This window comes from Protopterus annectens, chromosome 7.part1, assembly GCF_019279795.1.
Source record: "Protopterus annectens isolate FY-2018-M chromosome 7.part1, PAN1.0, whole genome shotgun sequence".
NCBI lineage: Eukaryota > Metazoa > Chordata > Ceratodontiformes > Protopteridae > Protopterus > Protopterus annectens.
Window position 1 is genome coordinate 199511110 of NC_056740.1, and position 72089 is coordinate 199583198.

Below are 72089 nucleotides of genomic sequence, written 5' to 3' on the forward strand. Positions count from 1 at the left end.
TATCTCTCCATGCAGCAGAACTTATCAGGATATCAAATTCAAAATTCAAATATTAAAAGGTATGGCAAAGCTTTAGGCTTGATTGCTCTTCCTATAAGAAATATAGCTTCATATTTTACTTAATAATTAGAAAACCAGTTCATCCAGCATCTAAGGAGAAACAATGGCTACCTAATAACTCAGCATAAAAATAATTATGCAAACCATTATGCTGGATCAAATAAAAGCCACAAGAGATCAAATAAAAGTTTTTAAGACTACAGCCAAACAATGGTATACAATTTAATGACTATATCTAAAAAACATCTGAGTTTTGATTCTTCAAAATATCGGCTACGGATTTAGTTTTGCATTCCTTTTCAATGCAAAAAACTATGACTGAACCTCATAAATCAGTAACAAAATATTTGTCTTTAAGGAAACTAAAGGAATTTGCCAAATAGATGAAGGCCATTCAAGGAGCAGATGAATGTCAAATGGATAAAATTTACTTTCTGAAATTTAAAATATTACACTTGAAACAAAGTTAGGACATTTAACATTATGGACTTCTTTATTACAAGATAAACAGTATTAATTTAAAAATACAGTAATAATAGAAATGATCAGAACAGCTGGGATTCCAAATTGCTTTGAACATTGTGACACATAAGAAGAAATTATCATAGAAAGGGATCACAAAGCCATTTGTCATAATTCATTTGCTAGCAAGAAATAAATATATTTTTAATAAATTTGTTTTCCATAGAAACATTCTACTATGGACCTGAGGCAAACATTTCTCTAAAATGACATCCCATGTATGCAGCTAGTGAGTTAGGCTTACTCATCACAAAAAGAAGTGCATTTAAAACAGTGACTGCTGTTGACTTCAAAGCAAGGTGAGGCTGCAGAAAGCAGCTGAATGGGTGGGGGTCTATTACATCAGGTCAATGACCATTACCTTTGATCAAAACAGATGAGGCCATTCAATTTCAAGTACAGACTGCCTTGTACTCTGTCATTACAGCCACTTTACTTAGCATTTATACCCCATATACTTAACTGCAATCAATATAGTCCTACTTTAACTGACACAGAGTAGGCAAAGGACTTCATGTGGGCTCCTGTTGCATACTAGTCCCCCTGAATCTCCCCAGTGTATCTACCATATTTTTCTCCTCATTCTGGCTACACATCATCCAGATAGATTACTTCTTTCCTGTTTTTCATACTTTGTCTTACTTTGAAGCTCTTCATCATGTATTTAAAAACAGCCTAAACAGGCTAAGACACATCTGTAATAAGTTTAGAGGAAGTGATTGACTTAAGCCAAGGATTTTGACGCCACTGGGACCCGCAGAGATCACAGATGATTCTTATAGCTTTTTTATACAACTTTTTATTCAGACAATGGCCTGAACAAAACTATGGAAAATGTTTCAATCTTAGATTTTCCTTTTAAGGAAAATAGGTTTTGTCTAAAGTTTAACATTCAAAACCAACTAATCAGTAGCTCCCAAATAAACTGAAAAGACAAATTCTTACAAAGATATACAAATTTTATCTGGAAATAGAGCCTACTCCTAAAAAAAAAAAAAAAAAAAAAAAAAAAAAAGAAGAAGAAAAGTTGAGGTATTAAATTTGGATGAAAGTTAAAGCACAAATTTCAGCAAACTAAGCGAATATTTATTTATGTATTTATTTATTTTTTTTTTTTAATCACTGTTGTTTTTTTTAGGGGGGGGATTAAATTTTCATTTCAGCAGTTTGGTGTTTTGGGCTTTTTTTTGTTTTTATTTTTTTATAACTTTTCCCAGTGAATTCAAGTAATAATTTAAAAATTCTCCCTGCTGTTATCTAGTGTTCTTCACAGCTTTGTGCTTTCCCTTCCTGCACACAGACACATTTCCGTGCTTTCATGTGTTCTTGATTTTACCATCCAAATCTACAGGGAATGAGTTATATCCAACCAGATAGATCCTTCCAAGCCCACCTGCATTATTCAACAATTACTGAACAGACAGACAGATAGACAGGCATTTTTACTTCACACAAACGTATGAAATTAGGCATCCTGCACCAATTCAAGCAACATTATTCAGTTCAGACCTCCCTTGATCTCAAAGGAAAAATGTAGGTTTCATAGATTCATCGATTCATAAACTGTTACTAGGCTAACAACCGGGGGGGGGGGTCTTTCTAAGCATAGCCAAGTTTTCCTGAAAGAATAACAATGTCCCGTATATAACTAGGACATTGAGGGCTAGACATTTATAAGCTACCTCTGCCACAGGAGACATGGGTGCCAGGCTTCTGGTAAATCTGATTAGCCTAACTCTGTTCCACAGGGAAACTGGCCTACCTTCTCCCTTCCATTACAAGGAGTGTGTTATTCCTCAGTGAAAAATTGCAATGTCTACACATTAAACCAGAGAATGTAGCCTTTAGACAATGAGTGATGGTCTTAGTGCAGAGTATCAGGCAAAACTAAATGACTGTAAGGAAACCCATTGAATGTTTGTGGCCATATGTTACCATTGATAAGTAAACTGGGAGATCCCATTCATGCTGCAAACATTATATAACAGTAGTTGGATATAATATCTCTCATATCCCATAAAACAATGCACAGCTATCCCAGCCATCCATATTCTCTGAGAAACAATTTATTAGGTAGAGGTTCATCTGCTTTAAATATGTAGTGTCACAATCTCATAACAGTATCTTACACAGTTTATATCAAAATAAATTCAATAATTATGGCAAATCTGACAAACAACAGTCAAAAAATAATGAAGTTGCCTCTGTAAAACTGCAAGTAATCAACTCTAGCAGTCTGCGTCAAAGAAGACTGTGTGAGGTGACTTCTAAAAACATTGATTTTCCTCCTGTACATGCAGCACTACATTAGACTTAACTACCAAAATAGCAAATTGCAGTACCTTAGCCATTGCCAATACTGGATAAAAAAATGATATATCCACATATCTGTCTGGCAAAACATTTTAGTATAGTTGGATAGGCCAGAATAAACTTCATATTTCTTCACTTACATTCTCTCATAACCTCATAAGAAGTGGGCTCATTTTTTCTGCCATTTAAAGTGAACAATCATTAGCAAAAAAGTTAACCTAGCATCCACAGAATTTCACTGAGTCCCAGAAATTTTGTGATAAAGCATGTTTAGTGTAGTATACCAGAACTGAACTCTCACTTGAATATGTTGTGGTCAGTCAGCTAGTAAAACCAAACAGGAAAAAAACAACTCTGTAAGCAGATCCTGAATGAATACTAACAACTGATGTAGGTGCTAGTCAGTTATTTTTTTACTTATGCTAAACGGTATGACCATTTTTTTTTCTGGCACTCCAGTTACATACATTTTTTTCCTATGAGCTTGTTCTCCAGTTCTATTAACTTTGTCACAAATACTGTTAACTTCACATGGAACTCATGAAAATGATATTTGATTGCCTTATTCTTCTATTTCGTGGGCAGATTGCATCTGCATTCTCTCTCTCTCTGTCAGTGTCACCATCGATTTTGTCAGTTTAGTGTTCATCTGTATTAGCTTCTTCATAGTCATTGTAACTGAGACCAGAATTACCAGCACGAGATCAGTAATATCAAGTGCTGGTCTCTATTTATCAGGGACATTGTTTGATGCAACTAAAGAAAATCAATTATTTAGTCAGAAATATCAAAACATTTTCAAACAAAATGTAAGACTGTAGCACAAATTATGACTTGACAATCAACACCAAACTCAGATTAAAAACAAATTACTTTCATCACCAATTAATTAAAGAAAATTCTGTCATGGATCAAATAGAGAAAACACCTTACCTTTGAAAATATTGTGGATTTCCAGGATAAAACCGTTTGGTGCTTCTAGAGAAGCTCAAGCTTGCTGATGTTACTGGAATTTAAAAGTAAAGTTCTCATCCTCTCTAACATCTGTTAAAGAGAAAATACAATCACCTTTATCATCATAAATAGTTTGAATGGTCTACATATTAAATTGGACCTGTTATAATAGTTTCTATATTCAGAATTGTTTATAATAGAATTTGAATATTGCACCCCTCTAAAGTAAAGTCTGGATGAAATGCTATTACATGACCTTTAGTTCTAATAATTCTATCTGGATGTGTTTTGATGTTTTTAGTACACTCATCTTCTGTGTATAGGATATTTTCCTTTTATTGCATGTATAATAATCTGACACTGCTCAGATATGTAATTTACCTTTATTCCACACTTGTAATTTGCATTTAAACTACTAAGTGATAGAGTATATGACTGATAAGCTTTTTCTGTGAATAAAGCTTTTTATTTTTGTTTCATGTATTGTACGAGTTATATTTTTCAGTATAGAATAAAACCTTTTTGAGGTTGTCAAGTGTCATAAACAAATAGCATTATACAAACTCACAACATTCAAAGCATTTACATTTAGAACATTTAAGTGACCATTTTAGAAGTACAGTTTTGTAAGTTAATCATTCAAAAATCTGCTGTTATGGTAAGTTTAACTTATACAACTGTAATATGTTTATCATATTGATCACTGCTGTAGCAAAATAAGAGTAGATTACTCTAGCGTACTATGTTTGGGTGGAGGAAGGAGGGTAGTCCAGGAGCCCCTGGAGAATGGTCCTAGCAAAGCTTGATCTGGACATAGAGAAAGATCAAACTTAAATGCTTTGTGAAAATGTGTGTAGAAGACCAAGTAGCAGCTTCTAGAATACTTCTAGAATCCAACCCTTTCTAAAAAGCCATAGATGAAGCCAAGACCTTGATAGTGGGCCTTGACCCTGCCTGGAATAGTTTTGTAATGGTGAGTATAACAAAAGGTAATAGTCTTAGACAGCCATTCAGAAATAATCTGTTTTGACTCAGGTTGTCCCTTTTTCTTGCCTTCACAAGAAATTAACAATTGAACTAAAGATCTGAAAGATTTATTTATGTGAAGATAGTACCTGAGCTGTCTGTAGACAGCCAAAGTATGCAGTATCCTTTCTTCCTCATTTTCAGTTTTAGGAAAGAAAACAAGGAGATAGTTTGCCTTAAACTAAACTTGAAAACCACTTTAGGCATAAAAGAAGGAAACTCTGTCCTTATGGAAAATGAGATAAGGTTGACTCACCATAAGAGCGTCAAACTAAGATACCCTTTTTGCAGACATCAGAGCAATCAGTAAAACTGCTTTCCATGTTAAGAAACTCAATCCAGCCACATTGGTGCAAACTGGGGCAAGTGTTAGTTTCTCTAACATAAAATTAAGATCCCCCTTTCAAGAACATTTTGACATGAGATTGCATTGAAAGAGGAGGATTTGATGGCAGACATGCTGATATGGCTGATAAATTAACCTTGATAGAGGAAGAGATAGGCCATAAGATAGTAACTCACACAAATATTGTAGAATCAGGGAACAACTAACCCTAATTGGGTGCAGGTTATGTTGTTAGTACCAACTAGGAAAACTTTCTGTATTTGCTAATATAGGATTTCCTTGTAGATGACTTTCTTGTCTCCATTCTTACCTGCTGCACATCTTCAGTAAACAGGTGCCTAAACAGGTGTTTAGTAGCAGTGGGACCAACTAAACCTATAGCTGATAGGTCAGGTTTGGGAACAGAGACCCTATCATCTAGGCAGTCAGTTGAAGTTGATTGTGGTCAGGATGTATCAAACATCCTTGTTCTTGTGTGAGTAGATCCTGTCTGTGAGAAAGGTTGGAGTAATGCCCCTGGCCATTTCCAAAATAAGGGAGAACCACTGTCACCTGGACCAGATGGGAATCACCCCAATGATCTTTGGGGATTCTTTCAGAATTTTCAGAAGTACCCTGGATGTTAGTGGAAAGGATAGAAAAGCATACAGGGACATTCCTGCCCAAAGAAAAGGAAAGAAAAAAGCATCTAACTTCCAGGCCTTCTTGCATGGAGTCCTGCAACAGAATCTTGTCAGTTGATAGTTTAGAGAGGAGGCAAAGAGGTCTACCTGAGGAACCCACAAATGGATCAACTCTAGAAAGATATTTTGATTTAGTTTCCATTTGAGATGGTCTGCCCTGGTCCTGCTCATCTTGTCTGCCACATAATGTTGCTCTAACTGAGTGTAGGATTCCTGTATAGTGAGACTGTGTGGTGAAGCTATATCCCAAGCTAATAAGGCTAATCTGCAAAGGGAGTATGACCTGGTTCCCCCTTGCTTGTTGATGTACCACATGACTGTGGTATTGTCTTTAACCACTTGAAGAAGTTCAAAGATGGTTCATAGAGTTGAATGCCTTGATCAGGGCAAACATCTCCTTAATATTTATGTGCTTGCATCTGTCCTTGGTGTCCCACACCTCCTGCACTTTTACCCCTCCTGGAACTGCTCACCACGCAAAGTCTGAAGTGTTTCTGGTGACTGACTGCTTTAGAGCAGGGATGGAGAAGGGAGACCTGGATTTCAGGATATCTGTTGTCTCCGCCAAAATATTTCTGTTCTGACAACCCCCAACACTGGGAATTGAAAAGAAGAAGTGTGTTGATGCTGGGACTAAAGAGATTTTGGATGCCATTGTATCTTTCTCATGTTGAGTCTTGCCAGGGATATCATGAAAATCATAGATGCCATGAGACTCAAAATCCTGAGGTATTCTCTCGAAGTGTCCAACTTCTGACTGGAACACCTTAGAAATAGATGTAGACAAAGATATATTTTTCCTGTGGAAGTAAGATTCTTTGGACTGAGGTGTCTGGTTAATATCCCATGAACACAATCCCATGTGAAGGAGTCAAGAAAGATATTTGAATGTTCTATTGGAATCGCAGCTTGTGTAAGAAATCTCTTACCCAATAGAGAGATTCCTGACACCTTGAAAAAGACTCTGCAAAGATAAGCAGGTCATCTAAATATGGAAAAATGTGGATACCCTGTAGCCTTCAATGAGCTATAACTGGAGCTAGACACATTGCGAACATTCTTAGTGCAGTGGAGAGCCCAAAGGGTAAGGCAGAGAACTGATAGTGTGATCTAGACACAGAAAACCTTAAGAAACATCTGAAGTCTGGATGAATAGAGATGTTATGATATGCATCTTTTAGGTCTAGCATTGCCAGGAAACATGGAAGAAGAGCTAACAGGTTGTGAAGTGACATCATTTTGAATATGGGTGCTATCACAAACGGGTTTATAATAGAAAAATCCAGAGATGGCCTCCAAACATTTTCTTTCTTTGGCACTAGAAACATCCTTGCATAAAAAAGCCTTTCCCACTTGGGAAGGGGGAATTGGTTCTATCACTCCTTGGCACAGAATGTGATGAAGAACTGGTGGAAACAAAAGTATTTGATCTGGAGAATGATGAATGACCCCTGGAAAAAAATAATTTCCTCTCTGTCATCTGTAACCTTGATGAATGATTTTCAGAACCCTTTTGTCTGAAACAATTTGTTGCCAAAGAAAATAAGAGCCAGGCTGAGAGGGGGTTACAAGGCCTCTTGAACAGCCATTCATTTGTGTTGGACTGTCCTTTATTTTGGGTAGTTTGAAACTTCTTTTTGGAACACTTTTGCCATTTCTTCTTAAACATCTGTTTATCTGTATTTTGTTGAGGCTGTTTATTATGTTTTTTTGCCAAAGCTGAAGGAGGAGATAGAAAATCCCTTGGAAAATTTGGAAAAGGAGAACTGAAAAATGTTAGAGATTCTCTGAGTCAGCTTGCCCTTTTATCACACTTTTTGATCACCTCTACAACACAGGGGCCAAACACTAATCTCTATCCAAGGGAGAATTCAAAATCTCACTTTTAACATCATCTAGGACATTGTGAGAATGCAGCCATGCAAACCTCTTCAAAACAGTGCCAGTAGCCATAGCCCTGGAATAATTATCAACAGAGTCAAAGACACACACTGTAAAGAATGAATATTGACCTGCACAATGGAAGAAACTAAGTTATTTAAAACAGACTTTTTTCTCACAAGAAAAAAAATATGCAGATAACATATTACTTACATCTTCACAATTTATCAGAACAAACTTTAACATATGAGCCTGAAAATTCAAAATTCTGAAAAACAAAATTGCAGAAATATACACTTTTCCCATACCTATCAATAATTTTCCATCCATATCAGAAAGAGTAGAATTGGAATTAACTAAGTGTTTAGTAGCGGTGGGACCAACTAAACCTATAGCTGATGGGTCAGGTTTGGGAACAGTATATAAAACATTTAAAAGTCTGAGGAATGTTATACATACTATCTGCCTTTTTAGGGACAGCTAGCTATCAGAAAAAGTGTAGGCAGTAAAACACACACTCTCTAAAGTAGACAGAACAGGAGGAATAAGTGTAGGTTCTGGAAAATCCTTCTTTAACAACTCATAGTATTTTCTGAGGGACTGAGAAACTTCATTGTATTCCCACTGAAAACAATGGCACATTCTAGAAATAGTTTCAGAGAAAGAGAACTCCCCACAGGGAAAATCAGAAACTGAGCTCTCCTGTAAGTCTGAATCAGAAATCTGAGGGAAACCCCTGTATCCTTCTCTGCCTCTTCCTGTTCAGATTCAGAATCTTGAACCTCTTCAGGAAAGAATGTATTCCTCTTTCTTTTACCAAAACCTATTTTACAAAAAATATCAATAGCCTGAATTAAACCCTTAGCCAGTCCCAGTAAACTACTCCTATCTAAAGAAATTTGAGGAAGGGTAGATATATATTGGTTTTCTGTTTGTTTTTGACAGGAAAAATGGGGCCAGCCATTTTACTAATGGTAGCAGCAGCTTCCCCAGGGATGGCCATGGAAATCTTCTCTGTTCCATCTCCCAGGACCAACAAGAGTGGCTCTTGCTTGCCCACTGAAGGAACCCCAATAAATGCAAAGGATGTGGCTAATCCTCAGTCCATTGTGGCTGTAGGTGCTACACAAGAGGGATCTGGGATAAAAGATAAGTTGTCTGAGGTACAACAAATGGCCACAGCTGAATCACTCACCTGTAGCTGAGGCAAATTGCTAACCTGCTGTGGTGGCAAAGGCCATTTGCTTCAGTTTGCATTTCTGCAGCTGGAAGAAGGAGAGACAGTAGGATTAGTAGTCTGTTCCATGATCAAGCCAAAAACTGGTGCATATTTTCCAGGGAAAACAAGCAGCAAGTAAACACTATCAATCCACAAAAAGTTAATTTTTTCACAGAAAAACAAAAGTAAAAAGCACTTTAAAACACCATGCCTGCCCCAGAAATGTAAAATAAACACATCTCCACAGAAAAAAATGTTTTCATTTACTTTATACCTCTTTTAAACTGACAGAAAAATGAGTGCTCCATTTAAAAGTGTGTGTTACTTTCTTGAGAGAGTCCATTAAAACACACCATACCTATACATATACACACCTAGCTTTAAAATAACTTTCCTGAAGTGGAAAGCAATAAAACATCAACAAAATTAAGAAAATGGAATGTTATTTCCCCAAAGGGAAGTAAACCTCTAAAGGGCTTCGAGACCAAACTTCTCTTTCAGTCAACTCAGCTCAAGCTGCCTGACAGTATGGGCACATGAAAGTGTCCTGAAGTTTTGGAAGCTGGCCAGCTGTTATATCCTTGGCAGGATATACAGTGGATGTAAAAAGTGTACACACCCCTGTTAAAATGCCAGGTTTTTGTGATATAAACAAATGAGACCACAATAAATCATTTCAAAAACTTTTCCCACCTTTAATGTGACCTATAACATGTACAATTCAATGGAAAAACAAACAAATCTGTTGGGGGGATATAATAAATAAATAACGTACAATAAACTGGTTGCATAAGTGTGCACACCCTTAAACTAATACTTTGTTGAAGCACCTTTTGATTTAATTACAGCATTTAGTCTTCTTGGGTAGGAGTCTATCAGCATGGTACTTCTTGACTTGGCAATATTTTCCCACTCTTCCTTCCAAAAGCGCTCCAAATCTGTCAGATTGCGAGGGCATCTCTTGTGCACAGCCCTCTTCAGGTCACTCCACAGATTTTCTATTGGATTTAGGTCTGGGTTCTGGCTGGGCCATTCCAAAACTTTTATTTTCTTCTGGTGAAGCCATTCTTTTGTTGATCTGGATGTATGCTTGGGGTCATTGTCATGATGAAAGGTGAAATTCCTTTTCATCTTCAGCTTTCTAGCAGATGCCTGAAGGTTTTGGGCCAAAAACCTTGGTCTCATCAGACCATAACACATTTTCCCACATGCTTTTGGGAGACTTAATGTATTGTTTTGCAAATTTTAACTAGGCCTGGATGTTTTTCTGTGTAAGAAAAGACTTCCATCTTGCAAACCTACCCCATAGCCCAGATATATGGGAGATTGTTGTCACATGTAGTACACACCAGTACTTGCCAGAAATTCCTGCATCTCCTTCAGTGTTGCTGTAGGTCTCTTGGCAGCCTCCCTGACCAATTTTTTGTCTTGTTTTTTCATCAATTTTGGAGGAACATCCAGTTCTTTGCAATGTTACTGTTGTCCCATATTTTCTCCACTTTTTAATGACTGTCTTCACTGTGTTGCATGGTAGATCCAATGCTGTGGAGTTTTTTTTGTACCCTTCTCCTGATTGATACCTTTTAACAATGAGATCCCTTTGATGTTTGTAAGCTCTCTGCGAACCATGGAATTTCGCGTAGAAGGCAACTGAGTAAATGTCAGGAAAATCAGAGTCACTTTAATTGATGGCAGGTGAGTACCCAAGAAGACTGAATTCTGTAATTAAAGCAAAAGGTGCTTCAACAAAGAATGAGTTTAAGGCAACCAGCGTATTGTATGTTTTTAATTTTTTTTTTTTTCCCCTAACAGATTTGTTTGTTTTTCAATTGAATTGTACAAGTCATAGGTCACATTAAAGGTGGGAAAAGTTTTGAAATGATTTATTATGGTCTCATTTTTTATATCACAAAAAACTGGCATTTTAACAGGGGTGTGCACACTTTTTATATCCACTGTAACCCATAGAGATACGATTACTGTAACAGTGATCAGTACGATGAATATCGATCTCATCTGCACCTTTTCTGTAAAAGTGAGATGCCCTATCAAAAGTATTGTAAAGAAAATCTAACTGTAGTACTTCTTTTTGCTATAGCCTTTTCAAAACATGGAGTTACACAAAGTGACAATGTTTAGGTCTGATTAAAATGAAATATCGTATATGAACATAAATTTTATATATTTGAAAGCACTGTAGAAGTATATCTAATCTGTAAGTCCTTTGGCCAGCTTGTATAATTGGCAGCACTAATTAGCATTTCTAATATACCTGTCTGTAGCACTATATAAATGTCCTAGGCCTTTGAAACTTGCTTACATTGTTATATGTATATTTTGAATTTATTATCAAAAACAAACAAAGCAGCACTTTCTCACAGCAAGAGGTTCTCTGGTTTGATCCTCGGCTGGGGTGCCTTCTGTGCGGAGTCTGCATGTCCTCCCTGTGGTCGCGTGGGTTTCCTCCGGGTGCTCCGGTTTCCTCCCACATCCCAAAGATATGCTGCAGGTGGACTGGACATTCTAAATTGGCCCTAGGTGTGAGTGTGTGTGTGTGTGTGTGTGCCTTCTGTGGAAGGTTGGGCGCCGGGCTGGCAACTCAACACTGTAAAACTCCACTGCCAATCATGAGCGGACAGGTGATCCACTGTGGCGACCCCTAACCGGGAAAAGCCAAAAGAAGAAGAAGAAGAAACAAAGCAGCACTTTACCTGTTTTACTATTCAAGTGTGCATTGTGCAGATAGATTATAAAAAGAGACATTTTGCCTTTTCTAGTCACTTTGCAATAGGTGAAGATGCCTGCTCTTGCTGCTAGTGATGTTATATCATGCTATGAGTGGTCAGGTTCCTATTAGAAGACCGAAGACGCATTCTTTCGAATGTGTCTTGGTCAAACTTAAAAGACTGAAAAGGCAAAATATTGAAGCGGTTTTAAGCAAATTCTTTCGCTGGGAAAGAATTTGCTTGGCCGCTTCATTACTTTGCCATTTTTGGCACTGTAGTGCGGACTCGGAGTTGGTATATTTAAGTAGGGGAGGTGTGGGGGGCACACTTAATGTAATGTTTAAAGTGTTTTTTTTTTTTTTTTTTTTTTTTGTTGGAACAGTGATTTTTTTTCCCTTGGAAAAAAATCACTGTTCTGACAGTTTGACATTGTACGCTTTTGCTTACATAGGGTCAATTAATCACCGTTCGCTTTTTTAAGTGTTCGGTGATCTAATATAGACCTGAGTAGCCTGCTTCCATTGTACAACAACTAGATAGAAAGAACGTCATTCAGGGGCCTTGCAGGAAGAGATAAAGGCAAAGGGTTACTCCTTACAGCTTTGAGGGTAGGTGCTGCTTAACCAGTATACAATGGATAGGAACTTGTATGGCCCAAAAACTGAAACCAAGGGAATTAATCGCCTTCCTATTCCTGTGAATGCCAATGTGGACCTTGTAGAGGCAGTCTGGGTATCTTGCAGACTTCTTCTTCAAGAATATTGCAGCAATTCTTCAATATACACTTAGCCTGTGTAGATGAGTAATGAGTGCATCCTCTTCCCAGTATCACCAAAGAACTGAGACACTACTCTGTGAGCCTTTGACAGAATGGCATGCTTTCCTGACATGTTTGGTGTGACAGATGGCACCCATGTGCTATCAAGGCATCACCTGGACCATGGGGGGGAGAGATACCATAATAGTAAGTGTTACCATTCCTTTAGCTGCCAGGTAGTGCATGATATACATGGCTGCATCACAAACATATCAGCCCAGCATCCTGGCGATACCCATGATTCCAGTATATGGTATGCAAGTTCACCATGCTACCAATTTCTGCGTGGTAGATACCACAAGGATCCAATATATGGTAAGCAAGTTCACTGTGCTACCACTTTCTGCCTGATAGATACTACAAGTATCCAATATATGGTACACAAGTTCACTGTACTACCACTTTCTGCCTGGTAGAGACCACAAGGATACAATATATGGTACGCAAGTTCACTGTGTTAATACTTTCTGCCTGGTAGAGACCACAAGGATACAATATATGGTATGCAAGTTCACTCTGCTACCATTGGCTGCCTGGTAGAGACCACAAGGACACCTACAAGAAAAGTGAACCCAAAATGACTTTGTTCCCTCACAGGTATTCCTCTATGTATTAGATAAAATTTCAGAGAGTAACCACTCCATCTTCATCATTCCCCTTCCCATTATGTTTTTCAGCTGACACAGGCTACCTACTTGAACCTTGGCTAATGACACAAGTTTGTAACCCACTGGGAACTGCATATGGCCACCTTAACACTGCTATGGATAGTCACTGAGTGAGTGTTCACCCTAGAAAAAGCTCATTTCTGCTGTCTGTACAAGTCTGGGGGCCCCTTATTTATGACCCGGCATGCTGAATGTTCATGACTTGTTGCATTGTACATAATATGAGTATACATCACTGTAGTGTACTGATGTCATAGCCTGTCCAACAGTGGTGTGCAGCTCTCTCTAGCATTTGTTCCATGAGCAATGGTAGGACGGTGGCCAGCTGATGGCAATAGCATGGCATTACTTCATTCAGATATGTGCAAGGTACAAGGTAGCACAGAGAAAGTGAAAGTGTCTAGTCCACAATTATGCGCCTTGACATTCACTACATAATAGTGTAGATTCACAAACATAATGCTTGGTGTATGTATTGTTATCTGTGAGCTACGCTGACTAGTGTGCCAACACTATTTTGATGACCTCGAGCATAGACAGCAACACCACATTGCCCAGTGGGTGGCAGAGGTGGAGAAAAGGCGTCTATATCACGTTATCGAAATCTTACTACATCGAATCAATAAAGGTCGACCTCTAGTGACCGATGTAGTAAAACATTGAATAACGTTTAAAAAAAAACAAACAAAAATAAAAACTAACTAGCATAGGCAGGGGGGCAAGCCCCCCTGCACCCCCCACACACCCCCTACTTAAATATTCCAACTCTGAGACAGCACTACATTGAGGTAAATGGAAATCTCCCCCTACGGAGATTTCAGTTTACCTGCACAATGTTCTGCTCTTTCAGTGTTGTGGTGCCGACAATATCAGCTTTGATATTGTTGGCTTTCGACATCGTGAAGTAGACCAGAGAAGAGATGACCATAGTCCTTCAGTATGCATGTTTTCAATAATACCGCAATATTAAGATATGTAAGAATACCATAGTTATGAGTGGGTAGACACTGCTGAGATAATGACATCCTTGTAGTTTGTCCATGTAAAGTGTTTACCAATTAGAAAGTATGTACCTTTTCTAAAATAGAACTATTTAAACTGTAGTTAGAGGTCAAAGATGTGCTATAATGCAGACTTTGCAGTTTTTCCATTTAGATAAGACTCAGTATTGCTGAAATGATACCAGCTCTGCATTTTGTCCACAATGAAACTACTACTAATGCTAAACTCTGGAGAGCATCACCAATTAGCATAAAATAAATTTAAAATACCTACACCTTAGGAGTAGATCCTAACTCATCAATATTTTACACTATATTATTAGTGACTTGAACAGACTCTACCATCAAATGTACAATCGCTGATAACTGTACATATTCTTTTAACATATAAAAATGCAGCCCTGTCTTTCTAGATTTATTTTACTATGTGTAAGGCCAACACAATTCACATAGACGTTATAACCTCTATCAGTAATCCACATTCAATTTCCCTACTCCAAAATGTTTATTCCATTACAGTATCCTTTCTATGCACATACCCCCAAAAATTCACAGTCCTTCTCTGCCATGCCACATTTCTTACCACATTGGGTGAAACATAATACTTACAATTACCCCCTTATTCCAAAACTGAAAAATAATACACTCCTGTTCTCTTAGGTATCATATATGCTCTTTATCTAACATTTCCAATATTAGATCACCTCAGAGTTAATATAAATATTCCAAAACAATTCTGCTGCTCTGTATAGAGTAGAATCATTTCTTTGTTATCTACTATTTCCTACAGCTATATACATATAGCAAAAGAAAGATTATTCCAAAACTAAATTACTTGCATGAAATCCATCCAGTTTTCTAACTTTCACCTTTCCCCAGCCACACATCTTTCATTAGGTAATAAGTAGGAAAGGCTCATGATACCTAAACCTGCCAATAAACTTCAGCTATACATTTGCCATATCCAGTGGCATCACATACAAATCTATGGCCAAGCTCAACAGCAAATCTTAAATTCACATTCAGTCACATCTAAAGCTGATAATTATTTCCAAGTAGTCCTGTGATATCATCATAAGGCCTGCTGAGATGCATACAGAAATCTAAAACTTATAAACAGAGTTGTCTAAAGAACAATAAGGATGACAAATTACAAAAAAAAATACTAATCTTTATGGTCCTGATGATCCTGAGATTCCAGTGATAAATAAGGTCTGGATAAATCCTCACATGAACAACAGTGAGGTTGCTCTACCAGGATATGTAATATTTCATCAGTATAGAACCCCACAAGGATGCTGATGCAGTAGTTGTCCTCCCAGAAGAAAACCTAAACATCTCATAAAATAATAAGCAATGGCCACAACAGGTGAAAAGAGGCATGCTAATTACCATTAAGCTAACTGGCTGCTTCTGTATATTGAATCAACCCTGTGATAAGGCACATTAGCTTAAGTGGTCAAAAAACAGATTACAATTTAATTTACTAGGACAGTGCATCTTTGATATAACTGCCCAAAAAATACTCGGTACAATAACATCTGTATGATCTAACTCAATTAATATCCCTTACCACATGCATGGAAAGCTATTCTCAAAGAAAAAGTATCCCTGGCTGGGTATTAACTTATCCCCCCCCCACACACAGCTCCACTTGTATTATCATCAGTTCCAAAATAGGCCAGCAGGCAACCTTTGCCATTTGTAAACCCTGTAATCCTCCAAGCAGACATCTGTTTGTGCAAACAAGAAGCCCTAAAAGTAATTACTTTAACAAAATTGCCCAAAACCTTGTCGCTGTTAGCTGGATCATTCTTTTTCAACTTACCACTACTGTATTCACTTCTTGCATTGCCGAGAAGCAATTAGTATCTTTTGGGGTGAACAAGTCTATCTCCACTGGGTGACTCCAGAATTTAAAACTTCACTGATAATTGCAGGCAAAACCTTTCCCAAGTATCTTACACAGAAAAAAAATCTCCAATTAACAACATTATCATCATGCCAAGAACAACGATTATTAATCTAAAATACAGCATAAAAGCAATTCTTTGAAAGCAAGGACATTTATTTTGCAATGTCCACAGTACCTTGGGAAAGAATTAATAGACTTCTAAAGTCAAACAAAGAGAACATTCAATCCCCACCTCAAAGCCTCAGAATGAGATGTGTTTAAAAACTAACTGTGTAAATGTACTAGGCATATGAACTGCTTTTCAGGACAATGTAGAAGTACTCTCTAGTTAATTTGCTCAGAGTTACACAGTAGGCAAAAAAAGACTAATGGAATGAAACCCACGATTAGAGGATAAAGCTCATTATTAACTCAAAGGCTTAATTCTCATATCAGACTTCCAGATCGAAGAATTATGCATGTTATGGCATATACGTGTAGCGCATAGTTGGTGTAGCTGATATCAAAAGATAGGATGTACACCAAACAATGCTAGCATAATTTATATTTCCCAGCGTGGATTCAAAATACTTTACCCAGTTATCTCTGAGGTTATCATTATAGCATTCTAAATCACAAAAATATCAACAAAGATCAAATCATTATTGCTCACTTCCTAGACTCACCCAAAATGCGCAAAATATTCAGACTAAAAGTCACACATGCACAAATAACATAATAAAGTCTAAAGAACTGCACTAAAATGCTCTTTTGTGGTTTCCAAAATGGTCTAATAAACCACAAATAGAGGTTTAAATGGTAGAAATACTTTCCTCCAGATATAGAGCTGGTGAAGGACTACAGCTGAGGTCTTTACTAAATTCTTTACTCACCTGCCACTATAAACAACCTTTCAAAATATTGCAGTGATTGACTATCACTGCAGTACACAGATAATGCTAACTTGCCTTATAGAGTTAATTCCCTCAGTCAGGCTAAAAATATTTCCGTCTGGCTTATATACTGAAGTCAATGTTAGAAAATTCCTGTCTTGTACTAAGCCTCTAGGAAATGTAATGCAATTATCGTTTGCATTCTAAAATATCAGCATTTAGTTTCTTCAGTAAATTGAGTTAAAAATATCAATGGTGACATTTGCAGTTGCTTTAGTAACGTAAAATACCTGGGAATTATATTAGGCAGCAATCATAAAATCTGAATGACAAACCTTAATTACTGTCAAAAGGTACAGTCATATGATTATGACCTTGTATAGAATCTGGACATTCCTCACCCTGTTTTCAGATTAAAGTTGATCAAGTCCCTTTTTTTCATGAAACATTTCTCTGAATGTATCATCTACACAGGTCTAACAGATGGAAACCTTAAAAAAAATGAAACAAATATATCATGTGCGTGCTATATTTGTATCCTACTCTAGTTAAATGCACCTTTTTATTAATTTGAAATTTGTTAACCAGGGAAGAATTCTGATTCACGTGGGCCTATTCAGACTCAGCTAGGGAGCACTCTCTGATTAACTAATTTATTTAGAGTCACACAGTTAGTTAAATAGGGGCTGAGAGAATCTAACCATGAACTCTGGGAAGCAGTTAATTAATACTGATAGCATTAATCACCTGCACCAGCAACCAGATGCTGCAACCTGCAAACTGCAACTTCCCACAACCCGTAACCTAACTCACTTTTAAGCACTGATTACATAATCATCTACTAAACTGGGCATTTAATATGCTGTACCCACCTAGATATAGCCAAAACATCCCTCTTGGCAATGGTAAAAACATTTATTTAGCCTTAGAACCACATCGCCACAACAGTCAGGAAATCCTTCTATTTGGCACACCTCATCACTAAGGGCTTTTCATCCAGAAAAAAGGAGGTCATTGTCCCACTGTACTCATCCCTCATTAGACCCATTATTGAATACAATGCCCCATTTGGTATGTACCTCTCAAGACATCTGCAACAACTGGAAAAGCCGCAGAAATACCTCACTAAAAGAATCACAGGCCTAAAGCAGATGCCCTATGCTGACCGCCTTAAAAAACTCCAGCTATACTCTGTCGCATATCGTCTACTCAGAGGCGATCTCTGCTTAACATACAAGGCCATGTCAAACCCAGAGCTGTTGGACATGCTACACTTAAAGAAATCCCAATCCCTAAGAGCCACACACTCCAGGGATCTAAACCTTGTCATCACAATAAACAAAACATGCTGGAGGGATAGGTTTCTGACCCAGAGACTCCCCAGACTCTGGAACAGATTGCCCATACATGTCAAGCAGAGTGCCTCTTTGGTCCTCTTCAAAAGGAACCTTGACGATTGGATGGGAGAAAGGAAATTCACCCCGGGGATCACGTCAGTCACCCTGCTAGACAGGGGTCCAGGGAAGTAAATAGTGTGGGAAGAAATAGCCAGGGAATTGTTATGGCTAGGCTTGTATAGGCCCTAGGGCTGATAGCCTAGTACCAACCTATGAACCTATGAACCTATGAACCTATGGTTAGGGTCTGTTACACCAACAATTGTCTTGGTGATGCCTCCTTCAACAAAAGTGAAGGTAAAATCTGGAGCAAGCTCACGATTCACATACAAAGCTTTACAAACTCAAAGGTAAATCTCTTATCTTTGTCTTGCTAAGAACTTACACATGCAAGAAAAGTTGTACTTGAACATTGCTGACTTACTTAGGAATAGTACCTTCTAGTATCAGCATTAGTACTGCTGTCATTTTAATTGTAAGAAGATTATGTGTTGATGTCTTAAACATAACGCAAATAACTTCTTCCTCCTAAGTATCATCAGAATTGCTTTTGCAATGCTGCATTTTTATCATCTCTAATTTCTCCATTTACTACCATTGATGTTCTAAGCAATATACTGATAATATATTAACTGATTGCAATTATATGCATTCTATTAAACAATTTTATACTGTACTAATAACTTTTACATTACTTGTCATAATACCTATGTGAAATGTGTCTGCTCAAATTCCATACAGCAATTTTAAGACCTGCTTTGTGAAACCTTGTAGATTGTTATATTTTTATTTAATAGAAGTGCTTCATGAATATTGAATCCAGGGATAGCCTTACTCTCAGGCCAATTGGACCTATTTGGCCTAATGGTGCCCTTCTCCCTGAGGGTGCCAAACACTTGATCCCACACAGTTTGGTTTTGTCAAGGGGAGGTCATGCCTGTTAAATATGGTTGACTTCTTTGAGACAGTCACCAAAGCCATGGATGAGGGGAAGACGGTGCACACCATTTACCTTGACCTGGCCAAAGCCTTCGACAGCGATACTATTCCCCACTTGGGATAAACTCTCTCAACCAGGCAGAAATATGTATGTTACCAGATGGGTGGCAAACTGGCTCACTGATAGGACCCACCTAGTCAAAATAGGTGAAGTCACCTCAAGCGGTAGACCCATAATGAGCGATGTACCCCTGAGATCGGTCTTGGGGCCTTTGTTGTTTGGGATATACTTTTCTGAGGTACAGGCAAAACCAGTGGGCTATGGCTGACTAAGTTTGCAGATGACTGCAAGCTGGGCGTTGTCATCAATTCCGCTTGTGATGTGGACATCCTCCAAGAGGGTCTCACTCAAACAAATGACTGGTGCCAGAAACATGGCCTCAAACTTAATGCCAAAAAATGCATCATCATCCACTTTGGGGAGAGTAATGTCCCCACAAATTATTAGATTAATAACAAGGTCCTAAGCATGCAATCAATCATGAGAGACTTGGGCACCCAGGTTGATAGCAAATTGACTTTTGACCACCATATTACCTCCGTTGCATGGAAAGCTTTCTACATGGTCCACTTCATTAGTAAGGGTATGTCATCCAGGGGCAAGGTGGTCGTAACATCCCTGTATTCTTCCCTTATAAGACCCCTTACTGAGTACAATGCTCCTTTCAGCATGTACCTCACCAAACACATGCAGCAGCTGGAAAGACCGCAGAGGTCCTCACCAGGAGAATACAGGGCCTCAAACATCTACCCTACACAGATTGACTAAGGTCCTGTCCCTCTACTCAGTCTCATACATACTCCTCAGAGGTGACCTCTGTCTGGCATACATAGTAATCTCAGACTCCACCTTGATGGGACTGCTGTATATCTGCAAGTCAAATTCCACTCAAGTAACCCACACGCATGACCTGAACCTGATCTGTGACATTAATAGGAATTGTTGGAGGGACAGATTTGTGTCCCAGAGACTCCCCCTTCTGTAGAATAGACTCCCTCTCCACATCAAGCAGAGTACCTCATTAACCCTTTTTATGTACAACCTGGATAACTTGATGGAGATCAGAAAATACACCCCTGGGATTGCACCTGTGTCACTGCTGGACAGGGGCATTGGGTGCTGACTTTTCAGAACAATGGCTAAAGTCTTAGCTATGCTTGTAAGGGCATCAGGGCCAGTTGTCTAGTAACGTCCTATGACCTATGATCATATGACAGGGTCATCATGCCTTATTTGGCCCAGACATTTGCCTGTTTTCCTACTGGTATTTCCCACTATGCATTACACAAGTGGCTAGTCAGTATTATTAGCACCTGCAGCTTCAGACCTCTTGTATGTCTGACAGTGTTAACTGTTCACACTCCCATAGTGTCAGTTGCTGTTGAATGCTCAACAAGATTTTCATCTCAAAACTGGTTGGATTAATCAGCTGGTATCGTGTACTGCAACGGTTACTGTCTCAGACAATAAAAAGATCAGCCATAATTTTAAGATGGAGAAGAGTGCTGCTGTAGTTTCTTATGCTTTTCATGCTGGCATGGGGTTTATGATCAGATTTTAAGGAACATGATCACAAGATAACCATGGAACAGTAAGTATAAGGAAAAAAACATAACAAACTTTGATGTAAGGTAACTTTTTCTTAGCATTTCAACAGTATGGCAGAGAAATGCTTGCTGCAGACAGCAATACAAGCAAAATAACCCCAGAGAAATGAAATATGAGGTATGTGTGCTGAGTGGTACAAGGCAGAGGTGGGGCACTTGGCTCTTAGTGGGAAACAGTAAGAGAAACACTTTGAGTCATAAATGTTCTGCAGGCATATCACAGTTTCAGAATCACATACAAAATCTAGGGGGCAAGCAGAGTCCTAAAGCTAGAAAGCAGTCAGAATGGATGGAGGTAGAGTTTTAGATGGAAGTGTATTACAGAAACTAAAGAAATAGTGTGGGTTTTGCATATTCTTGTTACATCCATGTGAGTATCCTCAAGGAATTTTGATTTCCTCCCATCTGCCAAAACACGAGGCTTAGTCACTAATCTTATATTATCCTGTATATAATCTTTGATGTTGCCTTTGTGACCTGTGATATGACTGGAAAAGTTCTATATGTATTAGTCCAGTTACCAAGTTAAACAAATAATTAAATAAATAAAAATACACTTTCAGAAATAGTTATAAGTGGCATGGTATGTGAGTAATGCCATTTTTAAGAAGAAGCCTAAGATAATTACTATTGTAATTGTTGTATATTCTGAGGAAGTTCAACAGTTTTATGATTTTATGGAAACTCTTTAACTGAAGCAAAGTATGAGACTTAACTGTGTATGAAACTCCAGCCATTTAAAGGAAGTGCAGGAGATGATTAAAGCCCATGAACAGAGAAGGGGTACATTTTTCATGTTCTTTTTGCAACCCCCCCACACCCCAGTCTTCCCATAACTTTATGCACAGTTCCACAGATTCATTTATCCAGTATTTTTTGGCATCTGAGTACATTGGGCATGGGAGGTGAGAGCAGGGGGCTGTGATGAGCCAGAAACATTTTCCAGGTTGCATACTTAAAAATGAGCACATTCTTAGTAGCGTGATCTGTCTGCAACACCTCTCAAAGATCCTGCTATGTGTAGCAGAACATATTCAGACTTGGTATAGTAGAAATACAACCAAAGGAACAATAAACTTTAATCAGTGTCAGTCTAACAGTGGTAATGTAAGAGCAAGCACGCAGGAAGATATGTCAGGATAATATATAGCATAAATCAACGCAATTATAAGCAGATGTAATACAAGAATTCAGTGAACTCAATAAAAGAATACTTGTACAGTGTCATAACATCATATAGTATAATTTGTTATGATAAAATGCAGCACATAGATGAAAGTATTTATAGCATGTATTACTGTTGGGCATGGGATATAAAAGAGAGTAAGGTAAGGGTCAATGAGGGGAAAAAGTGGAAGGAGAGTGAGAAACACAGTAAAGTGAGAAAAAATGAAATTCTATGGTGGTGGGGGAGACAAGGGGGAAGTGTATAGCCATCTCATACCCTGGGTCAAGAGTTCCAGTCAGCATTACAGGAGTTTGCAGACATGTTGCTGGTAAACAGTGTGCGCCCACCTGATGAAGCACCATGTAGACACAAGGCCTACATGGAAGCAGGCCACTTATAGTGTACCTGAGTAAGTTAAGCAGACTTAGAGAAAAGAACTACAGGAGTTGCTGGATCTGAGTATAATCAAGGATTCCAATAGTTTCTGTTTTAACTTGTCTTATGACAAAATATAAGCTAATGAATAAAGATACGTCAGTGTTTGCCATCAGGATGCTCAGAGTATTGCATCATTAGACCAAAACTCTCAATCTCCAAGCATTACAAATTACAGCAATGACCTTTAAAAATTCATTGCTTGGAGTCAGAAAGAGGAGCACTTTCTTATTTTTTAAAACAGAATGTCTTTCTCTACTAATCTATACACTGTTAGTAATAGTGAATGTTTTTAGAAGCTTAGTTTATTTATATAATAAGATATGTGCCAGAAAACATGTCTGACTTTATGAGGAACACTAGTAAATCCAGGGTAAATCTTATAGCCCAAATCTTAGCAACATGCATGCATAAAACCATACTCCTCCTCTAAGGTAACGCATCACCAGCAGAGATAAGTGATGCTGTGACTAGTTTGGACCCATATCCAGGTCTCCACCATTTATCAGTGTTCTCATACTCTCCCCTAGTAGAGACACAAAGAAGTTCCTTGAATCAGTCAGTATGGCCTGTAGTTTTGGACCGTGAACTATGTCCATCCTTTTCCATAGGTTCATAAGGTATGTACTAGGCTAATGGGCCTGGGGTCTTTACAAGCCTAGCCATAGGATTGCCCTGGCATTGTGCCACCTGACCTTAGTTCCCAGTGCCTCTGTCAAGTAGAGCCACTGGAGTTATCCCCGGGGTGAAATTTTTGTTTCCCATCCACTCATCAAGATTTCTCTTGAAGAGGGTCAGTGAGGTGCTCTGCTTGACATGTATGGGAAGTCTATTCCATAGCATGGGCAGTCTCTGGGTTATGAACCTGTCCCTCTAGTACATTCTGTTGATTGTGGTAATGAGGTTAAGGTCTCTGGAGTGTGTGGTGCAGAGGGATTGGGATTTCTTTAGCTGTAGCATTTCTAACAGAGCTGGGTCAGACATGGCTTTGTAAGTCAAGCAGAGATCGCCTCTAAGTAGGCGATATGAGACAGAGAATAGTTGGAGTTTTTTGAGCCTGTCCATATAGGACAAGTGTTTAAGGCCTAGGATCCTCTTTGTGAGGTACTTTTGTGGCCTCTCCAGTTGCTGCAGATGTCTATTGAGGTACATGCCAAATGGGTCATTGTACTCAATGATTAGCCTAATGAGGGTAGAGGTGAGGGAGACAATGGCCTCTTTCTTCCTGGATGCAAAACCCTTAGTAATGAGATGTGCTACATAGAAGGACTTTCTAACCAAAATGGCAATGTGGTGATCAAAAGAGAGGTTGCTGTCAACCTGTGTTCCCAGATCTCTTATAACACTTTCTGCATTTAGTGAACTACCACCAATGTGGCAATTCATGGAAACTGGGTTTTTCCCAAAGGGGATAATGACACATTTTTTGGCATTGAGCTTAAGGCTATGGTTCTGACACCAGTCGTTTGTCTCAGTGAGGCCATTCTGTAGGATGTCAACATCACTTAGGGAGTTAATAATAGCTCCCAACTTGCAATCTTCTGCGAACTTTGTCAGCCAGAGTCCCTTCATGTTGGCCTGGACTTCAGAGAAGTAGATACCAAACAGGGGAGGACCCAGGACCAAGCCCTGTGGGACTCCACTCATGACTAGTCTGCAGTCTGGCTTGGAGTCAGCTACTTTTACAATGTGAGTTCTATCTGTGAGCCAGTTTGCAACCCACCTAGTGATATAGGGATTGATGCCTAGCTTAGTGAGTTTTTCAATGATTCCTGAGTGGGGAATGGTATCAAAGGCCTTGGCCAGATCAAGGTAGGCTGTATAAACCACCTTGCCTTCATCCACAGCTCTGATGACTGACTCAAAGAAGTCAACCAAGTTGAGCAGGCATGATCTACCCTTCACAAAACAAAACCGTGTGGGATCCAAAGTTTGGAGATTCCCTATATCCTTGTTTATTAGGTCCATGATGATGCATTCCATAGCTTTGCATATCAGACTCGTCAGGCTAATGGGGCAATAGTTCCCAGGGTCTGTAGTCACTCCTCCTTTGTGGAGAGGGATGACTATAGCAGTGTACCATTTGGTAGGGACAATGCCTGAGGTGAGGCTGTGATTGAATAGGGCACACAGGAGAGATGCCAGTTCACTCTGTAGTTCATGTAGAACACAGCCAGGGATATTGTCAGGTCCCATAGAAGCTGTATTCTTGGCCTTGGACAGTGCTGTTTTAACCTGTGCAGCAATAGTACTGGGTGCTTGGCAATTTATTGGTATTGTGATTGGTTCTTTGGGGGGGGGGGCAAACCTTGGCACTGAATCTATAGGCCAGTATATTGGCAATATCTGTTAGCTCGGTATAGGAGGTACCATTGTGCAATAGTTCAGAGCAAATCTGGGTAATGCCATGGAGATTCTTTACATAACTATAGAAGGTCTTGTAGTTGTCTACACTCTCTGCTGAATTCTGTTTTCATAGCTAGCTTTAGAGGATTTGATGAGGGATCTAAACTTTTTGTTTAGGCTGATAAGGGAGTTTTTCCATTCTTGGGACTTCACCTTATTCCACATCAGTTTCCTCCTTCTGCTGTAGAGTTTGTTTATAGCAAGGGACCACCAGATTGGCTTTGTTTTTTTTTTTTGGAGGAGAGCATCTTGGTTCTATTGGGTATGGCAAGATCCATGCATTTGTGTACATGTTCGTACAGGGTATTGGTGTATGATTTGGCAGTCATGCAACTATTCCCCATTTGCATGGGTGCCATGAAGTTAGCCACCTCTGTTTTTAGGAGCCCAAAGTTAGCTTTGGAGAAGTTTTTCATGGTGTTTACCTTTGTGGGGGGTGGGGGGTGGGAGGGATGTGGATTTCCACCTGAATTGCTGTCTTACCCAGTGTCAGCTGCACCTGAAGTATCTCTGATGTGTTATGTTGGGCTGCCAGTCTGGAGATGCGTGAATCCTTTATGAATATGGAAACACCACCACCTTTGGAGCTTCGGTCCAAGTTCTGGGGCCGAAAGGTGTGGAAAGAGTTATAGCCTGGTGGTGTAGGGGTGCTTTCTGCTGCCTTGAACCAGGTCTCTGTTACAGCACAAATGTCGATGTTTTCCATTTTAAGGAGTGCTTCGAGCGTGTGCATTTTGAGATTTAGACTTCTAGTGTTGAGCAGTATGACCCTCAGATTGCATTTGTTTGTAGCTGTTATGGTGGTAATTTGGTCTTTGGAACACCACCTATAAAAGGCACCATTAGTGGTGGGAAGAGCCTTGGCCAGTAACCGGAAGCCCAGGGGTGACAGATTCAGGCCATCTCTGGCAAAGCATAGAGGTCTGTCAAATATGTCATCCCAGGCAGACAGATACTGGATCCCCTTAGAGTGACACCAGAAACTTAGCCAATTGTTGAATGTAATGGCTTGGGTCTTCATGTGGGCATGCAGTATCATATTGATGATGTGGCAGGAAGACGTGTTGCGCTTATCTGTTGTGGCCATCAATGTCATTCACATCTGTAACAATGTCCTGCCATACATGCTCATGGCAGGCCCTGTCAGTCTAGTCTGTGCTTAAAATGCATCTTCCATTTGCATATAGAGCATGCAACAACACTGTCTTTGCTGGTAAGGGCATTTCCAGTTGTTGATGCTGTTTTGGTGCCATCTACATTCTGTACAGTAAATGGGGATGTACACCTATCATAAGTGCTAGGACACAGATATAGCTGTCATCAGCTGTGTCCCTCCTCCATCCATGTGACAGAAGTATCTACAACAAGTGGCATGCCTGCTATAAACCACCATCGCATGCCGTGTCCACACAGTAATCTATTCAGGACAGCATGGGTACAGGAAGTGGTAAAACATGCATTCTGTGATCTTCCATACTGGCCTGTGTTCCTCCAAGCCACACTCCTATGTGTCACTCAGAACACATCCTCAGCACCTGCCCCATTTACGAGAAGTACCTACCCCTACATGAACTGCCACCTTGAAACAGTAGGCATGTGGTCCAACCCATGCCAACTCATGATGGTACTCAGGTCATCCCAAACATTCAGCAGTAAATCAGGTGGGCTACTGCTGTCTGGACCTGTCCCTGTAGGCACACATACTGCATTCTAACCTCCCTGTGTTGTCTATATCAGTGTCTGCAGTGGCTGTTGGGAAACCCCCCACCACATAAGGTACGTATAGTTATTCAGCATCTCCACCTTCTACTACCTGTATATCCTTGCCATAGCAATGACACAATATTTTGTTACCGTGTAGAACACAGCAAAAATCTCTTTTGAAAATCTACTTGGTATACTGCAGTACATTGGTATCATAATGAGCACTGCAGTGGCACCAGTGTCTTTTATTGTGCTAGCATGGATCTGGTAGCATAGTTATTAGGCTAATGAAGAAATTCAGGAGACATTTTTCTGAAATGCATACTTACAGCAACATGTTAGTGGCCCTGCAGTGCACTACAGTTACCATGCATGCTAGTGAATACTCATGGTAGGCAGTAACACATACTGAGCATGGCCAGGCAAATCTGTAATACCTACATCCCCATGGGGTTTTGCAATTACGCATTCACTAACTGAGGTGCAATGACACATCAGTGCTATAATTTGCAGTGTGTTACCATGTTAACTTACAATAAATCTGTTGGCAAATGTGTGTTGCTGTACATGACAGGTACACTTCTGTCTACCTACCCCTTCTCACATGTTTGCTGTGATTATGCTAATGCACGCTGGCACTGGGACACATGCTGCCCATCAATGCAGATCATATGATGTTTGTGAAATGCAACAAAGCCATTCAGCTACCATTTACCTCCTGGTATCAATCTGGTAAATGGCCATGTCTTCTGGACAGGCTGATGTGGAAGGGCTCCTACATAATTCAGCAGGGGGGCAAAAACCTGAAGCAGTCAAATCTTTCTAGTAAATCAGTTACTTAAAAATTGCCCACACAGTTAGTTAATTTACCATTATCCCCGTACCAGTTACATACATAGACTCTCTCCAGTGAGTCTGACAACCCAGTGACCAAAATAAAAACATACATATGTACATGAATAAATACTAAATAAACAGATAAAGCAGACAGTCCCTTCACCATCACCTCTGCTCTCTACACTAACAGTTCAATCAGTCCGACCACTCACTGTTACCCTTTATATTCCTTTTCCTGTCTGTATATACACATCACCCTAATGCAATATCAGAGAAATTGTCGAGGTTCTCACTTTTCTGCATATGTCTCCTATCTTCCGTCCTGCCTGCTTCCCCACCTCCTCGTATTCCATTGAATGCTGTTTGTTGCTGCATGCATATTAATGCACGAGGTATTCTTCCTCTTACCATCTGCCTTCAGTCAGAGCTTGTGTTGCATCCAGCTGTTTATCTGGCATAGAAGGCCACATCCCTGACTATGACCTAGGCAACCAGAGTTTGTTAGGGGCTCAAACACTTGGAGCTGATGAGCATGATTCGAATATCTCAAATTCGTGGTTATGGTTTACGGTACGTAGCGTGCAGTGTTGGGAGTGTATCGTGCATGGATGTAGGTGCAATTGAAGGTAAGTGAGTGTTTTGTAAGGGATTTGTGTGGGAGTTTGAGTGTGTCTGAATGTGTGTAAATGTTGGATGTGCTGATGTATGTATATGTGTGATTGTGTGTGTGCGAGAGACTGTGAAATGTGTGGGTGTGTGTTTCCTTTTTGTGTCTGTGTGATATCCGAGTAAGTATATATAAGTCGGGGGGGGTTTGGGGAGCACAGCCCTTCACATGGGGGGTGCTGGGGGGCTTGCCCCCCTGCTTACTTGTAGTATAGGTTTGTTTGTTTGTGTTTTTGTGTGTGTTTTGTTTGTTGTAGCGTGGGTTGGACAATGCATGTGTTGTGTGGTGTATGGTGTGTATGTGTTCGTGACTGTGTGTTTTTCTCGATTGTGTGCTGTTGGGATTACGGACGTTCGACTTTATGATTTCGAAATACTGAAATTCAGTATTTCAAAATTAAAGTCAAAGTTATATATAGTGAATATATATATATTATATATATATATATATATATATATATATATGTATATATATATATATATATATCTATATGGATTCACTTCAGAAGCTCGAAATACTGAAATCTCGAATTTCAGTATCTCGAGCTCAAGAAGTTGAATCCACAAAACAACGAAAACTAAAAACTGCGAAATTCAAATCCTCAAATACCGGAAGTTTTGAATTTTGTGGTTTTACTTCACACACACACACACACACACACACACACACACACACACACACACACACACACACACACACAAAAACACCATCCACCACACAAACACACGCAATCACTCTACTACATGAAAGCAAGGGGGGCAAGCCCCCCTGCACCCCCCACACCCCCCCTACTTAAATATTCTCACTCCGAGGTCGCACTACATACAAACATACACAAAACACCACCACACAAGCTACTTTCTCTTCGCACACACACATCACAGCAACACAACACACTGACACACACCACAGCCCCTACCCAAACCTCTTAACACACACTTACCTGAATACATACCCATAGCGGAACTTTAGAAGTGCGAAATTCAAAACCTCCAGTATTCAAGGTTTTGAATTTCACGCTTCTTTCTGCACAAACATCATTGCATCTGCTGATATTGGTATTAAGGCTAGCAGAAGACAAAAATCCCCATTCATAATCTATGGACTTTGAGCTTCAATTTCATTCTGCAAAAGAAATTTATTTTAGTTGTAACTTTTATTAACATCTCCTGCTCTGAAGTCTGACATTTTGGTGCAGATGATTAAAACTATTCTAATAAGCTTTGTCATGTAGAGTCTGTGTTTGACTTTCTCAGTCTCTGTCTTTACTTGTCAATCCAAACAAACTGCTTACCAACATTGTGCTCCTAAGTTATACCTGAAGACGACTGTGCTGGGAGGGTTTATGCATACAACAGCTATAGTAAATAGCAACCACTCTCACTGGCAAGTTATTGTTGTGTGTTTCACAGAAAAAGAAAATTATAAAAAAACTTATATCAGACGTGAAAGACCATTCAATGTGTGACCAGCAGGCGGTATAACTTACTGGTTCTATGAAAAGGGGTGGAAAACAAAGTGTAGAAAAGTAGAAGAGGGAGTATATCAAGCACAAGAACATAAATCATGACTACACTAAAGTAAAGCAGAATTTGGGGGAAGGTAGCGCACATTCTTTTATGAAGAAGAGCCCACATTTTATTTAAATGAAGAGAGAAAGGAAGCAGGAATGGGAGAAAGGCATGAATGAGAGGAAATGACGGGGATTCTAAGTGGCTGAGTCAAACAAAGCCATAAGGGAGAGTACAGATGAATGGGACAGATGTGCGCACACAAGGGAGAGATCTGGGATATATGTAGACAATGACTGGGGCAAGTGGGTGTATGCAGTCTACTAGCTACTGAATGGCCCAGAGTGATATTAGTGGGACCCAGTAGATGGAAGTTATAGATCCAGCTGGCCAACAGCATAGGCCATACTTGCCTCTGGTTGCCTGATGTACTGGGCAGCCAGCTTAATTAGTCTTATACATACTAAAGGAGGATGCATGGTCATGTAGCATGCCATTGTGCTGTCAGTAGTTACCTCCAGCACAGGTTAAGATGGCACAGATTATTGAGGATGGGCTGTCTGCTTGGCAGTAGGCACTCCTACCTTGTTCACCCACCTCAACTGCATCCTAAACTGGAGAGGTACCGCATGGTGGCTTTTGTGCCTACAGCTTGGATGGGCCATTGTTATCTGCAGTAGATAGACAAATAAACAGAATTATGCCATTAGTGAGGATGAGTTATAGCTGATATAGAAATAGGATGCCACTAGCACAACTGAACCATTAATCTCTGCTGCTTCTTGTAGCAGCTGGCAATATTGTCTTCTCTCCATCTCTCTCTGTCTCTCTCTCTCTCTCTCTCTCTCTCTCTCTCTCTCTCTCTCTGTCTCTGCTGAAACACAAATATGATATGCATGCCACTGCATATAACATACAGGTATAACTGAGATAATGATGGAAGTACAAAGCTATAGCATCACATATAAATGCCACAAACATAAGCCGGTGATGGTGACCAAAAGTACAGAAAAGTACTGCACTAGCATGTGTATGTGCACTTAAGCAAACGTAGGAGAGGGTGTGACCCCCAGAACAAGAAATTACACTATCACAAATAGATACCATGGAGCAGAAACAGCTACATTTCTACAGGTATGTGCAATAGCACAGACGAATGAAGTTATGGCCATGTCAGTTTGTTCCTGTTCAGAGGAATACCTGTGTGCCCTATCCCACAAAACAACACAGTGCCAAACATGCAGCTACCAACTGCAGCAAGACAACTAACAGATTGTCAACTGCAGCAGATATCACAGTTCATAGGTACTTACTAGGCTATCGATTTGTGAGAATCTTAAGAAGTCTAGACTTACATTCCCAAAGTAGTTTTTAGCTCTGATATTTTGTACATTAATGACCCAAGATGGGCAGAATAAGGATATGTTGTGACATTTACTTGTTCACCCTATCCATGAGGGAAATGGGTGCTAAACCAGGAATAAATCTGTGGTTTTCAATCCATTCATCTACATTACATTTGAACAGAATAAGAGAACTATTTTGCTTTATGTGGAATGGAATATGGTTCCATAGCAGAGGTACTCTCAGTGATGCATACTTATCCCTCCAACATGTTCTTTTTACATTGCAAAAGAGATTGCAACCCCTTCAGAGGGAGTTCATGCTACCAATGGACTATCAAATGTGTAATAGGTCTGACATGATAGGGTCTGCGGAGGTGCTATACATGAGATGGAGGTCACCTCTTAGTAAGTCATATGACAGCAAGAAGAGGGGCAAGACTTTGAGATGGTCTGCATAGCTTTTCTGATTCAGCCCCCTGATTTTTTTGATTTTTTTCATGAGGAAAGCGTTGTGGTCACACCAGATGTAGCAAGTTCTTGCACAGGTACATATCAAATGGGGCATTATATTCAAATATTAGCTTGATGAGAGACAAGTACAGTGGAATGATTACATCCCTGGGCCTGGACACCATACCTTTAGATATAAGCTGAACGATGAAGGATTATCTTTCTATAGTGGATAAGTGGTGATCAAAGGATAGTTCATTGTCAACATAGGTTCCCAGATCCCTAGTTACAGGATCAGCTTTTAGGGGTGTGTTGTGAATGTGATAGATACAAGGGAAGTCATGACTGACAGAGTATACAGCTATTCGTTTCTTGAACTTAAGTTTTAGTCCATGACTTTGACACAAGCTATTCATCTGGAAAAGTACCTCTTGGAGGATTCTGATGTCATCTGGGGAGTTTATTATGGCCTCAAGTTTACAGTCATTTGCAGATTTGGCCAGCCATAAGTCCTTAACATTTGCTTTGACTTCCAAACAGTAAATGCAGAACAGAAGTGGCCAAGGACTGAAGTGTCTTGTTAAGTTTAGTAAGAACATTATTGGCATCTTGAGAATAACATTAGGTTTACATGCAGTGAGTGTTTTTCTTCGATTATAGAGCCTATGTATACTAATGTTCTACCATAGCAGTTGATTTTTAAACTTGATATTTTTCTGCTTTTGAGGGAGACTGATCCATCTATGCAGCTATTTACATGTGCATAGAATTTGGTGGTAAAGGATTCAGTATAAGCAGTGAGGTTGTCAAGATGGAAGGGGCTTTTGAATGTAATGAGATCATCACTTAGATTTAGTAGATTAGCCTTGGCATAATCTCTGAACACTGAAGCATTGGAAGATGCTTCTGGATTTAATCCTAAGGTGAATGTGACTGATCTCTGGCCCAATTTGACCAGAGAGGAAGTTAGAATTGGTGGGGAGCAAAGCTGCCTCATATTGATAAAAAACAATTTCAGGATTTTAATGACCCTGGTTGGGTTGTAGACTAACTGGCCCAGAGAGTTTGTATTGATGAGTCCAGAAATTCTGTGCATACTTGTTTGAGGATGTGTGGATAGTTGAAGTCTCCTAGGAGAATTATGTTTGGCTTAATGCACAGCAACTCCATACTGGTTGATAGGGTGTATGAGCTGAGGGGATATAGAGTGGGTTCTAAAGTTAGTTATGATATGATAAGGTGTTTTGTAAATAGCAAGCTGGATGTAGAGGAGCTCCAGATCACTATCTTATCTAACGAGTCTAAAGATGAAAAGACCTTTTAAGAATATGAAGACACCACTTCCTTTCTTGCCTTCAACTAATGTGGTGGGCCTGAATGTGTGGTAGGCATTGAAACCCTGTGCTGATGGAGTGCTCTCATTTGGTTTAATCCAGGTCTCTGTGATAATGCATATAGCCATTGTTTCAAGTGCATGGGGTGCTCGTAGGTAGTGCAGATTTTTGTTAAGGCTTCTAGCATTCAGCAGCAATACCTTTGTGTTATCCAGATGCTGTTTCATAATGTTGGAAGCTTTAGAAGACTTATATTGCCTAAAATAGAGGCAATGTGTATGGACAAGGATTTAGTCAATAGACAAAAGCCTTGGGAAAATAGGTGGAGGCTATCACTGGCAAAGCAGTTTGGACTGTCTGCCATCTTCTCCCAGGCTGACATATATTGTAAGACCTTAGAATGACACCAAAACCTAAACTAATTGCTGACATCAGTAATCTTTTGCTTGTATTGTGGCATCATTTATGGTGATGGTAGAATGCTGCTTAATGCTGGGTTCATACTTTCTTCAGACACATATTCCTAGAGTGCCATCATGTCCCTCTTCATATAGTCCAAGGAGGTATGTCTGAAGTCATTTGTACCCACATGTGCTATGGCTATGTCATAGGTGTACTTGTGGTACAAAGACTTGAGTGCATACAGAATGTGGTGAACCCTAAATCCTGATAAACAACTGACCTTGACCCTCTTTTTGCACAGCCTAGTGAGTGGTGTACAGTGTGTCTGACTATGGAGTCACCTATGATGAATATATTGGGATGTGTGGAGGTCTGTCTTATGGGCTTTGAATTGAGTCAGTGTGATGCTTAGATGTATGTTTCATGCTGGGTGTTGCCTGTGTGGCATTTGTGAGGTTGCTGAGGCTACCTTTTTCTTAGGTTACATTTAGGAGGCCTTTTTGGTTTAGGTAGGTTACCTTTAAGAGCCTTAGCATATGTAGGTCTATAAGATGGGTCTGAACTGTGGTTTATTGTGGTGTGGTGTGGTGGTTACAACCTGCACATTATTTATTGTGGGTTCATATGAGATATTTGTCTCCAATAATATTGAGAAACTACATCACTCACCCACTTCATCAGTTTGTTTAAGTAAAAGATGTTTTTCAGTAAACATAAGACAATAGCTACATTGTCTCAGGATGCCAATTTCAACCAATCTGGCTACAGAGGTGGCTGGAAAGTGCAAGTTAATGATTGCAGGTACTTATTAATGTGTTCTGAAGGAGGATTAGGATCTATGTGGTTTGGAATTTGATTACTGGATGTGCTGTCTATCTGGTCATGGAGACAATGCTTGTCTTAACGCTGCTGCACACATCTAGAAATCAATAATCAATAATCCTTTGCTCCTTTCACTAGAAGCAAAAAAGTAGCACTAATCCCAAGCTGCTTCCAGAGAAGTAGTACTAACCCAGATGTTTATGGATCAGTACATTTGCTGTTGTCTTCTCTTAGTAAATACCCTTGGATAGAACCTATAGCAGTTGGATGTAACAGAAAACCAAGCTGCACAAGGGCCCTGAAAAGGTTCTCACCATAACTGCAATGAGGCCACTTAGTAAAGTTCCCTACACAGCACCTATCAGAGGTCAGCAGGAGCCAATGTCCTTCTCCTTCTCTCACCAGGAGCAAAGCAATTGCATTAATCCCAAGATGGCTCTCAAGAAGCAATTTCCAGGCTTTCCACTGATTGGTAGTTTGCAGGAGCTGCATGAAATAATGTCCCTCTGCTTCTTCCCTTGTGAAGAGCAAAGCAAATAATAATCCTGATCTGATTCCTGAGAAGCAGTTCCTAGGTTCATCAGTGATTAGTAGCCAAGTCCCAGATGTTATAGATTTTAAAAGCAAAAAAAAAGAATCGGTTACTTCTCTGAAATGTGCAGTGTCTACAAAATGACTGGAATGGTATGAAACAGAAGACAACCCAAGTTTTAAGAGTCTTAGGGGAATACCCTTCCAGTAGATCTTTCAGTGCCAGTAGAATGAGCAAGTGAAATAAGATGAGACTGGGAGGAGTGTCCAAAGTCAAATTTACTGTTGGGGCAGGCAGCTCAAAAGCTGCCAAGTTTGAAAGCACAATAGGGTTTGGGCAGTTGGGTGGGAACAATCAAATGCAGTCTGGCAACAGCAGTAGTCACAGAGCACTTCAGCTAAATCAGAATGCAGCTAAATATGTGTGACTAAATGTGAAATCCTATTTCTTAGCCCATCTCACTAATTAGTTAGACTGGATTCCTCTTCAGTCAGTAAATGGAAAAGGAATTATTTTCTAAATGTCTGTAGCCAAGAACTTTGAAAAATCCAAGAAGAAAACTTTGAGGTAAAATACAATTTCAAATAAAACAAATTGTAATATAAGATAAAAAGTAGAAGTATCCAAACCTTAAATGAATAAAGCCAATCCAAAATCAAATGCAGTCAGATACTAGCAGTAGTCACACAGAACTTAGCCGAGTTATTCCCATACTAATGGTATATCCTTGGATATCGTACAGAAATAAAATAACGTTAGGAAATGAGTTGTAAAACACAGAAAAAGATAGGATATTAATTATAGCATGATGCACAGCAGAAATGGCAAATACTTGTTATACCATTATGGGTATCCTTGCCTCACCTCTGAGATCTTCAGGGCAGCAGTGGTGCAGTCATTACATCAGTGTCTATACTGCATGCAAATAGGGTGGAAATTAGTTGTCCTGGTCAGTTGGACTCCCAGTTGCAGAATGGACCTGTAGAGGTTTCCAGCAGCCAATTTCTGAAATGCCTGTTTAGAAGAAATAGTATAATTTGGATCTCTTTAGTATATCAGGCAGGTGTTCCCAATGGTGTACTTGCATCGGCAGTCATCACCACTAATCTACTGTGATATAAAATGGCAGACTGGATATCATATCCTATACAAGACTTTGATTAGCTGGTAGTCTGCCCTAACACCACTTGTATGCCCTCAACAAAGCCAAATGTCTACCCATCTCACAAAGAATCACCCTCCTACTTGCCATTAATTACATCAAAATGGAATCTTTGTCCTTCTTTGCCAGCAGATTCTATGAAAGATAACCTCCATGCACCTCCAGTATCTCTCTCCTCCTCAGCTCCAACCTTTGTTACCCCACATGTCTAACTAAAGCAAACAGAACACTATTTCTACATTATATCCTTCAAAATCTAGGAATTAATTTCCATAAAAATATTTAACACCCTATCTTTTCATAATTTCAGGAAACAACTAAAAGCATGTCTCTTTACACAAGGCGAGTGTAAATGCTACACTTAATGAACTGTCATTTAGACTGCAGAAGCCCACAACTCATCTATCATAACATTTTAACAAATCTTTTTTTCTCATGGTTGTTTATCACAATCCATAGACACTCAAGCCCATCTCTTAAACCCAACTCTTAAATCACCTATAGCTAACAAGAGAGGGTGCTTCTCCAAAAGAATATGGCACTGTTCTACCACTCAAACAATGTATTGCTTCCATATTAATCCACTATTTCCACACATGTGGCTTGTTTTTTTTTCTCCGTTCATTGGATCCTGTCTGTTAATGTAATCATTTACTTCATGCTCTGTTTTCTAAATATGTCATTTATTATTATTTTTATTACTGGATAACTGTTCTTTTCTTCCTATCTCTTCTTATTATTTAGTACTGCTTTTTCCTCGTACATATTTCTATTCACCTGCCATTCTGAACCAGTAAATGGTCCTTGTGAATCAGTGTTCTACCCCAGTTAACAAATGAATAAATAACTCCCAAAATAAATTAGTGCCATGACATAGCATAGTGCTCAAACATACACAGTTTGCTTGCACGAGCAAGTGTGAATGGCATATTGATGCCAAGCAGCCAAAATTGCGAAGCCCTTATGTCACCAATGCTTTTCTGTGAATCATAGCAATTCATTGACTGCAGTGAGATTCAGCTTTAGTAGCATATATACAGAACAAACTACTAATTGCTATTATCTTTTACAGCCATTCCACCACATTGATTGCAAAAACATACAGCAAGGAAGCAGCAGCAGACATATCTAAGCAGCTTGGAGCACTATCTGGTAGCACAGAGGCACCAATTTCTCTTGACTGAGCCCAGAAGATGTGCACAGAGATCTACAATAACAGTGTCATGTACATGTGAATACTCACTTATGAATAACCTTTTGTAACAGTAGTGTAGACATGGAAACACTTGTGTTCACTAGTATGCTTTCATGCAGCACATACCTACAGCTCTAAAGTATATAGATCATGCACTTGCAGATCTACAACTGTATCAGAGGAATGGCAGCCCACTGCAACACAACTGCACCACCTACCCCCCTCCAGTCTGCCCTAGTCAGTACTACACCACTGTCATTTGCCTGTGTGTGTCTGCATGGAACTAAGTTGTAACACTATTGAATTTGTGGTTGCATTAATGGTCTGGACTTTACTGACCCCTCCTGCTTGACTTTCACAGGGTGTGCTTCTCTACCATGAGTACATCTGCCAGGGACATCCACACATTGCGCCTTGCATGATATTCTAGACCCTGTGTCACACATGTGCCCATAACTTATAACCGCTCAGACATTTGCAGGATGTCCAGATTTTTGCCTCATAGTTTTAGTCTGCTCCTCATAAAATTTGTGGTTTTCTGGTATATTGAGAACTGAAGCCATTAGGATAGACATTTGGATTTCATATCCTTCAGAAAATTTATGCTAATGCAAAACCTGCTATTTATCAACTTTCTAAGTGTGTAATAGCAATGTTTAAAATATGTCCATTTGGGGCCTTTGTCTTCCCATTATTTTTGTTTTTGTTCAAAATTCTTGCATGAATATGTTGAGAGGTATGTGTGCCCCTATGACCCACCACTCCTGCTATCATGGAAGCTACCATCCTCTATACTTCCCAGTGGACTACTGTGTGTCACATGCCACAGCATCCCTGCACAGGTCTGCTCCTACTACTACACACCTTGTTATACTTCCAGCATATATATATATGGCCTCATCATTTACCATTCGCCGTCCAAGTCTGACTTGTGCTGATTATCCAGGCCAACGTAGGTGTGACATTGGTAGTGCATTGTGCACACACATCACCTATCTATTAATATGGTTTATTATCTTCCTTGGTGTACCTGTCCTTCAAAGGTGGCAGATGAGAAAAGTAAGGCAAGTTCAGCCCTGCATAGAATGAAGTCCCGCTAGAGGCACTCCAGTCCAATGAGTAATATTTACTTGGGAGATGAGATTGTGTGTGGGATACAGTGGTCCACGTTGTTAATGCCATACATGGGAGAATCTCATAAAGCTTCAGTGTTGGCAACATGTTAATGACATGATTAGGACAGCCTCTCAGAAGGCATGCTATATAGTGGCAGCAAGGACTACTTCTGGAGGGAGACCTTCTCACACTGCAACCCTCATAGATGATGAGTCATTTTGTTATCCCTTTATGGTGTTGATGACAGAATGGGTATCATACCTTGAGATGAGGACCTAGCTTCTGGTAGTTGCCAGATACTTCATATTTCATAGGTTCATAGGTAAGTAGTAGGCTATCTGCGCAAGGGTATTTATAAGCCTAGCCAGAATGTGTTGGCTTTCGCCACCCCTTTAGATTAGTTCCCTGTGCCTCTGTCCAGCAGAGCCATTAGTTCCCTGCGCCACTGTCCAGCAGAGCCACTGCAGTGATCCCCAGGGTAAATTTTCTGTTTCCCATCCACCCGTTAAGGTTTCTCTTGAAGAGTGTTAGTGAGAGGCTCTGCCTGATGCATATTGGAATCCTGTTCCAAAGCATGGGGAGTCTCTGAGATAGGAATCTATCCCTCCAGCATGCCCTATTTATCATTGTGGTGAGGTTTATATCTCTAGAGCATGTGGCTCTCTGGGATTTGTTTTTTTTTTTAGGTGGAGCATGTCCATCAGTTCTGGGTTGGACATGGCCTTGCATGTCAGGTAGAGATCACCAGTGAGTAAGCGGTATGCAACCAAGTACAGCTGGAGTTTCTTGAGTCGGGTTGCATAGGGCATCTGTTTGAGGCCAGTAATCCTCTTGGTGAGGTACTTTTGTGGTCTCCATATTTCACATGGAGACCAGCCAAGTTAATACCCATACCCCATATGCTGTACACTGACTCTGTCCAAGTCAACATGAGGGAGTAGACCCTGATTACCATCAGTGTGTTCTAGCGGTAAATCAAGTATTCAGGCTCAAAAGACTGCCGGCACAGGAAAGTGTCTGATAACTAGCAGCACACATCCACATTATGTGCATAAGAACTACAAGGCATCACAACTTGTTAGGTGGTCAGTGTCATTCTGTTGTTTCATACACTGTGAAATTACTGGCCACAGCACTGTTATGGTGATACCTGTAGGGGTTGTGTCATGACAACAGGCTGATGTTGGAACCTGTGCATGGTCTGATGATGATGCAGACATTGACTCAGACACCATGCCAGGACACATTGACTCTGCCTGCCTCGCACTTGGATGGTTTTACCTCATTTCCTGTGGTTACACTATGCCCTCTTCCATACCTGCAGCCTTAGAAGATGTACAGCATGGGGGCTCACCATAAGTGTTAAAGTGGGGCTCCACTGTGATTGACAGCAATAAGGAAATCTTCTATGACACTGATGTTCCCTCTGCCTGTGACCCAAATCTCTGCCTGTAATGACTAAAAGTTCCACATTCCCTGATTGTGTCAGTGTGCCCCTAGTCACCTGTGCAATTGATGGCAGCCGTGACTGTCATCATCCTTCTTCCATTGTGGTGTAAGTGGAGATGTCTGACGCACTTTGTCACTTTATCATGCACTGCTCAGGACAGACTTTAGATAGCACTACATGCATCCCGTTGCTCTATGTAACATCCCATTGCCACCCATGTACACATCAGAGCCCATAAAGGAAAATGGAGAGATGAAATCAGCAAGAAAAGGAGAGTAGTATCGCTGGAACTGAATTAATATTCAAGTCCTGGTAAGTACCTTCATGTGATGAACCCTGTTTTCACAAACTCTCACCAAGACACCACTAATATATAGACTCCTAACTGGAAAATCCCAGGTCCAGACACAGTAGCTAACTTCTGGCTAAAAGCATTAACATCTTTGCATAAATAATTACCCCAAAGAATTATTTATATGTGCTTCCTGAATAGACACCAACCTGGTTAATTATAAGAAAAATGATTGTGCTCTTTAACAGTGAACCTGCAAGCCATCCCAAAAACTATCAATCAATAACCTGACTTCTGACAATACACAAGTTATATTATGGAACTAATGCAGATATAATTGGTTGTCATTTAGAAAAAACTCAGCTGTGGCAATAAAACAAAAGGGTAACAAAAGAATGTTATACGGAACAAAGGAATATCTGTTGCTCAATAAAGCCATAATAGAAAATCGTAAAAAGGCAAGGAATTTAAGTATGGCATGGATAGATTACAAAAAAAAATTTGAAAGTTTCTCACATTCATGAATAAATGAATGATTACAGATTTATAAGAAACACACTACTCTTGCCAATTATATTACAGTGAACATTAAACACTGGCAAACCACTTTGCACTTAAGTCAAAAAAGTAAAAAAAAAAAGTCAAAAGTAACTTTATTGTCATTCAATCATGCACAAGTATACAGCTGAACAAAATTTTGTTCCTCCAAGCTCATGCACAAAACAGAACACAGCAATACATAAACAAGAACAACAAAAATACACATATAGAACAACAGTGAAAATGAGCCAACCAAATACCCAGAAGCTTCAAAAACTGAGCACAATGCATGGACTACTTCGATCACCCTCTACACCATTGCCATCTCACATGCATCACCAGCAACATATAAGTCCCATTTCTTTCTTCTGAACATCCTCTCGACACCACAGACCTCACAACCACTGCTACCTGCAGGCCCAAACGGCCACATCATCACTAACAACATCCAAGCCTAAGTCCTTCCTTCTGACCTTCCTTCTGATCACAGACCTCACAACTGCTGCTATCTGGAGGCCCAAATGGCCACACCATCACCAGCAACATCCAAGCCCAAGTCCTTTCTTCTGACTTTTCTTCTGACACCTCCGACCCTCACAACCACCATCCAGACTATCACCGTCACCAGTTCCATTTCTCCAACACTATCTGCCATGTCCCCAAGTCCAATCCAGTTACCACAAACTCAATGAAAACAAATTTGGTCCCTTTAAATCCTATGGTTTCTGCTTTCTGCACTCCATATCAGCTCAGCTAAGCTCACCACTGTAGGCCCAAACTTCCACCACTGAATGTTTCCAAGAGACAGGCAATACATTCCAGCGAGGACACTAACTGACACAGTGAATACCACAACTGCAACATCTGTACACTCAACGAACAAAAACTTACTAACCATCTCAAAAAATCATGAGATACACCACAAAAGCAAAAAGTGTGCAATGGGAGCCCAGAGAGGCCACTGCCATGCAAGGCACTGACATCTTATAGAAAATTAAGCCAAGACAAGGGCAAATTTTTATCCCAGGGATAAAAGTTCAAAGGGGAATATTCCAGGGAGATTCTTTGTCACTGCTGGTGTTTTGTCTTGCTCTTAATTCATTAAGTTGTTTACTTAACATATTAGCCTTTGGTTACAATTTAGCTCGCAAAAAAACATTATTTAAAGATTTTTCATTTACTTTTTAAAGATGGCTTAAAACTGTATAGTTCATTAGATGAGGAGAAAAAAGCAAAACTACAAATGGATAAAACTTTAATATAAGAATAACATTTGGTCTTGATAAATGTTCAAATGCTGCATGTCAAACAGGACTAAGAAAATGTCAACCTGGGACAGGAAAGTAATATAAAGAAGCTTCAGCAAAAGGGATATAAATATTATGGAATAGATGAAAGATGACAATAAAATAAGAACAAATGAAAATAAAGCTCAGTAAAACTGCCTTGATATCTAGGAATAACATCCAAGCTAAACAATATATGGGCCTCCTCAAAACTGATTACATGTATATATATATATATATATATATATATATATATATATATATATATATATATATATATATATATATATGGGTCTAGGACTATTGCACGAAGCTGCAATAGTCAAACCCAACATCACCAAGCACATTTTAATGAAAGCGCTTTTACCGAAAAAGTACTTTCATTAAAATGTGTCAAAAAAAAAAAAAAAAAGCATTTATGCAGGGGACTATGCCCCCTGCACCCCCCATGTGGGGGGCTGTGTCCCCCACACCCCCCTACTTTTATATTCTCACTCCGAGACCAGACTACAGTGGGGAAAAGGGAATCTTCCCTTATCTGCACTGTAGTACGGCCTCCACAACAGCATACTTACGCTAAAATGATGCTTCTGTGAACAGCATTTTCGCATAAGTATGTTCGGCCATGAGTGATTCAGGAAAAAGTGCATCGGGGATTAGTACTGAACCCATATATATATATATATATATATATATATATATATATATATATATTATTGTTATTGACATTTGATTACCAGGAAAGTATGACTGAGTAGGAGCCCATTTTCATTTTCAGTGGAGGCCTGAGGAGAAAAGCTCCAAAGTAAAGCAAAAAAAAAAATCTACATTTTAAATAATTATATCAAATTAGACATAATGTGCCAGCATTGGTTAAAAATGGCTATACCTTGCATGACAATGATTTAATATTTAGAGAAATTTTAGCCAGTTTATAGAAATTAAAGGTAAGTTATTATAATACAAACAGGAATTGCAATATGCAATATTGCAATAAGACAGAGAATCAGGGTAGAAAAACTGAAGTAAGGATTTGAGCAAAAAAAAGGGCAGTAAGGAAGTATACGGTATGAACAGGTACTTGTTCATATTTAGGGATATCGTTTATCCAGGATTTGAACAAGAAGAGAGCCAGAATTTGCCTAGAAAGTATTTCAGAATGTTTTTAAAGGATTGGGGGGAGTATTGAACTGATGGATATACAGTGGATATAAAAAGTGTACACACCCCCATTAAAAAGCCAGATTTTTGTGATATAAAAACATGAGACCGCAATAAATCATTTCAAAACTTTTCCCACCTTTAATGTGACCTATAACCTGTACAATTCAATTGAAAAACAAACAAACTTGTAGGGGAAAAATATAAAAAATAAAAATCGTACAATAAGCTGGTTGCGTAAGAGTGCACACCCTTAAACTAATATTTTGTTGAAGCACCTTTTGATTTAATTACAGCATACAGTCTTCTTAGATAGGAGTCTATCAGCATGGCATATCTTGATTTGGCAATATTTCCTTGCAAGAGTGCTCCAAATCTGTCAGATTGCAAGGTCATCTCTTGTGCGCAGCCCTCTTCAGGTCACCGCCACAGATTTTCTACTGGATTTAGGTCTGGGCTCTGGCTGGGCCATTCCAAAACTTTAATTTTCTTCTGGTGAAGCCATTCTTTTGTTGATTTGGATGTATGCTTGGGTCATTGTCGTGCTGAAAGGTGAAATTCCTCTTCATCTTCAGCTTTCTAGCAGACACCTGAAGGTTTTGGGCCAAAAGTGACTGGTATTTGGAACTGTTCATAATTTCCTCCACCTTGACTAAAGCCCCAGTTCCAGCTGAAGAAAAGCAGCCCCAAAGTATGATACTGCCACCACCATGCTTTACCATGGGGATGGTGTTCTTTTGGTGATGCAAAGTGTTGTCTTTGCACCACACGTACCTTTTGGAATTGTGGCCAAAAAGTTCAACCTTGGTCTCATCAGACCATAACACATTTTCCACATGCCTTTGGGAGATTTAATGTATTGTTTTGCAAATTTTAGCTTGACCTGGATGTTCTTCTGTGTATGAAAAGGCTTCCATCTTGCAACCCTACCCCATAGTCCAGACATATGGAGAATATGGGAGATTGTTGTCACATGTAGTACACAACCAGTACTTGCCAGAAATTCCTGCAGCTCTTTCAGTGTTGCTGTGGGTATCTTGGCAGCCTCCCTGGCCAATTTTCATCTTGTCTTTTCATCAGGGACGCCCAGTTCTTTGCAACATCACTGTTGTGCCATATTTTCTCCACTTTTTGATGACTGTCTTCACTGCACTGTGTTGCATGGTATATCCAATGCTGTGGAAACTTTTTTGTACCCTTCTCCTGACTGATACCTTTCAGCAATGAGATCCCTTTGATGCTTTGCAAGCTCTCTGCGAACCATGGCTTTTGCTGTAGCAGGCAACTGAGTAACTGTCAGGAAAATCCTACTAGGACAGCTGAACTTTATTTGGGGTTAATCAGAGTCCCTTTGATTGATGGCAGGTGTGTACCCAAGAAGACTGAATGCTGTAATTAAATCAAAAGGTGCTTCAATAAAGTATTAGTTTAAAAGTATGCACGCTTATACAACCAGCGTATTGTACTTTTTAAATTTTTTACATATTTTCTCCTAACAGATTTGATTGTTTTTCAATTGAATTGTACAGGTTATAGGTCACACTAAAGGTGGGAAAAGGTTTTGAAATAATTTATTATGGTCTCATTTTTTTATATCACAAAAACCTGGCATTTTAACAGGGGTGTGTACACTTTGTATATCCACTGTAAGTAAGGAGTTCCAGGTTGTAGCAACATGGTGTGACTACAGACCATGCCAAGCAGATCTGACAGATTTGTGGACAGACAGGAATTTTTAGTCATTTGACTGTAATGACCAAGTGAGAACATAGTTGTACAGAATGATATTTAGTGCTGGACAAGCAAATGTATGTTGGACAATTTTATGAGTTAAGAAGCTGTTTATATATTAGTCGATGGGATAGTTCTAACCAGTTTAAGCTTTTTATTGCTATACAGCAGTTGGTTCTGAAAGGGGTATTTTCCTGCAAATTTAGCCACTTTATTATAGCATTGTTCAAGTTTTGCTTTTTGTGATGCCTGGTGATTGATAAGGATGGGAACATCATAAAGCAGTGAGGGAAGGAGGTAAGTATTGGCAAGTGTAGTTTTAATTGCATTTGTGAGAAGCTTTTGCCTCTATTAAGCATCCCTAGTTTTGGTGAGGTTGTTTTATGGAAGTTTGTATATGCAGATCAAAAGTAAGGTTATCACCCAGTATCACACCTAAGAATTTGCTATGACAAGTGGTTGTATTATTAACAGAAATTTTTTTTTTCATGAGAAAGGGGTTTGGGGAAAAATAAGTAGTTTGGTTTGAGAATGATGAAGTTTATATCACGTGGGATCATCCATTAATAACATTTCAAAAAATAGATGTTAGAAAACCACATATAGTAGTCCATGAAAAAAGACAAAAGTAGCATTGATCAGTGAAATTGCTACTCCCAGTAACTGCAGTGTCTTACATACAGAAAGAGAGAGAGAGACAAAGTCATAAAATACCAGAATTTGCAGGCAGAAATGAGAACAATGTAGTAGAAAGATGCCCAGACATTTTGCAATAGTAGTAGGAGGAATGGGTCTTATTAAACAGTCATACTTAGATAGGCTACCAATACATGTGACTCAAGTATGAAGTATGAATTACAGGAGACAGTTCTGAGCACATTGTCGGTGATGAGAAGAGCACTAATGACTAACATCAAAGACTGAAACAATACTAATTTCACAAACTCTAATCATACCTTGACTTAGGAATGGGGTGCATTCTTGTCATGGTATTAAAAACCCAAAATACTTGGATTAGATGTTGTCACTTCATCTATTCTGGCATATATTTTGCATGACAATGTCTGGAGGAGTGTGATGTGGTTGATGGTTGTTTGTTCATCACCACTGTTGTCACCTCTGTGGGTTGGTGGGCTGATGGTTCTGATGTTTCCTATTGTTGCAGGTGTGGAAGGTCTCAGTACTCGATGACTGTGCTGCCTGCTTCCCTAGTATCATGTTATGCAGCATGCTACAAACAGATGATACAAACAGCTGACAAGCTGTGGCAGGGGCATACTGCAGTGTTCCCAGGCATATCTAGGCAGCAGGTGAAGCACACACTATATGATATTCCTGATTTGGAAATGAGTGATGTTATGTTGCTCAGTCATGCTTTGTGGGCGCTGCATGGGCATCATCAGTCAAGGCTACGGGAGATAACGTGCATAATCTGCAACATACTAGGGACTGGTAGTGAGATATTGGGGAGAGGATTAGACATGTGTGCACCCTGTCTGTGGCTTTAGATAATGGCTGCACTGGTGAGTCTACACTTACCTACCATGTGGCCCTGCGGGATGTCAACATGCAGGAAGCAGCAATACAGATGACTTGTCCACAGGGCAGGAGTAAGTACTAGGCAATCAGTCTGCACACCATTACAAGTTTGGCCAAAATCCCCTATTCAAATGTTACCTCCAACCTCAAGGAGGGCAAGTCAAGATAAACCAGGGGAGAATTTGAGGTTGCCCATCCAATTATCTAAGACTATCTTGAAGGTGGTAAGGGTGTTACTTAGCTTGATATATAGTGGAAGTTTCTTCCAGAGATGAGAGATACATTGGAACAGAAATTTATCACACCAAAATATTATTTATGATGAAGGCTTAGTGCCTTGAACTAGGTATTTAAGCTACCATTTGTTCTGTAAAAGAATAGGGGGTAAATAGGGGTTGTATCTTAGATTCTGACAGACAACGGACATTGAATAAGGGTAAAATTAGATATGCGACCATGTTTAATAGAGGAACTAATGAAGTCAAGAAAATAATGCAGAAAAATTGGAATATCCCCAACTATCATGCCTGAGTTGAAATCTTTGATCAATGATAAGCCAAGTTTTGCATATAGGAATTGCAAAAATTTGAAAAGTTGATTATGTTATAAAGATTTCCAAGTAGGGAATACTGTCAAAACATATAGCAAATATGGAACTTTTCTTTGTCATGGCTGCAGCTGTTGTAGGGATATTATTAATGACATTACTTACATATGTCCATCAACAAAAAAGACAAATTATTTTTACTGTTATGCTACTTGCAACATTGCCTGTGTAGTTTATGCTACATGCTGTAAATGCCCATATTTTAATGTCGGCAAATGTAGCTGAAGACTTAAAGATCGTATTACTGAGCATAAGTCCAGCATACGTAGGAATATTCAGATGAATGCATTAGCTAAACATGTTTTAGATGCTGATTCTTCACATAATTTTAAATTCAGAGTCATTGATGTCATATATAGAAATGTTAGAGGGGTGATATGAATAATATTTTAGAAATGTTTGAATATAATTGGATTTTTAAGGTTTGAAGGAGATGTATTTCATGGTTTGAATAGTGCAATCAGTATTAAACCTATTTTAATTAAAAACAAATGCAGTATCGTTGACAAAGTTTTAACCTTGTATTTGTATGTGTATGTTCTTATTGGATAGCTGTGCCATATGATTAATTTAAATCTTAATATAAATAGGTGCATGTTTTTAATTGTTTGTTAAGCACTGATGAAGGGTAGATCCCGAAAGCTTTGTGTTTGTACATTTTTACATTAAAACTGTTGAGTGTGAATGTATCTATGTTTTTTTTTATTTTTGCTACTGATTGGTTTCTGACATAGCTCACCATAATATTTATCCTTTGTCTTATTTAAAGAATAGGGGGTCAAAGATGTTTGGATCTCTCTGGGATTGAAAGGCTAGACACAGATCTCATTGGAAGAGTCTAAGAAAGAGGGCTGACAGTCTGTCCTGATAACTAAGATTTTTGAGACCACAGTTCCTTTTAGTTATGAATCTCTGAGGTCACTCGGGGTGAGTGATATGTTTAGACAAATACATGCAGACAGGGCATTATACTCAATAATGGACTGATGAGATATGAGTAAAAGGGAATTAAGACTTCTTTAGCTCTAGTGGGCATGCCTTTGGAAATTAGATGAGACAGACAGAAGGCTTTCCAAAGTACTGTGGAAACATGATGATCAAATGATAAGGAATTAACAACCAGAGTGACTAGGTTTCTTATGACAGCATCTGATCGAATGGGTGTGTCACCTATATGATATGGGAAAATGTTTTGTTTACCAAAATGAACCATGCTACAGTTTTTCATATTTAATTCAAGACCTTTGTCCTTGCTCCAATTGTTAAGATGATCTAACCTGTGTTTGAACAATTGCCAGTCAGTAGAAAATCAAATAACAACACACAATTTACAGTTGTCAGTAAGTTCAGATAACCATAGGCCAGGAGTGTTGACTTGCAGGACTGAGAAATAGATGCCAAATACATGATTATCATGGGCACTGTCAGGGTGGTATGCAGACACACAGGCTATGAACCCCTTTGCATTGCACGTTATCAAACAGTTGATGGAATGGTAGCCCATCTTGTTGATGTAATGCTGTGGACACCAGGTGGGATTTTTATTGCAGGCTATAGATCCTAACATTTTGGGTAGGTGGGCAATATCATAAGATCCACTCATGGTGGTGGCTTTCTCTCCTGTTGTGTCAGGAAAGCAGATGTGTTTATCCATATATGGTAGCAATTTACCAGGGAATATCTTGAATATTCTATAGCCTAATTGCCTGTGAGATACTCATTATGTGAAACGTCTGTCCTTGAAATCCCCCTGTGACTAGAATAGTGACACAAACACCTTGGTATCCACTGGTGTAGCAAACCTTTGCATTCTTCCAGTTAGAGTTTGTGGGCCATACAGATTAATCAACACCCATATAATATCTCTGGCTTCATAAAAGCTGTGTAGTGGCTATTGGTCTCTAAGTTGATGTGATGGAACATTTTGGTGGTACCACTATCTTTGGTGAGTGCCACTGCATAACTCCTTGGGGTGACCACAAGTTGTGCTAAAGAAATGCTCCTGAAAAATAGCTGTTGCTGCTCCTAGCATTTTTCTCTTGCAGCACCATAAAGTTCAGCATTCTAGTTTCCTTTATAGTCAGATGAACGTGTCAGTGCCACTTCATACTTGATGACTATGAATCATGCTCTGCTTTCACTAGACCTCATTTACATGTCATTATAAAAAAAAATACTCTCATTACACTGCACTGCTTTATTTGCATGCCAAGATAATTTAATTTACATGCTCGTTTTTCTGTACATTTTAGCATGTGGTGCTATGAATTATTACCTGGGTACTCTGGACTTTGACATAAGCCCAATGCATACTTTACAGTCTAACAATGAACACGAGCCTGTGTCTTTAGGAACAATTTTCTTTCATAAAACTTTAGCAGTAGAGATTAATTTTACCAACTATTTCTAAAAGAGAAATGTATTTGTGTAAACATTTGACTTTATTATTTAGTATGCTAATGAAAATAGATGAAGGCAGCTTAGATTCTATATCGATTTTATTCTGAGACAAATTAAAGTATTTGATTCTGTCTCAATGTATGTATTTAAGACACAGAAATTAAGGCAAAATGTTTACTCTTGGATTCCTTCCAGCGAGACTTTGGTTGGGATTCAGAAAGGCTTACTATGAGGATGAAGCCAAAATATGCCCCCCCCCACCATGGCAATTCTTTCTGATTGCTAGACTGCTCTACTGTTGAGGTTTCCTGCTAGCTTCAGTGCAGAGGGAGATATTTCAGGTAAAGCCGCATGATAATATGAAACCTGGGAGAATGGCTAATGCTAATTAGCCATGTGCTGTCCCCTGAAAATGCCAGTAGTCTTGATTTGTACTGCTGAGTGATTCAGAAAATAACTTGGCCTTGGTGTGTGTGTCTGTGTGTGTGTGTGTGTGTTGGAGTGTGCATGTGGGAGACTGGGTGAGTGTTTCTGTGATTATGAATGACTGCGGAGGGTCTTCTTTGCTGTTGGGTGGATGTGTGTGTATGTGTTTGTGTAATTGCATGATTGTCTGAATTTGTGTGCATGTGAGTGTGTGTGTTGCATGTGTGCGTGTTGGAGGGGGAGATTGTAGGGGGAATACCTTTATCAACGCAATGCATATGCTAGGGAAACCACTTAAGCCAGCAGGTCAAACAGCACTAATGTTGTTTAATGTGTGATTCTGAGACATGCAAATGAGTCAATAATGAGGTCTTCTTCATTGTGGTCACAGTTGTCTATGAATTGCTTTCTCTCATTCTCTTGGTTATCAACCTACCTGCAGTAGGCAATTACTGTGAGCACTGAGCCTTTTTCTGAATTCCAGGAGTAGTCTTGACAAAAAATCCAAGATGATATGAATAGGGCCTGCTGGACAGACAGGTATGTATCCCAGGGACTATCCCTTCTATGGAGCAGGCTTCCCATTCATTTGAAACTGAGTTCCTTCCTAAGCCAGTTCAAGTGCAACTTGGACAATTGGATGGGAAACAGGAAATTCATCCCTGGTTTAGCATCTATGTCTCTAATGGACACAGGCAACCGATAAATGGCTCATCTCCCAGGCCCCTGCATGTAAATGTGTCATCTCCCAAACCTCTTCTTACATTCATCAAGGGTATCAGAACTTATTAGAGATTTGGGATGCATGGCTAGGCTTAAAAAGGCCCTTGTGGTCGTTAGCCTAGTAAACTGAATCTGTCCAACAGCACTAAACATAAATATCCTGGAATATTCAGGAACTATTCTAAGGCTAACCTCCTGCTATTGAGAACTTGGCAAAATTTCAAGCCCTCATAAACCCTGAGAACACTGCAGCCTATGGAGAACTGTTCACAAAAACCCTGTACAAGCATGTTAACAGCTGCATAGAGGCAGCTGTACCCACCAGGAAGAAGTACAGAACTAACTCAAAAAACAAGCCACCCTGGTGGAATCACAAATCAATATGCTGTATAACAGGAGGAAGAAAATTATGGCAAAAATTAGGAGATGCAACACCCAGCAGGATAAAAGCACTCTCATCAAACTAAAGAAACAACTCAGAGGACAAATAAAGTCTACCAAAGTCAAATTTGAGGTAATTTTGGCATCCCAGGCCAAGGACAACCACAAAGCATTCTTTAGCTATGCCCGCAACTTCAAAGTCAATACACAATTGTGTAAACTCATTGTAAACGGAGCCACCTATACTGAGCCAGAAGATATAGCAAACCTCCTGGCTGATAAATTCAGCTCCAACTTTACCCCTCTCAGCCCTTCAACCTTCCCTCAAGAAATATCATCAAATATAACTCCCCCTACTATCACTAGGGAACAGGTCCTTAATGCTCTAAGACCAAGAACACTGCATTAATGGGCCCAGACAATATCCCAGGATGCCTTCTAAATAGCACGAAACATAACCTATTAGGGCCTCTGGAATTACTATTTAACTGTAGCCTCCAAACAGCCTTTATGCCTCATGAATGGAGAAAGGCAACAGTCATCCCTCTGCACAAAGGTGGGCCATCTACAGACCCTGGAGACTACAGACCCATAAGTCTCACTAGTCTTATATGTAAAGCCATGGAAAGAATTATCACAGAGATAATCAATAGAGATACAGTAAACCTGCATGGCTAGGCTTAAAAAGGCCCTTGTGGTACCTATAAATGAATATAAAATGTATTCAAAAAGCAATCTGCTAGCAACCAAACTGACCACAACACTAGATCCATCATTCTGATATTAAGACAGTATAATAACTGCTAATAACTATTATCTGAATGTAAAAGATAACTGGGCTTGCAATTAATTAAGTAAATGTTACTATTTTTGCTGATCCAGAACCCACTTGCTCACAAGCACTCTAGTCTGCATTACTCAACCGTCAGCTATGGGAGAACCACATTATCTGCAATCTTTCTAGCACCCAAATCAACATCAGCTGCAGAACCTGTTTTAAAAACACTCAATACTGTAAATGCAATTCTTCTGAGATGAGTGGATGAGGTTGAAACTTCTTATTTCTTCCTGTCTCTTGGAGGGATGACCTATGTATGAAGACTTTCGACTATTATTATGACATATTCTAAGCTTTCTTTTTAATTCTCCTTTTTTGTCTTAGCAGTGAAAGTGACCCTCATTTTTTGTTTTAAAATAGAAGTAACTGCCTGTTCTGTTTATTATTGAAAATGTCATCGTTATTATTTTAAAAAAAGACAAGCTTCCTCAGAACCATTAACCAAAACAAACCAAAAGAACTAAATGGTTAAAAAAAAAAAAAAAAAGAAAACAAAGCACTGAGTGATGTACATAAATTTTTTTGAGTGAAGTGCCTCCATTTTCTTTGCATGATTTTATTCTTTAAATTTAAAAAGATGACTACTTATAATGTCAGCTCATAAAGTAATGCTATTAGAAGGGAAAATACCATCTTCGTTACAAAAGAGAATTTCTTGATTTGTTATATTCCAAAATAGATAAGAATGGAGAAATGAAATATTTAAACACAAATGAATTAAACTGCTGAGCATAATACAAAGCATGGTAAAAGCTGAGTAGTAATGATTATAGATGGTCATTCATTTCGGTGTCAGATACTTTCACATGTAGATTGACCTACCTGTTCATATAATTATTAGGAAAGTTAAAACATATGAATCTGTTATTATTTATTCCGACATTGTTTCCCCTAGTGACTATCACAATTTTCGATCTACTTGAGCCTTTTGGTGTACTTGCACTGCACCTGACCATGTCGCCTGTGCTCCAAATTGAAATGGGCTTGGAGAGGTGGAGCAGTTTGGAGAGAAAGGGGTTCAGTGTGTTTTTCTCCCTATATGAGGAAGGGTCCAGCAGGCCCCTATATGTAAAAAATATCTCAGTAGAAGCTTGGAGGCAAGTAGTATGATATGGTCTGTCAAAGGGAAATGTGGGAGGCTTTGTTTAGGAGCATGAGCATGGGTGTGACACTATGGAACACTGCAAAAGAAGAGGAAAGAAACATTGTGCACCCTAGTGTAAGCCTTCAGTTACCCTACCAGCAGTCTAAGGAGGGGGTATGAACTGTTGCTTGGATTCTTAAACAAGTGCTACAGAGACATGTAGTGCTAATTTTGATGCATGAAGAGTCATAGAGCCAATCGGACGTATTAGACACTGAACAGCACTGACACACTCTGGGCGAAGGACTGCATAATTAAAGACAAGCATAGTGATATAAGTGAGGATGGTATAAACAGCAGTAGGCTGTGCTACTGCAGAAGCAGCACTGTAGTCGCATGTCTGATCAATATGATGTATGTCTCAATGTAGGCAGACTAGCATGGCTAAGTCAATGTAGCAGCACACAGCTGCATCTCTTGCTTGTTCAGCTCAAGAAGGGCGTAATAGTGTCCATCAGACAGACCTATGTGGGTGTGCACAGTAAGAGCTAGTCCTATTATTCTTTTTAAATAGGGAGGAAATGGGATAGAAAGGAAAACAGAAATGTAGAAAGGAGGAATACAGCAAACAGACGTAAATTCACAACGGGAGCTATAAGTAAAGTATGAAAGGTGAAGGGAACGAAAGGTATCTATCTGTCTGTCTATCTATCTATCCCTTTTTTTAGGGAACCAGACAGCCCCTTTTGTAAGATTTATAAAAGACAGGTGGGAGGTGGAGGTACTTAGTAACAGCTATAAATGGGGCAGAGAGAGAAGGGCAGGTAGCAGAGGTAGCAAAATATAGAACACAGACTTAGCAAAGGGCAGTATACATTCCAAAGGTGGAGAAGACAATGAACAGACCCAGACCTACAGAGAGTAGACAAGTGATGACTGCAAGGGTTGGACAATGAGTAGGGAATGGGGAATGACACATACGGGAAGTAAAACACTAGCATAGGGATAGAGTGATATCCTGACATGGTCTGAGAGCAGCAAACCCAGGAATCACTCACCTGGGTGACCAATATTATGTGCTGGTTAGCCTTATGCTGGCATGATGGGTGGGGCCTACCATTTATACAATTCCACTAGCTATGACAGAAGGTGCTCTACATTACTGAGGCAGGAATCCAGTTGCCAGGACACATCAACAACCACCAGTTTCAGCACATGACAACAGCAGACCAGGAGAGATCCATCTTGCCCACGTTCAGAAGAGTATACATGTACAACATTAAAAGTAAATTTCAGACTACCTCTACTAAACCTCAGCATCCTACTGATGACACAGGTTGGGGCACTGCAGCTTAAGGTCAGTGTACCTCTTTTGGCACTGGTCAACAGAAAGGGTGATGACAGAGACATTACTGAACATCACAGCAATCATTATTTCCCAGTCAGCACTCAAGTTATCACACCATGCAAGAATGCTGTATTCTCCATTGTCTGAAGTAGCCGTGGTCACTTACACATGAGCAAAAAGAATCATGTGTCATGCTACATAGCACTGAACCATGGTGGTAACAAATGGCAATGCATCATGGCACTACAGGTGTATACATGCTGTATGCTTAATTGGTCACATGCTTTGTGGTCACCATGACGTGCACGGATAGAACCAACATGTGTAGGTAGCACACCAGCAGCGATTCACAGACAGTGGCACTAATTAGCTTCATTAGCATAGCTGCTGCACTAATTAGCTCTTGGTAGCACAATATAAAACATGAGCAGCATTTTATGCAACATTGTTCAATACTATACAACTTTAAAGTAAAGGAATTGCTGTAAAGATTCTGTAGACATGGATCTTCACTGAAGGTCCTGCCTGGTAATACACCTCAGTAGCAACAACACACCCTGTGGTGGATGGAAGTGATGTTGAGGCAGATGCCATGTTATATATGTAACCAGAAATACTTAACATTGACTTGGCATTGTACTCTCTGCTTGGAGCAGGGAGTGCAAACCATTTACAATGGAAACATTGGGAAAGACATGCTGCAGGCGAGTATGAGGTTCAATGGCCATGTGTTGACGCATAATAACAGTATGCAAACAGTAAGGTTCTTAGGTTCATAAGAGATTATTAGGCTAACGGTTAAAGAGCCTTTCAAGCCTAGTCAGTTTTGGTCAAGTTTTAGTCAATTTTCTATCCCTATGTGAAAGATAACAAGGGTCAGCAAGTGGGTTTTGACAATTTTTACAGACTGTCTTTGTCCATAAGGGACATGGATGCCACCCCAATGGTCCAGATTGTGCTTGAAGATGGTCAGGGAAGGGCTCTGCTTCACATGAATAGGAAGCCTATTCCAGAGGAGGGGCAATTTCTGGGACACATATCTGTCTCTCCAGCATGATCTATTTGTGTCACGAGATCAGGTTTAGATCCTTGGAGCTGGTAACCCTTGCACAGTTAGTTCTGCAAATATGCAACATTTCCATTAGAGCTGGGTCAGAGACAGCCATGTAGGTCAGGAATAGATCACCCTTCAGTAATCAGTAGGAAACTGAATACAGTGATAGAGCTTTTAATTGGTCCACCTATGACATGTTGATTATACCCTGTATTTCTTTTATGAAAAACTTCTGAGGACACTCCAACAGTTGCAGGTGCCTGGCAAGATACATGACAAAAGATGCACTGTACTCAGTTACTGGTCTGGTAAGGGGCCAAGTGCAGTGGTACTATGACATCCTTAGATTTCCATGCCATGCCCTTACTTATAAGCTGAGCCTCATAGAAGGACTTCCTGTGTGCACATTGCACTAACTGCATCTGGTACCCAAGATCAAAAAGAGAGCCAGATGACAGCATATTTAAGTGCATCCCAAGGTAAACCACATACATCAACTGACTGACATGTTTCACCCACACGTCTACATGTACTGATGACCACACAGAGAGGGCAACGGCTGGGAATGTTCACTAGCCAGGCAAATGAAGTTCTACTGTAGACCCTCCATACACATGGCCTGTACATTTCTGAGGAAAGATGCTGCAGACAAGGATTTCCAGGTCTTATAGGGACTGATGTAGAATGTGAATATTGTGGTTGGACATAATAGGATTCTTCAACAGGTGCAATGAAGAGCTACATATATTATACACTTTGAAAAGGAAAGAACATGGAACATTACAACAGACAGGCACCCAACAAGGGGAGGACCACTAACATTGATGAGGCTCACTGAGGTTGAGGAGGTTTTTGTCTCAATTGTTGATGGTTCATGGGTGAATACTAGTCTAACTGCCCTGAAGGGCCATTTTAAGCCTAGCCAATAACATGAGATTAAAATCAAATCCTGTACCTTGGGTCTGTGAGGTAAAGACCTTAACCATTATGCCAAACACAACCCTTGTTGACCAGGGGGTTGTGGTCCCACACCTGGGGTGGATTTACTGTGGGAATTGGGCTGCTATCAATCATCTCTGTGTTTTTAGGTGAGGTAACAGGTTAGTAATGTTTTTTTGCCTTGGCTGTATTAGTTGTATTGAACATACACAATATTGATGTCGGTTTGGTTGACACTGTTTGGTCAACAGAAACAGTTGGTCAACAGGTGCATGAGACTGACAATCCCATCTAGGGTAATATTCCCTTTTTCCAGGATTGTGGATCTTGAAATTAGTATATATAATTAGCAGAGGGTGTGGGGTGCAGCCCACCACCACATGGTGATGGTTTAGCCTGCTCCTGGGTAATCCTTGGAGCAGGCATAGCATGTGTCGATATTCTGTGCTTCAATGTTTTACCATCAATATTTCAGATGACTATTTGTGAATGGTCGACAAATAATTATAGACCCATTGCTTTACCATACAGAATACTCTACTATATGTTTGAAGTGAAGGTTTGACCAACACTTCTGGTCTGCAAACAAAACAACCTACACAACAAGGCATGTCTGTCATCATATGTTATAGCTGTATTTAATGTGTAGTACTATGTGGACCACAAGGTGTTGTAGGAACATATGTGTGGGCAGACAATGGCGCATGTGTGTTCCTCCTTTTGCAGATTCTTCAGGTGCAGAGTCCAGCAGTGAACGTGTACTGCTGATGATGACAACCTGCAAGTGGCATGGTCCAATGACATAGTAGCACTGCCTGCAGCACTACAGTGGGAAAGTTAATCTGTACTACCATTACAGAAGCCTCTGTAGAGGTACAGGTTGAGAAAATAGCATCAGTGTGCATGATAATCATCCTGCACCTGAAAGTTCCTCACAGGCTCCACTTTTATCCCCAGCAAACACAGCATCCAAAACACACACCACTTTTGAGGTAGACATACCCACCACTGGGAACATAGTGGGTGGTTAGTTCCACCATGACTCCAGAACCAGCTGTGATATTGCTACAGCACCTGCATTAATTGGGGGATGTGTATGTTAGTGAATCAAGCAAAGAATAATTCTGCAGCTCACAGCACTGTGTAGAGTTGTATGTTCTTATTGGCTTGTAGGACAACATGCACCAGCTGCACAGGAGCTGTTGAAGTCACTGGTGGCAAATGTGGCTTCCATCGGTGACTCCCATGTCAAAGTTGGCCAACTATTGTTGAGATGGTACCGCTTTTACTTATGGCTCACTGCCTGCCACTCATTGAGGGAGGTTGAGGGCAATGGCACTTTTTCCTGCTCAACACTCGGGATGATTCATTAGGCTGCACATTCATTTTCACATAGTTCTATTCCTTATCTACCACCTATGGGTACACAGCCTGCCACCCTTAGTCATCATGGATACTGACTAAGTCTGGGCAATGGTGCTTATCAGGATCAACATACAGTTTGCAACACCAGGGTACACATGAATGATCCTATAGTTCTACAACTTCCTTAGCACAGACCACATCAAACCTCAACACTTCAAGCAAATACAGTGGATACTACCAATGATCTTATCACAGCAGCTTGAACCTATCACTGGAGCATGTGATCCCTCACTCACTACAGTCTTCTAGTAATGTAGTATTGCACTAATCTGTCATTGCACCCCCACCTGCTCAAGTGATGGCTGTTCCCTGCCTGTCCTATAACCTGATTATTTATGGTGATGTCTGATGCACTGAGTGGCCTATTCATGCATTGCACTGTGCACTCTGGGTAAAACAATACAAGAAATATTTTATTCTGCATTATGCATGTTGCAACCCATACTTCTAGACCTCTTTGCCCTTGTTGCAATGTGCTGTGCCTGATTTTACCTCAGCTATGATACTTCTGCAGAATGCTCCTCCCCTGCCCTTCTAGCTGTCCTTTTGCTAATGCTATGACTGGCATGAAGGCCCTGTCAAGATGTTCACTTGCTGCTCCATTTGTTTCTGCAATGCTGTGTTTTGCAGCATGGCACACAAAAGCAATATTTGTTGCAGATGTCTTAATTGCATTACAGTGCCCCCCCCCAAGCCTCTGCACATCACATACATCCCTATTTACTGGTAAAAAATATTGGAACTGTAGACTCTAATTAGGATTTATAACAATGTTATGTAGTGAGCAAGGTCATAGCATGTTGCCAAATGACCATGCAAATAATGTGGAAATCATACATGGATGTAAAATATGAATCACCAGGTTTATGCCACGTAACCTAGAGTAGTTGGAGGATTACAGATGAACAATAGTGCGATGCAAAATAGCATGCCATGTTTCATCTCCTAATTTACTGGTACTAGAAATGCTTTTAACAAAAGGAGATGAAATATCATAGTACAAGCTAAACTTCACAAGTGCACCAGTAAGAATGATATGACAACCAGCAGTTCACTATTCACTATTGCTGCTCTGAGTATGATAGTTTCATAGTTTCATAGTTTAGTACTAGGCTATCTGCCCTGGGGCATTTGTAAGCCTAGCCATAGTGATGTGGCTTTCGCCACCCCATGAAATGGTACAAAAATGCACAAAAATGCACAGAATAGATTTAGAATACTGTGCCTCTGTCTAGTAGTGACACAATGAAGGCCCCCTTATATAATAGAATTAGTTTACTGTGCCCCTGTCTAGCAGTGACACAGATGTGACCCCTGGGGTAAACTTACAATCTCCCATCCACTCATCAAGATTTCTCTTGAAGAGAGTCAGTGCGGGGCTCTGCCTAACATGAACTGGGATCTTGTTCCAAAGCATGGGAAGCCTCTGGGTTATGAATCTATCCCTCCAGCATGTCCTATTCATACTTGTGCTGAGGTTTAAGTCTTTAGCTCTTGTGGTCCTGATGGATTTGGATTTTTTGAGGTGGAGCATGTCCATCAGATCCTGATTGGACATGGCCTTGTACGTCAGGCAGAGATCACCTCTGAGCAGGCGGTATGCTACTGAATAGAGCTGGAGTTTCTTTAGTCTGGCAGAATAAGACATATGTTGGAGACCCTTGATCCTCTTGGTGAGGTACTTTTGTGGTTTCTCCAGCTGTTGCAAATGCTGGGTGAGGTACATACCAAATGGGGCATTGTACTCAATCATGGGTCTGATGAGGGAGGAGTATAGGGGTACAATGACATCCTTGGATCTGGATGTGAATCCCTTCATGATGAGGTGTGCAAGGTAGAATGTTTTTCTAACCACTTTGGCAATGTGGGTGTCAAATGAGAGGTCGCTGTTGACTTGGGTCCCTAGGTCTCTGATTACTTTTTCTGTACTCAGTGGGTTGCTGTCTATGTGATAATTTGTGGGTACTTTGTTTTTCCCCAAAGGGGATGACTATACATTTTTGGCATTTAGTTTAAGGCCGTGACTCCGGCACCAGTTGTCCATTTCTGTGAGGCCTTTTTGTAGGATGTATGTGTCCGCTGGTGTATCGACTATGGCGCCTAGTTTGCAGTCATCTGCGAACTTTGTCAGCCACAACCCTCCCATGTTTGCTTTAACATCTGAGAAATAAACGCCAAACAAGAGGGGTCCCAGGACAGATCCCTGTGGGACACCACTTGTGACTGGCTTTTAGTCTGACATTGCTCCAGTGATTTTAACTTTATGGGTTCTGTCCTTTAGCCAGTTTGCAACCCATCTAGTGACATAAGGGTTTACGTTTAAGCTGGTGAGCTTATCTATGATGCCTGAGTGGGGTATTGTGTCGAAGGCCTTAGCCAAGTCCAGGTAGGCTGTATGGACTTCTTTGCCCTCATCAATGGCTCTAGTGACTGTTTCAAAAAAGTCAACCAGGTTCAAAAGGCAGGATCTGCCCTTTACAAAGCCAAACTGGGTGGGGTCAAGTGTCTGTAGGTCCCCTATGTCTCTGTTTATGAGTTCTATAATGATTCTTTCCATAGCTTTGCAGACCAGGCTGGTTAAGCTTATGGGGCGGTAGTTCCCAGGGTCTGTAGAGGTACCCCCCTTGTGGAGTGAGACCACTGTTGCTGTACGCCAGTGTTCAGGTACATATCCTGCAGTAAGGCTAAGGTTAAATGGCATTTTTATGTGCGGGTTTAGCTCCTCTTGGAGTTCACATAGCACGCAACCCGGGATACCGTCAGGTCCCATTGATGCTGTGTTTTTAACTTTGTTGAGGGCGGTTCTCACTAGGACATCTGAGATGACAGGGAGATTACATTCAGCCGGGATAAGTATTTCTTCTTTTGGGGGTGAGGGAGGGGAGAAATTTGCACTGAACCTGTCAGCCAGAATGTTGGCAATATCTGTGGGTTCAGTGTATTTTTTGTTGTTGTGAACTAACTCTGAGCATATCTGAGGGTTTCCGCCCAGGTTTCTAACATAGCTGAAGAAGGCTTTGTGGTTATCTTTAGTGTCCTTAGCGATTTTTCTCTCAAAGTTGGCCTTGGATGTTTTTATGAGGGAATGTAGTTTTCTGCTAATGTTGATCAGAGATGTCTTCCCTTTATGGGATTTTGCTCTGTCGTGCAGAAGCTTCCTTCTTTTGTTATACAATTTGTTAATGGCTGAGGTCCACGAGACAGGACGCTTGCCTTTGGTGGAGAGGGACTTGGATTTATTTGGGATTGCATGATCCATGCATTCTTGGAGATGTCCATAGAAAGCATTTGTGAAGGATTCGCATTGTGGGATGTGGTATCCACTGGCCCAGTGGGTTTAAAGGATACCATCTCAGTCTTAAGAAGAGTGAAGTCTGCTTTTGAGAAGTTTTTCACTGTGGTCTTTTGTGCTGGGGGTGGAGGTGGGATATGTATATCCAGGGTGATTAGTTTGTGGTCAGATCTCACTAGTGAGGGGTATACCTCCAGTGTGGAGCATTTTGTCCCCATGTTTGTGATGATCAGGTCTAGTATATTATCTCCTCTAGTGGGAGAGGTGACTAGTTGTTCCAGTGCTAGAATAATGTACCCAATCTATGTTTGGGTAGTTGAAGTCTCCCAGTATGATGGTATTTTGTGATACATTCATATCCTCCAATGTCTTCAGGAAGGCTGAGTGGGGTTCCTGAGATTGGGAGGGCGGTCTGTAACATGCTACCAGTTGTATAGCAGTTTTGCCTATGGTTAGTTGCACCTGTATGGTCTCTGATGCTTCATGTGTTGCTACTAACCTGGAGGTGTGGGTGTCCTTGATGAATATGGACACTCCCCTTGTGGTTCGGCCGGGTTTGGGGCCGAAAAGCATGATACGAGGTATAGCCTGGTAGTGCTGGGGTGCTCTCAGGAGCCTTGAACCAGGTTTCAGTTACTGCACAGACCTCGATGTTCTCCATACTGAGGAGTGCATCGAGTGCCTGCATCTTGAGATTTAGACTTCTGGCGTTGAGCAGCATTACCCTTAATTTTTTTTCCATTTTTGTTTTCTAAGGAGGTGGGTTTGTCTTTTGAACCTTGCCTAAAAAAGGCACTATGGGGGTGGCAAGAGCCTTGGCCAATATCCGGAAGCCCAGTGGTGACAGGTGCAAGCCATCCCTTGCGAAGCAGTGTGGCTTGTCCAACATGTCATCCCAGGCAGACAGACATTGGATTCCCTTAAAATGACACCAGTACTTGAGCCAATTATTGAAGCTGATCATCTTGTCTTTGTATTGTGGCATCATTCTTGGTGAGGGCAAGATGCTGCTCAGGGTCAGGGTCATACCAGCCTGGGCTACATAATCAGAGAGCTCCTCTATGTCTCTTTTCATGTAGTCCAGGGAGGTACGTCTCAGGTCATTCACGCCAGCATGGACAATGACGGAGTCATATTTGTACTTGCTTTGGAGTGACCTGAGTGCATGTGTTATGTGGCAGATCCTAGCTCCTGATAGGCAGCTCACAGTCACCCTCTCCTTGTTCAGCCTGGTAAGCGGGACATCAGTGTGTCTGACTATAGAGTCACCTATTACTAGTGTGTCAGGCATGGTGTTTGGCCTTAAGGGTTGTGATTGGTTGAGACACTGATTTATTGAAGTATGTGTTGCATGTGTTTTGTTTTGAGGTGGTGGATTTTTGGATGTCTGCTTTGGTAGCCTCTGTTGTTTTGGTAAGATTTTTATTAGAGCCTCCGAGTATGTCTTTGTGTTTTTATGTGTTTGGTTTGCAGTTGTGGTAGGTCTATGTGGGACTGGGATTGCTGTGTGTGTGGTTACCATCTCCTCCTGTCTGGTCATGCCAGCCCTGAGTTGAGAGAGTTCAGCCTCCAGTTTGGCTATATAGTTGCATCTCTCACATGTATTTGTGTTTATTGGGAGGAGGAGAGGGTTGTCTGTGTACATGAGACAATTGTAGCATTGTCTCAAGATACCCAGATTAACCAGCTGAACTGGAGAGGACGCCAGTACTCTACCACTTGACATGCTAGAACAGTATAAAGGAGTGCTGTGCCTTTAAGGGAAGTGGATATTCACAGGGGTGGTAGGTGGATGTAGTGCTTACTTAGTACGAGAGTGCTTACTTAGTAGAGAAGTTTTGAGAACAAGTGCTAGGCTTATAATATAGCGAGTAGTCTGATTATACTAAGAGTAGAGCTTCCTTAAGGGAAAATTTGAAGAGCAGACTTGGCGGAGCCAGAAGAAGTTTAACCTTGTTTAGCCAGCGCTGCACTATGCTCACAACTGCGCAAAGTCGTGCAAACGCGGATTTTAAACAGGGAACTACAAAAGAGCTAGAAATGGTCCAAAACAACCAATTACTACAGCTCTTGTGCTGAGGTCACTTCCTACAGGGACAGGTAGGCTGCTCAAGGCTCCCCCCTCCCACTGGTGAGCAAAGAAACTTCCTTCTATCCAAGTAAGGTAATGGACAACACAGGAACTACACCACAGCCCAGAATACAGCAATGCCTGTAAACTGGTAAAATGGCAGATGCCACACAGGGCACCGTGACAGACAAACCAAAGATGGAGGTTTCACATAAAACCTGGCTTTGATACCCTTGGGTGGTAAGGGCACTCTGTATAACATCAGGCATATGTTATGCAGAGGTGACCTCCACTAGAGTACATTGATAGTCTATGCCATTAGCTAGAATGGTTTTGATGTCCCTCTGTAGAATAGTCAGTAGAATATGACAGAAGCCTGTTGGGATGCTGTAGGTATCCTGAATGCATCAACATCCATGATGCTACATGTAGTGTTTACTTCTGTGATGTGACAAGTCCCTAATACCTACAGGGGTTTTGCATCACCTGGTAGACATCCTACAATTTGCCATGTCTGTTAGTTTCCCTAGGTTTTACAGAATGCATGCATCAATGAGCCATCTGAGCTTCAAAGTTATAATTCTATTGACTCTCAGCTTGGGTGACATGCAGTTGGTATAACCACACATGTGTGTGTCCATCATCTTACTAGAGGCCCGGATGATCATTTGTAGCAAAATTAACAGCTAGTGCCATTCATTTGTAGAGATGATCCCACTCAAACCATGCAATATTATTTGCTAATGCAAACAGACAACAACATCCAGAAGAAAACATCTGAAGTTCATGATTCTAATGACAGGGAAGGTGCATGTATGGTGGGAAGACAGCATATGACGCATACATAGCATACCCATAGCATTCACTTCTGTGATGCTGCCTGTCGACTACAACCTTCTTTGATGACCCCATTCCACCCTTAAATAATAACATAAAACTAGTTGTTAACCAGGTAAACCCACTAGACACACAGTTCCTTTTTAAGGGCAACACAGGAGCAATGTCCATTTATGTGATTTGCATAGAATAACAAAGTAGGCAAATGGAGGCTGTGTGCACAGACAAACATGATGGATGTTAAAGACAGTATTCATATTTCTGAGGTGTGCTAAAGTACCTAGACAACTTGGACAGGGACCTATAATTAACCAAGTCATGGTCTGCAAAATGTTCCTCACTTGTGCCATGTTATGATGGCTGACAGCTGAGCATAGCCAGTACTCCAGTGAATATGATGGCAGCAAGGAGAACACAATGGACATTGATTAGGAAATCCCATTCATGTATGTGCTTCTCAGTGAATAATACATGCATGAACTATTTTGTGCAACAATGTTTATTGTGGATTGACTGACTTAAGGCTAAAATGCATTCACAATGCAAGACTGAAGACTAAGAGTGCCATGAATACCACCATAGAATCTGAAGCAATGAGAGCATCAAAAGAAAATGCATCTAAAGAACAACAAAAGGAGTGTGCTCCTAAGCAGACAAGGTCCTTACTTGGTGCCATAGCTAATAGGGACAGGGAGTGAATCACTAATATCCTGAGATCAACTATTAGGGGAAGGGAGATACATGTTATTTACTCTCTTGAGACAAATGGTTCGCCTGTGAGTAAGCCAGAAATATGGTAGGATGACTCCATAAAATCAGGGTGGGTAAATGACATACACAATGAAATTCTTTGAGGTGTCACCTATCTGTAGAATAGGTAAGGCAATGCTGTATCTCACCATGGTTTTCAACACTCCTTCAAACAGCCAATGCAGAGACTAGGGTCTTGGCTTCAATGGTACAGCTTGGAGAAATAATGGCAATGAAACATGATAGCCCACCCTTTTGGGAGGGGGTGGGATAGAGCTGTAAATGACAGACATAGGTTTTAGCTGGATAAACCCACTGGGCACAGGAGTCTCTTTTCATTGGGCAATCTGGAAGCACTCTCTATTTAAGCAACTTGCTTAAATTCACACAGTAAATAGAAACTGAAGGAATCAAACCCAAGGTTTCAGAATGAAGCTAATTAGCTGCTCAGAGCCCGAATTTTCTATGCTAAATGCCAGACTAATGTTCCATGAATATGCATTAAACCTCCAAAGGGAAAGGTACAAAACGCAGTAGGGAATCATTGCCTGTCTTTTTGATTTTTTTTTTTGTTTGTTTCATGTTACTAAATGTATATTCATTTTGTACTTAATTTTTTATTCTGTAAATTGTCCCATTGAAATTTAGTATGTGTGGAGCTTTCCTCCTCGGGCCTCTACTGAAAATGGACATATATCCAGCTAGACTAGCCCGGTTAACAAATGTAAAATAAAAATAAAATAAAATAAAATTAATTAACTTTTTGTATGTTTGCAGACTGGGTGAGAGTGAACTAGACCATGGGTATTTTGGCAACATGATTTAAAACTGGCCCAGTGCATATAGTTATACAAAATATATAACTATGTAGCTGTTTTAAACTGTTTCACAAGAGTACAGTGTTAAATATTTTAAATAAAATAAAATGCTTTCCACTAATATAAGAAAATATTTCAATTTCTAGGATGATAACACTGATGTGTTATGAAATTGAAATACTAATTTTATAATAATCTACATTATGATGAAAAAAATCAGCTTTGGTAGATCAGTTCTTGGATGAATTGTGCAGTGCACTGTAAACTATGGACAGCAGGTAATCATTTAAGTTATTTTCTGAGGTTCAAACCAAGGTGTTTAAACCATGCGTAAATATAACAGGTATTTTTTCTTGCCAACATTCATTGATGTTGATGTGTCTTCTGTGCCTCCTCCATTAACTATAAGGCATCTGCATTCATTATTGTCATTTACGTAATGTAACAGTCTATAATTTGCCTTATTAAGATGATAAATTATGTACAAAATTATCATCAATTAATTGGATCTCCTCAGAACACTTAATGACATGTATCATATTAGGGAAAACAATATAAGGAGAGAGTAATAATTGAGAAAAAATACATACCCAGTGTAACACAGAGGAGGAGGAGAAAGAAAAGACTCAAGAAAAATAAAATATGGCAGGTAAACGCTGTTCCCACAGTTTAGGCAAACTCTGCCATTCCCTGATGATTTGATGAAATATATGTCTTAACCCTGCATTAACAGAAATGTGATACAAGAAAAATCATGAATTGGAAGTAAATATAGCAACATACGAAGCATCACACACATGCACGTACACACACATATGCATAGACACACACACAGATTTATCTCTGTATGGCATGGATAAAAGCAAAAGAATATGTGGAGAAACTCTGAAAAGGTTAACACTACGTATTGCCTTATAGACTGGAAATACCAACAGAGTCTGCATAGGGGATGTGTATACAATCCTTCTTCATAATAGGACAAAAGTTAAGAAAATGACAGAACATAACTCAGAGCAGCAAACAAAGAGAAGATGTTGCTGATGGTGCCTTTAAATATACTGGACATGAAACAGACACTTGACAGCAGCTGAATTTAAGAGCAGGACTATTCTTGATGCCCTGCTTGAGGTTAGCCTCAGATAGTTAGTCCTGGAACCTCCTATTGAAAAAGCAGTTTTGAAATTAGCATTCCCATATGCAGAGGGTGACAGGATCCTAAACGTGAAAAAAATTACCATTTGAACAACAGTTACCATGCAGTATGGTTTATAATCATCTTACCTAAAGAGTTACACTAAAACAAAAAGCTAAGGTTTCTGGGTATAAGGAAAGCAGACTTTGACAAAATGCAGCAGAGCTTCAGAAAGGTTCTAACAAGCATAAATGGAGATATTATTGATTAAAAAATGGAAATACAAGTAATAGCTGAAGCAATACATCTTTACGATCTTTGTGTAAATAATAAAAAAAAACATTCATATCAAGCAGTGCAGTTAAGGCAGAAGGAAAATGGAATAAGAAGTCAAAAAATCAAAGACCCCACCAGCACAGTGGCATAGATGGATACAGCCCTGAATATGGTCCAGGTGACTTGGATTCAATTAGCAGCTTAGGTGTCTGAGACCCTGCTGGGGAGAGATGGGCATACTCATCATGGGGCGGGGAGGTTGCCTGGGAGTTCCTCATGGTCAATCCCTAATGGTGGCTTATGATTCAAAGAGAGTTTTAGTTCAAGGCGAGGAAAGGGGGCTGTACATTGGCTGAGCTGCAGCAGAGGAAGGCTGATATGTCAGCATATTCCTACTGCATGCCCGCCCTTTGGACATTGCAAGTGAGCACATGTGGAAAATGGGAAGGCTATAAAATAAAGAAATCACAACAGCAGTGTGACATGGTCCCAGGACACCTTGATCTCCCTGATATTGTCTTTGTTGTCTTTGCAAGGGGAGGCCAAGTGGGCTACATGGACCTGAAGAATGAGGTGAGACACTGGGATCCACTGATGAGCAGCTATGAGGGGAGAAAAGGGTGATAAAAAAAACAGAAAATCAAAGTTCCCAGCTGTGAAAAGGCCATCCAGTTCTTTTTTTTTCAATAATAATTCTTTATTATTTTTCAATTTGTTCATACAAACATTTGACTAAGAAATACACAGGTAATTTCCAAACAATACTTCTAACAACAATCCTACAACACATGTACACTATATACATGAATGCTTCCATTTTAAACAAAAAAGAATATATAAAGAGTCTTATCAATAGGCATAGTATCTTGTAGTAATTTGATTTTTGATAAAATTTGACTTTATAGTATTTATATCCAAGGGTTATCCTGGGCTCAGTACATTAAGCCAGTATGATATTGAAAATTTGTTCCCAGATCTTCCGATTATTTATATGTTTGGTATGATCATTGATTAGTAATTTGTGGGCTAGTATATGTTTTATCGCTAAAATCTTGAAGTTGTCCCATGAAGTTTGAGATGGATTCAACCAATTTGTAGCTATACAGAGTTTCATTAACAAAAAGATATTCATAAGTATGGTCATTTGGGATCTAGATAGATTATTTGGGGGGATATGTAACATAGTAAATTCCCAGGAAAGCATTGAATTTTGATAACCCATCTTTTGCAGTTGTAGTTTTAAGGAATTCCATAGTTTGTATATACATTTACAGCTCCAGAACATATGAAGGAGGTCAGCAGTTTCATCTTTACAATATGGGCATTTAGGAGAACTTTTGGAGTTAAATTTATGCAAGCTAAGACGTGTATAGTATGCATTATTAAGTGTCATGAGTTGGGTAAATGTTAACTTTTGGAGGGAAATTGATTTTATTGTTAAATTAATTGCTTTTAATATTTTATTTTCTTCAATTAATGGTATTTTTTCTTTCCAATAGTTTGACAAAAGGACATGCAAAAAGGCCACCCAGTTCTGATAGGAAAGGAGATGCTACATCATGTAGCTAAGAGAACAAAGAAAGACAAAAGGACAAACTTAAGAAAATATATGGGAGACAAGAAGAAATGGATACTAGAAAACAGGTTTACTTAATGAGTAATTGTCCTCTATATTTATAAAGGATGAGAAGAGAAATTATCACATGCAATCACTAGAAGAGGCCAGGAAAATAAGGTACATACCAGTCTTTATATCTGCTGCAGTGGTACGGCAGTAGCATTGTTACCTCACAGCAAGAGGCTCTCCCATTCAATTCTCGGCTTGGCTTGGGAGTGCCATCTGTGTGGAGTCTGCATGTCCTCCCCACAGTTGGGTAGCACTCAAAAGACATGCGTGCGTAAATGGGCATGCCTTAGTTGAAGGTTGGGCGTTGAGCTGGCACCTCGGCATTTGGTAAAAAATCTACTGCCAATCATTAGCGGACCGGAGTTCCGCTGTGGTGACCCCTTACCGGGAAAAAGCCGAAAGACAAACAACAACAACAACCAGTCTTTTGGCAAAACATGTGGTCGTAATGGGATTCTCTCTGAAATTCTTGGAGAGCTAAGAAGGTAAAAATAAAAAAAAAAGTATTTTAACAAATCACTGAAACAAAGTACTTATTGCCACAGATAGAAAAAGATATTGGTGTGTTGATTAAAGCTGGACTGGACCACTGGCAGCAGTGTGAGAAGATGCTTGTGGCAGCAAACAGAATGATGGGATGTATCATCTGAGGGATAGATTCCAGAAGCAAAGAGTTAATGCATACACTGAACAGATCATTGAGCAGATTACACCTGGTACATATAGTTTTGAGTGTCCTTGTATACCTCTGAACTTCTTAGTGCAAGAAATTTGTACAAAGCCTAAAATAATGGGGGGGGGGGCTTGAAAAGAATATGGACATATTTTAAAATTTGCTCTTATAAACTTAGAAAGTTGCTAGATTAACAGGATTTGTGTTGCTATACATTTTCTGAAAGATATGAAGTTTGAGTCTCAAATGTTTGCAGTTTTGGTGACTTTAGTCCTCAGTGATTTGCCAGAAAACCACAAATATTATGTAGAGCAAACAAAAAGTATGAGGCAAAAATCTGGACATTCTGTGAAAATTTGGACAGTTGAGTGGTATGCCTGTAAGGGAAAGGGCACATCAGGCTGTTGGAAATTATCAGAGGAAAGCCACCAGAAATATCCATGGAATGGAGAGCAAGGAATATGAAAAGAAGCCATAAAGCTAGATATGTTCCTACTTGTGATCAAGAGAGATGGGGGCATATGTTCATATGTTAATGATGCAAAGAACATTCCCCAGATCATCAAAAATACCTTTTTCACAGAGACGGTTGAGGACTGATGGAATGGACTCCTGGAATTGGAGGTGGTGAAGGAATCAGTCAAGAGGCTGTAGAACAGGTAGAAAAGGGTGAAAGAAAATTAGGGAATGAGGTGAGGCAGAATGTTAAGCCAATTAAAAGGGAAAGCTAGAAAGGCTTATTGTCTTCTCTTGCTCTCAAGTAAGCATAATGGAAGTAACATAAATATTAAGGACTGCAAGGAGGCAGACATCATCTCCATCACTGGAAAGGAGACACAGAAAATTATTAACTAATTGTTTTCTCAACAGCTTTAGGTAAAAAAAAAATAAAATATCTGCTGCTGGAGTGAGCTTTGAGTTATGCAGAATCTAGCAGAACAATGGAACAAAAGAACGATTGCTTCATATCAGGAAGGTCTTGTCAAACAAATGCAGTAATTTGGCTTGTTTAAAATTCAGCTGGACATTACTCAAGCAATAATGCCAAACACGGTTAGTTATTATGTAAAAAATGCCCACCCAGGGGTGTTCTGAGGCCCAATGCCACAAGCAGAGGGCCTCTACACCATTGGAAGGACATTATTTACACAATAACACACACCTGGGAGGACATTATAGTGCTTAGAGAATGGGCTGTTAAACTGCTTTATATTTATTTTTTTCAAATCACTATATATTCATACTGTATATATATATATATATATATATATATATATATATATATGTATATATATATATGCGTGTCTGTGTGTTTGTGTGTATATTATTTAATCACTTTGATATAAAATAGTTTCTCCTCCTACTCTTTGCAACTTGCTATAGCATATGCTGGCAAATCCCTGGGGGATGACATTACTTATGAGTTTTAGACAGCTTTCAGCTAATCCGGTACAAATCAGGGACAAACCTCAACAGTATCTGGAACAAATCCATAAGGGATACTTTTATAATATTAGTACTATTAATCTGAGAAATTGACAGAATATGAAATTGACAGAATATGAGAATTTTAATGAATATACATTTTTTGAAGTAAAAAAAAGTCTATAACGCTATTTATCGCCATTGTTTATTAAGCATAGTTCACCACCTTTTCTCCCAAAGTCCACAGATTTAGGAGGGATTAAGTGAAGAGCAGCTAAAATTTGAGTCAAAATCAGGGGTGTCCCTGAAAAATCAGGGACAGGTCAGAGGCATGGACTTCATATCCTTCAGAAAATGCATGTTAACATAAATAATGCTATTATAGAAACTAATTTTAGAAGAGAGAGATTTAAAATCTGTCCCCATTTTTGAGCCTTTGCCCTACCCCACCATAATGTTTGGCTTTATCCAGATTTATTGGGATAAGAGGTTGAGGGGCGGCCACGGTGGTGCAGTGGTTAGCATTGCTGCCTCACAGCAAGAGGTTCTCCGGTTCGATCCTCGGCTGGGGTGCCTCCGGGTGCTCGGTCCTCCCCACATCCCAAAGACATGCTGCAGGTGGATTGGACACTCTAATTGGCCCCTGGGTGTGGTGTGTGTGTGTGCCTGTGTGGGAAGGTTGGGGCGCCGGGGTGGCAACTCGACACCGTAAAACTCCACTGCCATTCAATGTGCGGACAAGGTGATCCGCTGTGGCGACCCCTAACCGGGAAAAAGCCGAAAGAAGAAGAAGAAGAATTGGGATAAGAGGTTGAGAGGTACGCATACCTCTTATTTGAAAGAGTTGCATCCACTGCTCGATCGAGCTCTCTCACTCACCCTCTCTCTTTCTTTCTCACACACACACACACACACACACACACACACACACACACACACACACACACACATGCACATACATGCACAGCTTTCATGCATGCAAGCACCCATATGCTCACACACACAAATATAAACATACATACATACACGCAGGCACACACACTTTTCTATTTATCCATTTTAATTTTACACTCACTAAACAGTAAAAACCCTGCTTAGCAAGTATAAAATAATGGCTCAGTTGCTCTTTCTTATGCATGCATACACACACACACACACACACACACACACACACACACACACACACACACACACACACACAAACATACACACAATTTTTTAAATTTTACACTCACTAAACCGAAAAAGCACTGCTTAGTGAGTTTAAAATAATGGCATCTGTTAGCTCTGTTACAGTCTGAGTTCCACTCACTTTCCAGTGGGCATTACCTGTACATTAACATCCTGCTGGAAAACATTCATTTTCCAATCAGAGTGGGGATGTACAGGTTTCCCATTCCCGAAAAAGCTAATAAATCATTTGTCACAGCTCAAAAAAACATTTAATTAATTACACCAATTTGCTCACACACTATTTCTGACAGAGTGGTCTGCAGGGAAATTTTAAAGTCTGCCAACTCATTACACTCCCAAAAAATGTGCTCTCAATTATCTCTTTTTTCTCCATCACACCTCCAACATTTGCTATCTACCTGAGGAAAAATTCTTTGGCATCCACTTGGGTTACACAAATAGCTATGCAGACACTTCCAAGCAAAAATCCTAAATTGTCTAGACTTTGTTGCATATTTAGGAGCCATACACATATAATCCCATTGTTTCTTTGTGAACTGCTTATCCAATCTCTCTTCCCAATCTTTTCTAACCTCCTCTGATTGATTTGTATAGTTATCATGCAAGATTTTATACACCCTACTAATTATACTAATTATCCTTTTTTAACAGCAGCTTATTTTTTAGATTCTACTAA